This window comes from Panthera tigris, chromosome A1 (genome assembly GCF_018350195.1).
Source record: "Panthera tigris isolate Pti1 chromosome A1, P.tigris_Pti1_mat1.1, whole genome shotgun sequence".
Taxonomy (NCBI): Eukaryota; Metazoa; Chordata; class Mammalia; order Carnivora; family Felidae; genus Panthera; species Panthera tigris.
In genome coordinates, this window is record NC_056660.1 from 156754745 (window position 1) to 156826833 (window position 72089).

At 38.7% G+C, this 72089-nt stretch overlaps 1 protein-coding gene across 1 annotated transcript; it reads left to right on the forward strand.

Moving 5' to 3' along the window:
- Positions 1–1308: 1308 nt before the first annotated feature.
- Positions 1309–54306, forward strand: RHOBTB3 (Rho related BTB domain containing 3). Its single transcript, XM_042990439.1, has 12 exons — positions 1309–1598; positions 1779–2004; positions 6626–6812; positions 15456–15610; positions 18893–19004; positions 22167–22532; positions 29449–29561; positions 32792–32912; positions 37342–37515; positions 40870–41036; positions 46058–46154; positions 51394–54306. Coding segments are annotated over exons 1-12 (1836 nt in total). The 5' UTR covers positions 1309–1596; the 3' UTR covers positions 51510–54306.
- Positions 54307–72089: the final 17783 nt, after the last annotated feature.

Genomic DNA, 72089 nt, shown 5'->3' on the forward strand with positions numbered 1-72089 from the left:
TTATACTGCTTCCAACTGAGCAACAAGGGCCCATAATCAAAAGCTGTTCACATTCCAAAGGCCTCTTATCCTAGTCTTTTCACTCCCCTACTCAGTACCTCAGTCCCTCCTCAGTACCTCATACCCTCAAAATAGCTCTCTTGAGAAAAGATATTTTAAAGTAGGGCAAAATGAATAAATAAGGAAAGGGAGAAATAACTCTTTCAACACAGAGCACTTGTGAGAATTTTCATGTTTATGGAGAAGCTGAGTCCCACAGTAACCTCTGGCCCTTCTTGGTATTAGTGGACTCGGGTGTTCATTTGCATTGGGATAGTTCGAGGCCCTTCAGAGGCAGTCATAACCTTTACTTCAGTGAGTTATCATGAAGGAATCTGAAGTATCCTTGCATTATTAGCATGATCGTTATTTTTTCAGTTGGTCTAAGGAGTTATTAAATAGGTAGCCTTAATGTGTACTGGAAAATCTCCAAGTAAACTAGCATTTAGCTTATCCGTATGTTAAACACCTCACACGTAACTTCTTAACATTATCACAATAAGAACCCCAGCACTCAAAAAAAAGAAAAGCTGCAGTTTTTGGTAAACTATGCCAAATATAGCTTGAAATAGTAAATAATCCCTCAAAAGCGATATTAGCAAATTAATTGCTGTGTGAACAAAGAACTCTTTCTGCCCCAGCATGAATGTTGCCTTTATTTTTTTCTCCCAAGTATGATTTTAGAAAACAGCTGTAGTGCATGTTGACAAATGACAAAGCGGGAGACGTGGTAAAACACTTTCGGTCAAGGCCAAAAGGGGAAAAAAATTGGGCTGCTGGAGCGGCCAGCAGGCTTGAATGCCTAGCTTCCCCAGCCTCCCTTTTCCCCAGCCTTTAGGGAGCGGGGGCCTCACCGCCCCACCCCCCTTTCCCTGGCTCTGGTTACAGCCTTTCGAGTTGAACAAACTTGCTGCAGGCGGATTGGCGATCAGGAGCTCTCCGGCTTGGGCGTTGTATTTATTAATTTATATTCCGCGGGGCCCTTGCGCGGGCCGCTCCTTTGTATCCGGCAGCCGCTGACTGGGCCCGGGGCCCCGGCGGGGAGCGCGCCCCCCGCGTCCGCTCGACCCCCAAGGCCAGCACGTGCTGCACCCGCCCGCCCGGCCCGCCGAGGGGGCGGAGGCCCCGGCTTTTCTCCTAACTCACTCTCGGCCAGAAGGAGGAGCCGCGGCAGCAGAAGGCGACAGCTGCCCGGCCCGGGGAGCGCGGCAGAGAGGGGGCTGCAGCGCCCGGGCGCCGGGCCACTCTTGGCGGCGGCGGCGGCGGCGGCGGCGGCCGGGGAGGCGGGGAGCGGCGGGCCGCTCGGGATGTTCCCGGGCACTTCCTGACTGGCTGGCAGCGCGCACACGGCCCGACTCGCACGTCTCCGGCCCCCTGGTCGCTCGCTCGCTTGCTCGCGCGGGCCCGCTCTGCGTCGGCCGCACCGCGGTGGAGGCGCGCGAAGGAGACGCGGCCGGGGATGAGCTGATTGTGGGTGAATACGCCGCCGCCTGGCCCCGAGAGGCCGCGAGGAGCCGCTTTTCTCCGAGTCGCCGCCCTGCCCTTGCATTTGAGATCATGTACGTACGCGTCGCGGTCCTGCCATTGTCTCTACCCCAACGCGTGTCGTGCGCCCCAGCGCGAGGGGCTTTCGCTCATCCTCGCCGCGCGCTGCCCCCCGCACTTCCTGTTCTGATTAAAGAGATCCTCGCGCTGACCACGCGCCTCTTCTCCCCCCTCACCCCCTCCCTGTCGTGTAGGTCCATTCACATCGTGGCGCTCGGGAACGAGGGGGACGCGTTTCACCAGGACAATCGGCCGTCGGGGCTCATCCGCACTTACCTGGGGAGAAGCCCGCTGGTCTCGGGGGACGAAAGCAGCTTGTTGCTGAACGCCACCAGTACGGTCGCACGTCCCGTGTTCACCGAGTATCAGGCCAGCGCGTTTGGGAATGTCAAGCTGGTGGTCCACGACTGCCCCGTCTGGGTAAGGGGCGGCCGCTGCTCAGTGCCGAGGCTGACGGAGCTTTTCTTTCATCTGTTTTCCTCCTCCCCCTTTTTCCCTTTTCACGGATGTGGACCGTCCGGGTCACCTGGGTAGAGTTTTAAAACATTTTTGGGAAAAGCTTCGTTTTCCTTTGTTTCACTGGGCGGGGGGCAGCCTGGTCAGAGAACACTCTTAGAAGGCAAAAAGCCCCAGTGGGAACTTGGAGCGCTTACTCCTACAATTCACGACTGTAGGTTGTCCCTTGGTAGCTGGCAGTTGAATGTGACAACCCCAAGGGACGGGGTCACCAAGTGTCACCCGCAGAGAGCAATGTTTTTTCATGCCTACCCTGTTGGTGATAGTGTAATATTAGTGTTCTAAAAATAAAGTCCTCTGAAAGCTCAACACAAGCAAAAATAAATTTCATTGGGGCAGTTCAGAAATAGGACCCCTGGAAAGGAGAGGAAGAGACAGGGACTGAGAATTAATTTTAAACCACTCATTTGCAACACTATCCACTTTTGAAAATTTTAATTCGTGTTTTTAATTTTAATAATGCAGATACTCTTGATATATTAGCCATTTATTTTCAGTGACTCATAAATCGGAAATAATAATACTGCTTGGAATTTTCAAAAAACTTTAAAATTTGCAATAATTAGAAGAAATTGTAATAAAGTCGATAAAATTCAGTCTGATTCTTGAGTACTTGATAAAGGAGAAAGGTATCTACTCTGTGACACATAAATATTTTTAGTACACAATAATGTAATACTGAGGTATGCAATAATAGTAATAATTTTAATGTTTTCATTTAATCTTATTTGGAAATTTCTTATTCTTTACTGGTATTGGAGTTATAATATTATAACTAAAGCTCAAGATTGTATTTTATAACAGAAGAAAGCTGAGTGTCTGAAAAAGAAGATACAAATTCTCATTATGTGAGACTGTATGTTTAAATAGCAATTTTAAAAAGCTAGATCAGGTGCTATGGGGAACTGATACACCTTTCTAAAGGAATGTATGGAATGTACATAAAAAAATGTCTTATGCAAATTATGGCAAGAAAGGATCACTATAGCCCAAACAAATTTTCAGTTAAAGGATATTTACATTAATGGGCTAAAATAAATGCAAAACAGTTTTTTTCCATTACTGAGTGGTATTGAATTCCCATTTATGACAGTGATGATGCTAGTCATAAGAAGCATTGATCAGGAACTTGCTGGAGTCTATGCAAGCAAATGAAACACTTTTTTTTTTCCTTCACTTTGGCCATTTCATTGTGAAAGATAGTACAGTCTAAAAACTTACTAGTTTTACTACAGTCAGTGGAACAGATGTTGAGTGAGTAGAGTAAATAAATGTAGGGAAAATAAAATAAGCTGAATTTGGATGTTAGGTTTTACATTTCCTGTTTTTTCTTTGAGCTGTTAGCTCTTTCCTGTTTATGTTGATAATTTAGCAAAAAACAGTACTTGTGATCATGTGTTGTAGTAAGTGAATGGATTAGAATAAGCGTCTGTAGTCTAGATTTTTGCCATATACTGATTGTTGCGTTTTATTGTGCTAATCTTAACCTTTTGTTTGTTTAGACTCTGGTCCTGTTTAAGGCATTGAGTTGGTAACCAGGTACACTTTGGGGGTTATAATGATCTTCAAACATGAGGGAATATATTTATAGAGTTTCTCTTCCAAGGTGCTTTTCTTTTTTTGGTGGTAAGTAAAAGTCCATCAGAGATATTCAGGTGGATTGTATTTATCAGCTGATACTTGACATGTACTGAAACATAATATTCAATATAACAGAGCAGATAGAGCACAGGTTTTGACAGCAGAAGGACCTGCTTTCAGATCCCCACATTGCTACTTAGAGATTTTCCTTGGTTAAGTCAGCGATCCTCTCTTAGCCTCATTTTTCCTATGTATACAATGAAAATAATCCCTTCCTCCTAGAGCTGTGCTGCAGAGTAAATGAGGGAGCACGTGTAAAGTTCTTAGTGTAGAAGCTGACGTGTAGTAGGCACTCAGTAGGTGGTAGCTCCTATAATGTGTTTATTATGACTTCAATATAGCCATGTGTCACACTAAGCAGAAGTTTTCCTATACATCATTCAAGATTCACACAAATGTAGTGAATTTGCCACCACACTGAGGCAGTGGTATTAGTACTTAGTACTAAGTGCAAAGTACAAAACAGTACTTTGCAGCCCCATAGTCAAGTAGAATACAGTTGTTGTTTTGCTGCAAAAATTTAGATTATTTAAAAAAAATGATTTCCATTCTCCCAATGTGGCTCCAAGCTTTGCATTGCATAACCTCCTAGAGGAAATCCTGGAAGTGATTTACAAGGGGTGGGAGAATTTGATTTCCTTCATATTTCTAGAAACCAGGGGAGCATTTTCTCTTTGACACAGTTTGACTAGGAATGTGGTGTTATTTCCTTGGAATTGGAATGAGACAGTTTGTACTTCTCTTGTTTTTTCTGTAGATCCATGGCCTTACTCTGGATCCTTGCGGTATATATATTTGGCACTTTTAAATTAATGCATTTCATATTCATTTTATGTAGTTCATTATTTAGGATGTCTCTCTCAAACCCATCCTCTTTTTTGTGTGTGTGCGGTTACGTTATTTTATTTCTAGATCTTTTCCTGTTTACCAGAAATATTCCACAAAAAGCAATGAGGTAACACATGCACACTTTTCTTGTGCAGGATTTGAAACTGATGTTTTAAAAATACAATTATTTACAGTGTTTATATCCTCAATACATCCGTGGTAATAATGCCAAAACCCATTTTCTCCTGACATTTCCCTCTCAATGTTTCCTTTTTTTCCTAGTACACCTCTCCAGTAACTCTGGAATTTTAAACTATTTGGAATGCAAAGAGCAGTTACTTTTGATTTGTTCTGTCAGAGTTAAATAGCTGTTTCATTTGGTCCACCTATTTCTAGTTGTTTGTTTGTTTTTTTAATCCCATTCATCTGACTTTGTTCTCTTTCTTTGTTGTACTTATATACCCTGTTATGCTTGTTTACTTTGAACTTGGATACTATAGCAGATACATTTGGAACTGAATGGGTTTGTGGTTTGGGATTTGGAAAAGAGCATGAGTGTGGAACTCTGCTGGGAAGCCTTCACATTTTCTTGATCTGTGTCCCAATTCCCTTCTCCCCGCCTCTTCCACCCTCCTCCAAGCTTAAGACTTTGCCTTTGCTGTTTGTGTCCCCATAGTTTGTCTACTTTTCTTTGTTGGTTTTTTTAATCTTCCTTTTTCAGTGCTCCCACTTTCAATAAATTCATGTCCAAACATTTCAAAAAATCCATGTCCAAACATTTTGCAGTTCTCATTACTCTGAGTGTACTCATAGGAAGTAGGTGGGTTGGGGTGGGTGCAGGGAATTGGGGGAGGCCTTGCTGGGGATGGTGGAGGTCCTGGTGAGAAGCAGCTCTCTCTTCTAAAGGGCATTGCTGTGTAACACTTCTCCAGAATTTTCCATCATAGGATGAAAGCTCTGTCACATGGATCTTGACTGATTGATTTCAGCATTATTACCCTATTTGGGGCTCATATTTTAAAGTGCAAACTTTCATAGCCCAACAGTTTTTGGATCTGTTAGCCACATCTAACTATTTTCTTAATCTAGCCATATTATATCCTGGAAATACATACTAAAGGCCACAGGAAAGGACAAATAATGATTAATAGTTAACTAGAATATGAGGAAAAAAGCTACTAATGCATACTTAGCTGTGGTATTAAGATATATAAACATATTTTTCTTATGCTACTATTCACATAAAACCTTTGAAAAATACTTTTGAAGTATCAAAGCTTTTAAGGAGTAGAGTTCATAATAAATTACTTTTGGCTCTGATTCTATATAGTGGTAATTATTAACTGTAGTCCAAAAGTAAAAATTTCAAGATTGAAAGGTTTATCCTGAATTTTTAATTTCTATAAGCTAAAAACAGGAATTGAAAATCTATTCTTTACCATGTTGACACTTTATAATACATAGTATCTTTTTATAAGTCATACGTCCCTATATACACACATACGTTATATATGTATAATGTACCGTCCAAAGGATGGATTAAGTTGAAAGGTATGTATAAATTTTGAAAATATGTATAAAATACATGGAACTCCACAGAATTCACAATGCATTGCCATTTAAAACACTTGAACACTCCTGCAGTGTCTAATTGGGTCACAGAAAATCCTCTGAAGCTTCTTTACTCATACTGATGCGCTGGCATCTACTGCCATAGTGTTAACATTTTCAAATTTATTAGGTGATAAAAGTATGGCATAATTTTAAAACAAAGTGCTTATTTTTAAGTGCACATATTGAAAGAAATTGCGTATTTCATCACACAGACAGTGATTTCCTAGATCTGTCTCACTGCTGAATAGGCTAAATGAATACATAAAAATTGAAGAGTTGGTAGGCTTTAAACATTTTTAATTTTAGATAGTTACTTATTTAAAAATAAATTCTTTTTATGAATTACAAAAATTATAGCAAAAAAATTTAATGTGTTACATTTTATTTCATGATTCATTTGAAGACAAGTAGACTAAAAAGTGCTCTTTGCATTTTGGTTTAGGACATTTTTGACAGTGATTGGTATACCTCTAGAAATCTAATTGGGAGTGCTGACATCATTGTGATCAAATACAACGTAAATGACAAGTTTTCATTCCACGAAGTAAAGGATAATTATATTCCAGTGATTAAAAGGGCATTAAATTCAGTTCCAGTAATCATTGCTGCTGTTGGCACCAGACAAAATGGTAAGTATTTAATTTTTTTTATGATGAGAATGCAGGTACCATGTTAATTTTAAATAGCGCTAAGTTTATTCATGATTAATATGGGGCTTTTTTTGGGAATAAAATCACTGCATTCAAATGCCAGCTGTTAATCTCTTCATCACATGGTATGATAGTGAGACATCAAAGTAAAGTGTCACGGACTACTGCTGTGATTCTGATGGGTACAGATTTGTCTTCTAAATTGTTCTACAGTAGTGAAGGAAGTCAGTACTTGTGTTCTTTTGATTCGGGAAAGGTATGAGGCTGGCGCTGAGCCCTGGAAGATTCTTCCTGACATTCTGAAGGTCTATCCAGTGGGAAGGATAGATTGTCCGCAGAAGGAATTGGGCTTAGGTGCAGGGTTTCTAGGTAGCTAGTAAGGAGCAAACTGAATACACTGGCAACACCGCCTGAGGGAGAGGAAGTGTTGACTCCAAGGCTGCTGGATTCTTTTGGTTCAGCCAGTGCCAGCATTCGCTGCTATGCATATCATTGTCAGATCTCCTAGGGCCAACTTGGAATTCACTTTGATTTGGTGGTATTTTGTTAGTTCCATCTTAGTGGTATTTCCTCAGTGAGGCTGGCTTTAAAATTTTATTCATTGATTATTTTTCCTTTTCATTAAGGTATAGCAAAGTAAGGGATGTAAAGTTCCCTAATCCCAGAGTGCAATTTAATGCCTTCCTACATGTACATATATGTATGCAGCCGCCTCACAGGTCAAGATTGAGAACATTTGCCTCACTTTGGAGGGCTCTTTTATGCCTCCTCCTAGTTAATAGCACCCCTCCCTGGAGATAACTGCTATTCTGACTTCTAACAGTATAGATTAGTTCTACTTATTCTAGAACTTCATACAAAAGGAATTATTCCGTATGTAGTACCTTGTGTCTAATTTCAGTTAGCTTAATATTCTGGGCATATATCCATGTTGCACTTAACTATATTTTGTTATTTTGGTGTATATTTTCAGTTGTGTGAATGTGCTGTGATTTATTTATTCACTCTCCTTTTAATGATGCCTAAGTTTCCTAGGAGTAGGATTTGGGGTCATAGTGGTAGGGTAGGTGTATGTTTAGCATTAGAAGACACAAATAAAGTAGGCTTGACCCTTCCTTGACCGCACATCCCCTCTACTTCCCTAAGTTTCTTTTTATTGCAGGCCTCGATTCTTGAAAGAGTCATCCACACTTCCTGAGTCCACTTCCTGACTTCCCATTTATTCTTCAGTCCACTACAGTCTGACTTTGACTTTCGCAATTATACTGCGTTTGTTCTCACCCATGGTTACCAGTTAAATGCTTATTGACAAATTTGACATCCATTTACATTTACCCTTTAATTTGATTTATATTTTAATAACAATTCATCCTTTGAAGTTATTCAAACACATCTCTCCCTTCAATTAAAAAAGCTATTCTTTGTTTCTTGGTTGTTTTAATTCTCTGTCTTCTTAGTGGTCAACACCACCCCCCACCCCCGTACACATATTGAACCAACACAGCACTAGTTGTTTCCCAGGGTTTCATCCTTTGGCTTCACTTCTTGCTGTTTACTCTGACCTTGAATTTGTTAATCTGGTGCTTTACCTTTCCCTGTATAGACACTGATGAATACCCAGTCTGTTTCTCTGGCTCTAGTTTCTCTCCTGGCCAGTATCTCCACAGAATCTTCCTCTTTCTGCTGAATTCCCTGCCTTGGTGAATGATGTCAAACCCATTCATTCACCCAAACTAGAATCATCCAACCCAGCTTTCCTCCCATTTCCCATATCCAGTTGACTAAGAAGCCCTTTTGGTTTTACATTTCAAATAAACCTCAAACTCCATGCATTCTCTTTTTCTTCATTGGATTTCAGATCTTAATCATGTAATTATCTGTCATAGTGGCCTTCTATTTGGTCTCAAGGGGTAGTCCCTGATTTTGTAGGACCTGAAACTTAAACAATTTTAGAGGTCCTTGTTGGGAAAAAAAACTACAACATTACAGATACACACACGCACACTCATGAATATTTAGAATGAGAAAAGGAAGCATGATGAGTTGCAAATCTAAAAAGCTGTCAAATACCACAGACATTTAAAAAACATTTCTACTATTTAACAGCTTGACATTTCTTTAATTTTCCTTATGTTTTTTGGCTGTGCAGTCTTTGATCACTTTTTCCTAAGGTAACTGGTTTTGTTATTTTCTATGTAGAGAAGAATATGAGAATTAGTTTTTCTTCCAGCATATTTCTTTGCTCTTCACATCTTGTTGGTGCTGGGCATTATAGTTTGTGTTGTGTTCCTCTTTCAGCTTGGCATCTTTGTCTTCAAGACACCAAAAAAGTCTGCACATTGGGTGACAGAAGCATTCCGGAAGGCTATTCGTGTACCAAGACAGTTCTCAAACATTTAACTGTACAAGGAAGTGACTACAAACCACAGATAATATCCCACTAAACCTAAATTTCAAGTCCCATTAGCAGGATCCCCAAAATGTCTGTCATACTTCAGAGCTGCCTGATGGAAGGTGAAGGGAGTTGGAATGGAAAAGAGACAGTGGTCTTAACCAAGCATAGTTAGAATATCTTATTTTGCAAATTTTGCAAAAGCAAATGATGATGTTAACCATCTATTGCTTAGGTTTCTCCCAGGGCTTTGGAAGGGACCCACAAGATAAGGGTTCATCGGCTTTATGGTAAATTGGCCTCTGGTCCTTCTGTTCTTGCCTTGCTTCTTCCTGAAATAAATCCTCTCAGAATAATCACCCTAGAATACAAGTCAGATCATGATAGTCATTGCTTTAATGTTCCTTAGAAACTCTCTTCTTTTTTTCCTTTTATTTGCAAAATTTCAAACCTAAGAAAATTGACCAGAATAGAACAGTGAATCCCAGAGATTACAAATACACACATGCACACACATCCTCTCTCTTTCTCTTTCATTTGGGAGTAAATTATAAAATTATGGGATTTCTTCAATCCTAATTAATTCAGCATGTGTTATGTAAGACAGTGCCATTCTTCTATCAACCATAATGCAACCATCATTCAAGAAATGTGACATACTATTATCTATTGTATTATTATTTTAAATACAATCCATATTCACATTTTCCCAGTTGTTCCAAAGCTGTTTTTTTTTTTTTTTAAATCCAGAATGTCATTAAGGACTACTCATTGCATTTAATTGTTATGTCTGTCTAGTCTTTTTAAATCCAGAACAATTCCCCATCCTTTTTTTTTTTTTATCTTTCATAACATTGACATTTTTAAAGAATCTGAGCCCATTATTTTGCATAATTCCTTCAGTTGTGATCATTGTGATTGCAAAATAGTGATTTTCTGTCATTCCTCCTACACTTATTAGTTGGTATTCTTCTCTAAATAGAGCTTTCCCTTCTCCCTGCTCCCACATTTTTTAGATCATTATGATTCATGGCTTTGTTTTTTAAATTACATATTTTATAATCTTTTGTTCTTATTCTTTCTGTTGTTTGTATTATCCCAAATTTGCATGAAGGAAGACTTTTCAAGCTAGTTCTGATTAATGTTTGAGTCCTTCCTTATTTTCTGACATAAGATGTTCCAGGCTCACCTTATTCTGCCTGCTCCAGCCCTGGAAATCAGTCATTTCTTCAGGGAGCCCGGGTTCCATTTGGTGAGCAATGATATTTAGAAACCAAGATCTGGACTTTAGGGGTGCTCATAACTTTAAGTGTCATTGCTTCAAGACCCTTTCATTGGATAGAACCATGTATTTCTTTTAATCATGGGTTCCTATTGATTCCATTATTTTCATCCAGTATTTGTATCTCACTTCAATAATTTTCTCTTGTAAAGTCTTACCTAAAATGCAAGATCGTTCATGATATAGCTCCTGACTGCTTCTTTAGCCTTGTAGAGTGTAATCTTTTGTGTCTTATGTACCTGTTGCACAGAACTACTTGATGAACTTAAGGTCTTTCTTTAGATCTGGGCAAGTCTCAACTTCATGATTTCTTCAGATATCACCTTCCCTACATTTTCTTTACTCTGTCCTTTTTGTTCTCTTATTAGACTGATGATGAGACTTCTGGATCTCTCTTCTGTTACTTTTATCTTTCTTTTGTATTTCCTAACCCTTTATTTCTCTGTGTTGTATTATGGGAGAATTCTTTGGTCTTTTTTCCTACCTCACAAATTACTTCTACTGGGTCTCTCCTGCTCTTTTACATTATTACTTTTTTTTTTTTATTTCAACAGTTTCTCACATCCAAGATCTCTAATTGGTTGATTTCTTTTTCATGTGTTAAGAATGTAAATACTTTAAGAAGAAAACCTCTCTCAATTAATTATACTTACTTTAAGATTTTGTTTTGATTGCTTTATTAAGTCTTGTTTTGAGGGGGGAGCATTCTAAGTCCTTTCATCTGATGAGATTTTATTTCATGGTATGGATGCTTTTTAAACTTTGGATAGTTTTTTTTTTTTTAAGTTTATTTATTGACTTTGAGAGTGGGCCGATATGTGTGTGCACACACCTGAGCAGGGGAGGAGCAGAGGGAGAGGGAGAGAGAATCACAAGCAGTCTCCATACTCAGCATGGAGTCCGACTTGGGGCTTGATCCCATGACCCTGGGATGATGGCCTGAGCGAAAATCAAGAGTCGGGTGCTCAACCACCTGAGCAACCCAAGTGCCCCTGGATAATTCTTAATTTGCCTCATTTTGCAGTTTAGATTCTCTGTTGGATTAACGCCTTTCTCCTCCTCTGTCCAGTTGCTCTCTGGGGTCAGGGTAGGAGTGAGAGCTCATATGAGATCTGCAAGCCTAGCTGCTTCCACTGAGTTCTCCAGCTAATCTCCACTCAGTTGCCCTTGGGCCTCCTTGTTGTGCCCCCATCAGTGAGCACTGAGTACTCTTAATGTTCTCCAGTGTAAGACTTCCCACCTGTCCCCTGAGCCTCAGTTTCCCTCTTTGGTCGTATGCTATCTGCCTTCAGCCTTTCAGGTGCTCCCAGTTTCTGGGCTGATGAGATTCTCTCCTCTTAATTTTTGAATGTGGCTGTATATGCACATCTCCCTTCATCCTTCCCCAACCCCTCCCTTTGTTCCTTCCCTCCTTTTTCGCTCCCTCCCCCTCTCCTCTCCCTCCCCTTTATTTAATTATTTCTGTGATTTCTCTGGGAGAGGAAATTGCAATGTGAGCTTAGCTTTCCATTTTGAAACTGGAAGCTAACATGTTGTGTTTTTTTCCTCACATCCAGACCTTGCATATGCTCCCCACCCCTGACTGGAGTGCCCTTCTGCACAATTCCTGTTATCTGTATGGCAAATTCATCCTTGTCTAGTAAACCAGTGCCTCCTTTGTGAAGCCTTCCACAATCCCTCAGGCAGAGTTAATTTCCTCTCTTATGTTCCCATGGTGATTTTGTACACCTTTATTTTAGTATTTATTATATTTATTATATTATAATTCTGTGCAGTCCTGTCTCTGTTGGCCCAGTTGACTCTGAGCTTTTGTCTGTGTATCTTTATATTTCTTGTTTGATACATGGTAGGTGTTCAGTAAACATTTGTTTAATTAGTGAATGAGTGGTCTTAAGATGAAATTAATTTCACATAGACATGTGATTGCAAAGTAATTAATTACCAAGCTAAATCTGATATTCAACCCAAGGACTTGTATTGCTTCCCTCCCCGAGTCCCTTGCAATACAAGTAGCTGTGTTGGGTGTTCTGGTAATTCCTCTCTTGAGTTCTTTTCAGAAATAGGTCAGCAAAAACAATCAGTTTTACTATTTTCCTTTGTTACACATGTTTTGACAAGCTTGACTATCTATGTATGTCTTCATCACATTTGGCTTTGAAAAAATTTTTGGCTTTTTACTAAATATTGAATCTATCTCTGAAAGAGAGTTTTTTTTTCTGAACATGCCTCAGGGTATTCATAGCCTTGAGCTCTCCCAAATGGGCATCCTGTCTTCTTTTCATTTTGAAGTTCTGATAGAGCTGAGTACATCGCTAAGCTAGAGTTCTTAAAAGTTCTTTCTAAAGCTTTCAGGCACTGGCAACATTGTAAGAATCACCCTTCAGATTCTGAAAGCTGCTGCTTTGAAAGAGCCGCAGTTCATTTGAATTCCAGAGTTACTTTGTGTTTGCTTTAAAAAATAGACATTTCTGATAACACCTTAAAAGATTATCATGTAAGAGAAGTAAAAAAGACTACAGTGTTAATGAGAAGTCTAACACTGATTCACAGAGTCCCTGTGACCCTGAGGTAGGCTCACAGAGTGATCTGAAGAATACACCACAATTTAAAATTATTTGGGTCCTCTGATTGTTCTTAATGAAAGGCTTAATATAGGTTTATTTATTCCATAAATGTTTTACTGGCTTTCCTCCTATATCCAACACATAACGATGAGACATTTTTTTCCTTCCGGGTGCATATGAACAAAAAGGTGTTCTGTGACACACGGAGATTGTGAAGATTAGATGTGAAGAGGGGTTTTCTAGGCATGTGTGTCAGTAAGGGTAATGCCTACACACAGCTGAAAACCTTTCTCAGCTGGGTTACACCTGAAATTAGTTGTATTTTCCTTCAAATCAAGATTACTTGTTAAAAATTTTTTACATTACATTCACTTAATTTTCCACTTGAAGCACTTGGCTTTATTTTTGTTCAGAAATACAGTTTAATAAGATGGTCTGCCTACTCACCCCATTCCATCAGCATAAGGAGAGCTTTGTAGACATAAGAAGGCTTCTGTCTTCAGAAAATCAAAGGCACTGTTTATCAATCTTTGTAAAGAATGTGAAATACCATTGTGTTATTTTTCAACATAGGCTACATTCTGTATAAAAACTTTATGTGCTCCAGAACTAAAATGATCTTTTACTAAAAGTAAAAGCAAAAATTCAGAAATCATGGCTTAATTTTGAGAACCCACACTTAACTTTTAAATCACTGTATCTTTACTCAGTAATTCTTCACTCAGACTAAATTTTTATCCTATCTTTTGTTTCACTTTACTTACCAGATAGAGCAAGTAACAGTTGTATCATTGTTTTCCATTTCTGACACACCAGGAGACTTGTCCAGGGCACTCATCTTCCCTGACCCTCACTTTCCTCCTCTGCAGAAGGAGGATGCAAATTCCTGGTCTCTGAGCTCTAAAATGCTTTCAGTGAAGCTGAAATTATTACATAGTTACGTACATAGCAGGCACATGCACTAAACCTCCGTAGAGTATACTCCATATGTATATACACATGCTCTATCTATATGCAGGTGCTTGGTAAGGACTTCGCTGTGTATGCTGTGGTAAGTTGCCCAAATGCCCTTTGAGGGCCACCATCCTTCCTCCCTCAGGTACTGAACTGCTGGCTGCTGATTCACAGCTGAATCTCCTCCTAGGGACTGGGAATTACCTTGTGCTGGTAGAAGCTGCCTACCCAAGGTTCTGCCTCACCCATGGCAGCCCTCATCTAATTACTCATTATCTTATTTGATACAGGGACACAAAGGCCCATCTCTCTTTCCCCCAAATGAGGAACCATTCATTCTAAAGGGCCATCTGAGCTCCAGACTTCCCAGTAGGATCGGCTGAGATCTTTGTTGTAGCTATATTGCAGTTCAAATTTTTTCTCTGCCCAGCCCCATTTCCCTCACCCCTGAAACCGTTTGCTCCCAAGAGCACCTCCCTCCCCAATAAACCTCCTGCACACCAGTCTCCATCTCAGAGTCTGATTCTCTAGGGAAGCTAATCTATAACAAAATGCATTTCTAGAAATGGATTTATCCCCCTTTGACTTGGCTGTCTTTTATACAGTGACATATCTGATGTGTCATGAAACAAAACAAAGCTAGCTGATGAATTCACAGATGAACATACATTTGTAGCTTTCTAAGAAGTATTCTTATAGATGCTTGATCTACCACCTTCCCAGTCATAGATCTGTACATGGTACAACCATGACTCTTGGGATAGTTCACATTTTTAATAAAAACGTTTTTATTCTTTTAGTTTATGATTTTTTAATCTTGAAGAGAAAGATAAGTGATTGAATGTGGTCTTTGCAGTTGAATACTTTAGAGTCTAATAATTAAGATGTTTGGATTAATAAGAATGTACTTTATGTGAAATCTCCAAAGAGAGTGGCAGTTTCGTAGCCTTGAAGATTCAGATCTAGTCAACTTGGTGAATATATTTCAAGTTTATCACCAAAGGAAGAAAAAAAAAAAAAAAAAGAAAGAAAGAAAAGAACAAAGACCCAACCCATGGCAATTAAATTGTTAAATTTGTACTGATACTCAGGATGTCAGGATTGTATAAAAGGAAACATGTCCTCCATTACTAGCTGATTGGCTTAATTACTATAGTAGCCTTGGTAATGTATATTCACTTGTTTTTAAATTCTTTTCTAAAATATGGTTTCTTCTTCTTTCACTTAAAGCTTGTTTACTTTGGGGAGCTTTATATTAACATTGATGCTTTTTATTCAGAATCTAGTGGATAGATGGTGGGTGTACTAACTGTCCCTGGACTGTGGTTCTCGTATGAGCTCTTACTTTGTTGTTTAATGTTTAGATTGTCTATGTATATTTTTTCCTATTTAATTTCAAAGCTCTTTGTTACTTGTATTTATTTTCTCAGAAGAATTACCGTGTACATGCCCACTGTGTACCTCAGACAGAGGGAGCTGTGTCAGTACAACCGAAGGGATCCAACTTGCTAAAGAACTAGGAGCCACCTATCTTGAACTACACAGCCTTGATGACTTCTACATAGGAAAGTATTTTGGAGGAGTGGTAAGTGGTAATCCCTGTTATGTAAATTAAGGTCCTTTGTCAAGTTGGCTGGGAAGGTATTTTCTAGAACCTCAGTTAGAACTTTAGTTTTAAAAACATGATTGGTTTTAACTTCGAGAAATAAAATGAGAGTAGAAGAAAAGTTTTTGTCAGAGTCAAATTACAATTTTATTTTTCTCTCCAAGTTAAACATTTTCTATCATCTAATAAAATATTTTGGAATTTTCCACTTGGTGACAGTTTATTGGTTTTTGTTGTATATATCAAAAGCATGTTTACTCACACAAGCCTGTTATGTCAATTTTATTAGTAATCTTCACACAGTTCAGTGAGCCTCATAACCTGATCATTGGGCCCTGAAAGGTTTTTATTTCTATCTACTATTTGAAAAAAATGATTTTTCTTCCTCTGTGTGTGCTTCGGCAATATTTCATATACTCCTAAGTGATGCAGCTCAAAAATATCCATAGAAACTACTTCTACAAATAGCTTGTTGTTGGATATGTGAGAAGGTGGGATTTGTTTGCTCTGTTGCAATGGCATTTGTTGGGTCTTGCAGGCATTTGGAGGCCCTTCTTAGCCCACAGAATCTACCCTACAATATTAGGACGGCATGGTGCTTGGAGAATACTGTGGAGTCATGCCATTTAAAACTGCCTTTGAAACTATCCCCAACAGGTGACTCCTTTCAGCAGACAAATTTGGTAAACACGGATAAGAGGTTTAAACCAGTGTAAACCCTTCATTGAGCAGAAGCACTTTAGACTTCTCTGTTAGTTCCCCAGCTCTTCATCAAGTACTCTTTCCAGTATGCCAGATTATTCATTATGTAGATTTGTGTCCAAATGTTGAGGTCTCCACAGATGACTGTAGAAATTTCATTTGTTGTGAAGTTACTAAACTCCAAATAACAACCAATGTTAAACTTGGAACCAAATATAAATGGTCCTCATTTCTATCATGTGTAAGTGGCTATTTTTAACTCAGTAATGTAGAGAAACAACAATATAGCTACATTAAGGAAGATATACTCATAATATTGATATTATCAATGATTGTGAGAAACTTTTTAAATTTATTTATGGTGACAAATAAAAAGTAGAAAGGATTAGAAAGATAGACAGGACTCAAATCTAATATTGTAGTGGATTAAAAAAAGTCTTAGTCTAAGAATCTTGTATATCCCTGAAATACCTAGGAAACTGGGGGAAAATGATAGTTCAGTTTCTTTTGTTGGAGAGGGGGGGCCTGATTCTCTTGGGGTATGTAGGTCTCCTTGTGTTCTGCCCCACTTCCCGAACCTGAAATTCTCATGGTCACACTTCCCACCTGCCACCTCCCATGTTCTCTGCTCTCTTTCTCTTCCTCCTCCTTGTTTGTCTTTGTTCCTAACACCTAGTGTTGCAATTAGGGTTGGAGGCATGATAAGGATTGAAGAAGTGGTCAAGGTTGGGAGAAAAGACATGACAGTTTCTTTTTTCCCTAAGACTTAGTGAGGATATGGAAATAAGATCAGAGTGACCCTTTTCAGATTCTTGAATAGTGAAGTATGGCTGCGATCTTGAGTGTAAGAAATAGTGGCATTTGCAGGAATATAGATGGAGATGATAATGTCAGAGTGAAATCTTGTGTCTGAAAAAATACTTTCAAACAGAGAGGGAAGCAAACCATAAGAGACTCTTAAATACAGAGAACAAACTGAGGGTTGATGGGGGGGGGGCAGGAAGGAGGGATCAGTGGGTGATGGGCATTGAGGAGGGCACTTGTTGGGATGAGCACTGTGTGTTGTATGTAAGTGATGAATGACGGGAATCTACCTCCAAAACCAAGAGCACGCTGTATACACTATATGTTAGCTAACTTGATAATAAATTATATTAAAAAAGAAAAAAAAAAAAAAAAAAAAAACTCTTGTGTTTGAGAGTCGAAGATGAAAACCTGGGAAGGAGAGTACATGCCCTTGAGCTTTAGGGAGCCCCATCTGACCCTCCTCCAGTTGCACCCCATCCCTGCTCCCACATATGGCACGTGATGATGGAGCCAAGCGCATTTGCCCACCTGCAGCTAGTAGCCCCTTCTAGACCTGCACATCCAATATGGTAGCCACTAGCCACATGTGGCTATTTATATTTAAATTAATTAAAGAAAATTCAGTTCCTCAGGTGTACTGTCCACATTTCAGGTCCTCAGTAGCTACATGTGGCTAGTGGCTACTGTGTCGAATAGCACAGATATTACAGAGCATTTCCATCAACACAGAGCAGAAGGTTCTGTTATACAGTGTTGTGACCATGTTCCAAAACCGAGGACCCCAGAATTCTCTTAGCAGTGCACTCAGTCTGTTTCCAAGGCCTGTGCAGGCCTTTTTCCTGGGTCCATCATCCTGAAGGTGGACTGCATTGCTAGTGTGTATGTCCTTAGTTCTGACAGGTGGCCGAAGGGTGACTGCTTTTGAGGAATGGAGGAGGGGAGGCAGACGTTGGGTGTGTAGGCATGGATGTCTACTTGTATACGTAAAGCTCCTTGAGGTGTGGGATGGAGCAGAGGGTGAGAAGAAAGGACAGCCTCCGGGCCCAGGAGTTACAGGACAGTTCCTTGTGCTACGTGAAGCTCTGAGTCGTCTGAGAATTTAAATCTAAACCTGGCCTTCTCGGCTTTTATGATGATACCTCTGTCAAAGTAGGATAGAATGTTTTCTACGTAATAGTTCTTTATTTATGATGTTTAAATATTTGTGTATGTGGTACATGGATCTCTGTTTGTATTTTTGCCCCAAGTCTCACAGCGTCAAGGCATAGGCCTGGAGCTGTGCGTGTGTATGTGCTTAGGATTTGTGATTTCCCATATAAAGGATGTATTTCAAAGTAATTTATTCAAGAAAAGAATAGAACATATGAAAACATCCCCAGTTGATGTGAGCATCTGTGACGTAGAGCCAGATCTGCCCTGCTTTGAATGTCTCTACTATTAACTGCCGCGGTTGCCCACGAGACAGTTATTGACAGTCCCACAGTTGTACTGCTGGGCTTTCTTGATTATTCAAGAGAATGAACAGTTCCTTCTTGAATGGATAGTTTATTTATGCTTAGACAAGGCACAGTCTGTTCTACTTGATACATTTTTTGTCTTTAAATAAAAAACTTGTTTACAAGTGTTTGCTAAAGCGTACTTGTAGATGGTACCAGCATTTGAACATTTGGCAAATGTGATTTGGGGTACAAATAATCATGTCAGATACATAATTTTGTTGACGCTTTACTTAAAATTTGATTCATGTTTTAGTTGGAGTATTTTATGATTCAAGCCTTAAATCAGAAGACAAGTGAAAAAATGAAGAAAAGGAAAATGAGCAACTCGTTTCATGGAGTTAGACCACCTCAGCTTGAACAACCAGGTGCATTTACTAACCAATGTCTGCACATTTGATTGATATTTATTATCGATCACTTCACAAGTCTTAGAGCAATTGTTGCCAAATTTGAGTATGTTGATGACTCACCTGGTATTCTTATTCAGTAAACCTGGGATGGGGCCTGGAATCTGCTTTTAAAATAAGTTTCCAGGTGATTCTGAAACAGGTGGCACTTGGACCACATTTTGAGGAATAGTCTTAAACTTGAATCTGTAGATTCTTTAAAAAATAGTGTATGTGGTGAAGAGCTGTTCTAGATTAAAATCTAAGAGGGGCGCCTGGGTGGCTCAGTTGGTTAACTGTCTGACTTCAGCTCAGGTCATGATCTCTCAGTTTGTGGGTTCGAACCCCACGTTGGGCTCTGCGCTGACATCTCAGAGCCTGGAGCCTGCTTCAGATTCCATGTCTCTCTGTCTCTCTCTGTCCTTCCACCACTTGTGCTCTATCAAAAGTAAATAAATGAACATTAAAATTTTAAAAAAATCTAAGAGAAATAACAACCAAATGCAGTGTGTGAACCTTGATTGGATACTAGTTCAATAGAAACCTCTAAAAGACTCTTAGGACAGTTGGGTAAAATTTTAATATGGACTAGAAATTAGATGACATGATGGAATTATTGTTAATTTTCATATGTATGGTAATGGTTCTGTGATTAATGGAAGAATGTCCTTATTTTTTGGAAATGAATATGAGAGTATTTAGAGCTGGAGTATCCTGATGATCACGACTTACTCTTAAGTGGTTCAGCAATAGGAATGTGTAAGTGTGTGCCTATCTAGAGATAAGGCAAACATGACAAAAATTTTTTCCCCTTAAGTTTATTTATTTGAGAGAGAGCGCAAGCAGGAAAGGGGTAGAGAAAGGAGAGAGAATCCCAAGCAGACTCCATGCTACCAGCGCAGAGCCTGATGCGGGGCTTGGACTCACAAAACTGTGAGATCATGACCTGAATCAAAACCAAGAGTCAGAAGCTTAACTGACTGAGCCACCCAGGCACCCCAAACATGACAAAATATCAATAATTGCAGATTCTAAGTGAAGGACATGTGTGTGCTTATGTATCATTCTTTCAACTTTTTTGAATGTCTGAAAGTGTTAATAACACAAGGTTAGAGGAAAATACAGTTAAAATTAAATAAATACAATTTTTATCAAAATTAAGTTTTATTAAAATGTTTGCCTATTGTTTTTAATGTTTATTTATTTATTTTGAGAGAGAGAGAAAGATCACGGGCATGAGAGTGTGCATGAGCACCAAGCAGGGGCGGGGGTGGGGGGGAGGGGGCAGAGAGAGAGTGAGAGGTAGAGAGAGAGAATCCCAGTCAGGCTCCCCACTGTCAGTGCAGAACTCAGTGTGGGGCTCAAACTCACAAACTGTGAGACCATGACCTCAGCTGAAATCAAGAGTCAGATGCTTAACTGACTGAGCCACCCAGATGCCCCAAATTTTTTGCCTAATTTTGTGATAGAAATAAAATAATAGTACTCTGTGAGGTCAATTTGTTATGGATATTGTTTTAAAAAGCAGGTACTTGATAAGTATTTGTTAAATAAATCAATATAAATTAAAAATCAAGAAAATAATAAATTAGTACGGGAAGTCAATTCCGGGTTTTTATACACATGCAGGTATATAAATCATGAGTGATACACATTTGCTTTGAACTTCCTGGTGTGCAAAGTGAGAGGAGACATTGTTATGTAGCAAGCTTGCTGCTTTAAATACTTTCTGGATGAGAAGATGGGTGGGGAATAGCCAAATAAACAATGTAGATAGATAGATGATTTCTTCATTCTTATTATTCAAAGCAGTTCCTCTGAGAAAGCAAAGTTCCTCTGAGAAAGCAAAGCATTTCATGCCATTTAGCACTAAAGGAAATTTCTCATGTGGGTCTCCGCTGGGGGCAGTGCTGGGGGCAGTAGGTGACCTAGTAGACAGGGCCTTCAGAAGTGTCTGTAAATGCAGCCTCAATTCAAACAGGCTGTCCCTGTGCCCTTCTTTTAGGTATCACCCTGAGCATTCCTTCTGATGCTGACTTGTTCTAAGGATTGATCCTAGGCTCTGGGGCAAGTGGCTTTCAGATTGCTCTTAGCCACGAAAGGTCTGTGAAGGTGCCTTAGGCAGTGGAGAGAAGGATGAGTGGGGTATAGTTCAGGAAGAGCCTAGCCACCAAATTACCTTGTTCTTATCTGTTTTATAGACTGGAGCTTTGCTTTAGAGGAAAAAATTTTCATTACTAAAGAAGTTTGAATTCTGATTGAGAAGACTGCATATCCTTCAGGCAACACTTTCCAGATAACACTTTCCTTGGCTCAGCTTTGGATAAAAGCTAGACAGCAGACATTCTATAGTTTGAGTCTGTGATGAGGGCCTAGGGTGTGATCCTCTGTAGGGGTATTCTGAATTGACTGAGGGCTAATCTTTGTTAGTGATCAGACTAGGAAATGGAAGATTACATCCTTTTTTTTGGAAATTGGGAAGTCTAGCCAGCACTTTACCTTACCTCAGGTATGCTGAGAGGAAAAAGCTGGTTCTTGTTTTACCAGGAAGAAAAAAATACTTAATTTTAGGATCAAAATAAAATGGTCAAGATGGTTTCAGACAATGGAGTCTAAGACTCTGGGCTTTGGCCTTGAGAGGTTGACATTTTGAGTTGAACAATTTCCTTCCCTTCCATTTCCAACCACGAGAGGAAAATGACTTTAAATGTGGGTTAGGTTCTTCAGAACTTACTCAGTAATTTGTTTGAATTTTTTATTTGGATAAAGTAAAGATTAACTACCAACATAATAAAATTCAGTATTTGTTGAAATAGCTTATTTGGGGACACACAAATAGTGAGAAGTACTATTTTATTGCTGTTTATGGCATTTAGTACAATTTTCACTTGCACTATAAAAATTACGATATTTCTGTGACTATTAACTCAGAATAATTAATTTATATATATTTATAATTAGGTTAAGTTAAATACAATTGCTGTTTTCATAGGCAAAAATGGCCATATGTTGGCAATTTCATATGGTTCAACTTAATAATATTAAAAAGAATTCTTTTGTTGTGTTTAAAAGGAACCTGAGATGTTTGGGTCTATAGGCCTAAAAAATAATTTATCGTATTTGTTTTCTTTTTTGAAATAGAAAAAATGCCTGTCTTAAAGGCTGAAGCATCGCATTATAACTCTGATTTAAATAATTTGCTGTTCTGCTGCCAGTGTGTGGACGTGGTATTTTACAACCCAGATTTAAAGGAAGTTGCCGAGGCCCACAAGATTGTTCTCTGTGCCGTAAGCCATGTTTTCATGCTGCTTTTCAATGTGAAGAGTCCCGCTGACATTCAGGATTCCAGTATCATCCGTACCACCCAGGACCTCTTTGCCATAAACAGAGATACTGCATTTCCAGGTGCTAGCCAGGATTCTCCAGGCAACCCACCATTACGTGTCATCGTTAAAGACGCCCTCTTCTGTTCTTGTTTATCGGACATTCTGCGCTTCATTTATTCAGGTACCTTGTTAAGTGGTTCTGGTACATTCTTGTAAGATTTGAAATGAAGTGTGCCTGTGGTCTTCAGGTGTATTGGTTAGTTTCACATTTCTCTTCTTTCTACCATCTGAGGTAAGGATTATACATAAAAGAGTATCTACTTTATATACAGGAATTGGTCCACACTTTCCATCTTTCTTATAAGTTTACTTGCCCTGGTTTTAAATCTACTTGTGAAAATAGTAATTTCTTTTCCTACTGAGCAGGTATGGTAGTATTTTTTTTTAATATCTAAAATGTGAAAATACAAGAGTTTTTTATCTAGTTTAAATTTAAAGAAACAAAATTTTCAAAGTATGAATGGAAATAAATCTCTGCATCTTAAAACCTGACCGTTAATTCCTTTTTCTGTTTTACGGTTAGATTTTGGAGGGCATTGAGAGAAATTAGCAGGGTCCTTACATTCAGTTTAGGAACTGGAAACAGTATCTAAAGTTAAAGCTGAGATCTGATCAACTTTAACTATTTTATTTTTAAGTAATCTCTACACCCAGTGTGGGGCTTGAACTCACAACCCCAACATCAAAAGTCACATCCTTCACCGACTGAGCCAGCCAGGAGCCGCAACTTTGACTATTTCAGGTTTTACTTTTTCTTCTGTGTACTTAATCTTTTTAGGATTGAGCTTATCAATTATTTTTCTTCTCCTTTTAAATGCTGTAGCAACTATATTTTAAAAAAATAGAAGTTTTATTTGAGTCATTTTAGTCAATGAATTGAAGGTGTCGTATCTAAATATCCCATATAAGAATGGAAAAGAATTGATGTAAAATAATTGATGTTAAAATAAGATTTTACTTTTTTTCATTTGGGCTGTGGTTATATAATTTTCTAAGTTAAAATAAAAATCAATGGTTTTGAAAAGTACAGTTGCAGCATGAAGATTTAAGTGGATTAAAATGTACATATATGGGGGTGGCTGGCTGGCTGAATGTCAGTAGAGTATGTGACTCTTGATCTTAGGGTCATGAGTTTAAGTCCCATGTTGGGTGTAGAGATTACTTTTTTAAAAAGTTTTGGGGCACCTGGGTGGCTCAGTAGGTTAAGTGTCTGACTTAGGCTCAGGTTATGATTGCACAGTTTGTGAATTAGAGCCCTGCATTGGGCTCTGTGGTGACAGCTTGGAGCCTGGAGCCTGCTTCAGATTCCATGTCTCCCTCTCTCTCTCTGCCCCTTCTCTGCTCATGCTCGCTTGCTCGCTCTCTCTCAAAAATAAACTTTAAAAAAATAATATAAAAGTTTTTAAAAATCTTCATATATGTATATGCATATACTACCTAGGAGTAGAATGGTAATGATAGGTCTTAATTAAATCCATTGTTTAGTGAATATTGGCTTGGCAAAGGCATAAATAACCACTCCTACAGAGCCCAGTGCCTTCAGTGCGGCAGGGTATGTGTTGGGTGAATTAATGAGTAGACTCTAGTGGCTTGTGAAGCATCACATGAATAAACCAGACTAAAGATGTCATTTACTACTACAGACTTTTATGTTTAAACTTTGAGCCTCACAGTTCACAATTTAAGGCTAATTCTGAAAATCCAAAATGTTTACATGGTAAAAGAAAAAAAAATGTCTTTAATGATGTTTAGAGAACTATGAAGGAAGTGTTTGGCTTTGCTTTTCGATGATGTTACTGTTGAATTATTCAGCAAGTTTACTACAGTATCTATTGAATACTTTTGAAGGCACATTAATACTTTGAAGTCAGTTATATCCTCTTTGATAAGGTAGCAGTAAGAGGGCTTGTTGTGTCTCCAGTGACAGAACCTACTTGTTTTTTTAAATCGCAAAATTAATACATGCAGATGGAAAAAAAAAAGGGCAAGAAAAAAGTTTCTTCCATCCCTCAGTCCCCTTATGTATTCACTCTGATGCTATTTGAGATAAATTAATGTGTTGGGAAATACGCATTAAGGAAAATGTAATCTTTAGGAACTGCTATTTTCCAGGAACCACACACAGTTTCCTATGGCTGGAGCATAGCGTACGAGGTGAAGGTTTGCAGGAGATGAGGCTGGCAAGCTAGGTGGAAGCTGCCTGTAGAAGCTGTTCTAGAATTTTAAGCATGATCAGACTGGGTTTGGGCAAACTCATCTCTGGTGATAGAGATGGAATAGAGCAGGCTAGACAGGAGTTTAGTAAAGAAGCTCCATTGCTCTGGAGATCAACCTCAGGAAGGTCATTACTCTGATACTATGTGGTTGGTGCTTGTCTATCATTTGGAACAGTGCTTTTCAAACTTAATATGCATGCAGGTCAGCTGGGGATCTTGTTCACGCATCTATTCTGATTCAGTAGGCTCGGGGTGAGGCATGAGATTCTGCGTTTCACACAGTCTCCCAGGTAGTGCTAGTGCTTTGGACTCTAAGCAGCTGCAACACCTGCTCTTGGAAGAACTGAGTGCCAGCCACAGCCAGGGGCTAAGAGCCTGGCATTCAGTCCAGGGCCCAGGGGAGGAGCCCAGTTATCAGTCTGAGGGCACCAAGTCAAAATGGGGTCAGGCACACTGACTGATGTGAGCTCTTCGGAGCTGGAGCTGTCAGCACCGTGTTGTAGCCCTTGCCCTTAGTTGTGGAGGGGAGAGCTTGCTAAGCTACAAGCCCTCGACCCAGTCAGTGCACAGGCCTCCTAACCTGACACCAACATGTTGCATTTCTGCTCTGTTCTCTCCTTGTATGTCAAGGCTCAGAGAAGAGGTGCTGTCAGGTAAGAGCTGGGCCACAGACCATTGACCTGGGGCTGCAGGGAGATCCTGATGCTTTGAGGAGAAGCAAAACTAAATGCTTCAGCAGGTGCCTGTGACCTATTCTTTATTTATAGAGTATAACCTCCGACTCAAGCAAAAGTTACATTATGTTTAAATTACGTTTAAAAAGACATTAAGGGGGCGCCTGGGTGGCTTAGCCGGTTGGGCGTCCGACTTCGGCTCAGGTCATGGTCTCACGGTCTGTGAGTTCAAGCCCTGAGTCGGGCTCTGTGCTGACAGCTCAGAGACTGGAGCCTGTTTCAGATTCTGTGTCTCCCTCTCTCTCTGCCCCTCCCCTGTTCATGCTCTGTCTCTCTCTGTCTCAAAAATAAATAAAACGTTAAAAAAAAAAAGACATTAAGGCTGTATTTGTAAAGATAATTTTGAAAAATGGAGAACACTTTTTAAGAGAAAAAAATCAACCAAATTCCTATTTCAAATGTCTAAACACTGGTATTTTGTTTCATCCTCTGGCCTTTGTGCATATGTTACCGTTTATTTAGAAAATATTTTTTATCAAATCAAAGAAAAAGTTTAAGCCTACTTTTTTTTTTTTTTTTTTTGAGACTTCAGTAAAGAGGACAGGCTTATGGGGTTTTTTGTTTTGCTTGTTTTTCTTGCTGCTGTTGTTGAGCATTTTAAAACTTTGGAACCGATCAAAAGTTTTAAGACCCAGTTAGGCAATGGTTTCCTCACAGAAGCCCTGGCCTACCCGCTAGTTCTGTTGGGTGGACAGTGAAGACAGCAGCCGTTTGTACATGTGTCTGTTGGGTTGCTAACGCAGAGGCAGAACTCCGTGACACAGACAGCTCAGGAATATATGCCCTGAGTAAACAAGGACTGAAAAACCGTATTAAATCTATCTCCTGCTTCTTTTGTTTTTAAGAAACAAAATTACAAAGGATGTCTTTTCTCTAAATGACACACTTCTTTTTAATCTTTGAGAATTTGAAATTTTGTATGTGTTGTGTCACCACGGATATTTGGGTCCTCTATTTAGGAAGGATCTGTTTAATAGTCTGGTTAACAGAAGGCTTCGGTTTATTCTAATCAGATTTTTAAATAAATAGACACAGTAAAAGTATGTGTTTTGCAGATGTTAATTTTCTGTTGGATAACAGCTAACTCTGGATAAGTACTGAAAGACTAATACTCAAAGAGAAGGAGCGAGGCCAGCGGTTTCTGGGTCTTCATCGACCCAGAATCCTGTATTGGCATACAGTTCTGACATTCTTACAATACTTGATAGTCTTTATGCTTGCAAAGTCCTGACTCATGCAGTTTCAGATGGTTAGGAATTGAAATATGTGTAAGGACCTCAAGAATTTTGCTTTGAGCTCTTCGTACCACAGATGGCCCTTAGAATTTCACATCACTTACTGAAATGCTGCCAGAGAAAATGAACGTGTGGAAACAAGCTTTCATCTTCAGCTTGCCTGGTATCCTAGCTCTTGGAATTCTTCCGTGGTATGCTCTTTTCTGCACTGCCTAAAAACACAGCTTGTATGGGCGAGTATATCATGCTCTGTAAGAACCTAAGTCAATCAGTGCTCTGAGAGGTCAACTAAATAGAAAATCCCAGTCAGTTATATGCAAGATGAATAGTTTCTAGATCTCTGCTGTACAATATCATGGCTATTGTTAACAATACTGTCCACTTAAAATTCTGTCAAAAGGATAGGTACATTAAGTGTTTTCACCACAATTAAAAAAAAAGCAAAGAAAACTCCCAGTATAAGGATTATTGCTTTATTTGAACAAAAACATGTCAAAAATGACTTGATTAGCATTTCTAATTGTAAGAACAGCCCAATCTTTAGAGTGCCCTGTGAACTATTACTTTCATTTTTAGTTATTGGATCCTTCTGTGTCTATTCTTAGACAAATGAGTGGCCTATAGGGATTTACCTACTAATAACCCCATATATTTAGACTTATTCTTGCCTTCTTTCAGATAATATTCTGAATGGAGACACTGTGTAGGTATTCATTAGTTAATACAGTTTATTTTTAAGAGATAATATGTGTGTTCTCCTTTAGCATGCACGAGTGTAGACAGTAAAACTTACCCACTGTTTCTGCATACCACTGATCCTGGGTTTTAGTAATGAATGAAATGTTTAAAGGAAGAGATAGTGATGGCCTGCTCTCAGTGCACCTTAAAATCACCTGGGGCGCTTTTAAAATATCTGGGCCCCAGCCCCAGAAATTCTAATTTAATTGGTCTGGGAATGAGACTTCCTCAATGATATTTTATGAAAGATCTCCAGGTAAATGTAATACACAACTATAGTTGAGAATCACTGGCATAGAGTAAATCATTCTGAAGTGGGGTCCGTTGGCTTCTCAGAGGCTTTTCTTCTTCTAACATTTTAAGGTGGATTGTAATTTTTATGTGTGCGTGGGAAATTTTCTAGAGAGATAGTCCAAAGAATTTAACAGATTTTGAAAGAGTATGTGACCTTAAATTTAAAAATCCTTACTGCAGAAAAATTAAAACAAAAAAAACATGGGCTTTTCTAGACAGCACACCTTTGGGAATCTGAGGAGGAAAGGGAGCTGACAGTGAAGTCAGAAAAAGAGCAGGAAAGGTAGGAAGAAGCAGTGATGAGCTGGAGCTGGCTGGCACCAGCTCGTGAGAGCCGATTATGTTTATTCCCAGCTCCGTGCTCTGTGATATCACGTTGGTGGCTTGAGTGTGGCCATGGTAGGAGTCTTTACACCACAGAGGTAGCGGAAGGCCCTGATCAGGGCTCTCCTTCCCCCTCCCCTCTCTTCAGGATACACTGTAGTAATGCTGAAGGTCAGGTGAGGAGAAGTTTAAAGATGCTCAAGAGTGCCAAGTGCCACAGAGGTCGACTGCAGTGACGCCTGGGAGCCATCGGACTACCAATTGACTCTTCAGAGCAGCTTGGATCTGGTTGTTCAGGCTGGCTGCAATTGCCCAATCTCACTGCTTCAATAAACGTCTATCATGTGCTCTCCCCATCCCTAATGTCTATGAAGGCATCTGGCGAAGTTCTGGATACATAAAGGGAAACATCAGAAGAAATAGATTGAGAACTGATAGAAAAGGGTTTTGAGTTACTTAGAGGTGAAATGAGTTGCTTAAAGTCACACCAGTAATGGCAGAGAGAGAACCGGAGCCTGAGTCTCCCAACTATGCTCGTCCTCACTACACCTGGGTGAACTATATTTTAAGGAGTTAGGACTTTCTGTAAGTCAGGGATAGATGGGAGTAATCTTTTCAGATATCATATCAGAATCATACTTTTAGAAACTTATTGGCATTGAGTATTGGGATCAATTCAATGTGGACAAAGCCACGGAGGAGTAGGTAGGCTGGATAGGAGGCTGCTATAAGCCAAGCAAGAGGGTGCTTAGAGAAAGGTGAACTTTCGCTGACCATCACACAGGAGTTTTGTAACATACAGAGGAAAGGGGCTAACAGTGTGAGACAGATGTGAAATGAGCCTAGGGAGAGATAGCTTGGAAGTGGGTTGGGATGAGGACAAGGGGAGGAGGGACCAAGTGCAGTGATTTTGCTCCATTGCCATGGTCATATAGCTCATCAGGTCATCATTTACCTCCCTTCTTCAGGTTGGTTCTGTAGAGTTGGCTATAGAACATCCTTATCTGACCCTGACAATGTGTGAGACCTTCTGAATGCGTTCTGTTCCTACTGCTTATTCTTCTACCTGATGGTAGTCACTGCTGTCCATGATTAGTATGATTTAATTCAATCTTGGAAAAAAACAAACACATCTGCTTTCTTACTTAGAGCAAGTAAATAATTTGAGTGTAGGAAGGACTACTTGTGATGGCAAATGATATTCTGGCCATTGCTGTCATTTTTAGCTGACTGTCTATTACAAAGAGGTGGCAGAGCTGTTTAGGGAGGAAGACTTCAGGTTTGGAGAAATACTTTAGGGGAAGGCAAACTGATTTTTTTTTTTTAATGTGAGACCTGTTTAAATGTATTAGTGTAATTACAAGGATATATATTTGGCAAAGAAAAATTAAAAGAAAATACTAAATAAAGAAGGAATATTAATATCTAATAAGAGATTTACTTTCTGTACTTCCTGTTTTTACCTAGAAATCCAACATACATTAATTTGTTTACAGGTGCTTTTCAGTGGGAAGAATTGGAAGAAGATATCAGGAAGAAATTGAAAGATTCTGGGGATGTTTCAAATGTAATCGAGAAAGTTAAATGCATTTTGAAAACACCAGGAAAGGTAAAATTACTTTATTGCAAATCAGTTTACCTTGATGTTCTCTGAATTTTAACAGATATACTATGATAATATAATATTGAGTCATTAGAAGAGTCAATAACATATAAATATGTTTTTCTTGAATCTGTTTTTGCCATTAAATATTTTAAACACAAACTTGTATTATTTCTCACTATCTCAGATTTTAATTCATATAAGAATTAGAATATGTGTGAGTCATGTCTTTAAAATGTTGACTTGTGAATTCCATCCTCTGAAACATTCCCCTAGAGCTCCAGGAATATGCAATCTATGTCAAGAATGAAGTGCTGTTGAATTTGTCCGGTTACGGTTAAGCTTGTTAAAGGGAATGCTTTCTCATTCTCAGAATTTAAGTCCAGATAGTTTTCTGGAGCAAGGCTGTTTCTTTGTGTACCCTTTTCAAGAGTTCTAAGAAACCTCTTTGATCGGGTGGACAGTTAGGGATTTGTTTCTCATCTTGTACAGGTTTAAAATTATAAGTTAAGTCAAAGGTTATAAAATGTAGACTTTGTAACAAGTCATAAACATGTGCATGTTAAAACTCCAGTCACTTAGACTGTAAAGAGTCTGAAGGGCTTCAAAAATAAATTTATTTTAAGACAACTACATTATACAATTTAGCCAGTGTATTCTTATTTCAGATTCTGTGATAAACAAATTGGCTACAGTAGATAAAAAGGTAAGTATGTGCAATGCCTAGCAGAATATAGACATGTAAATGCAAGAAATGTAAGAAATGTTAAATGTAAAAAATGTAAGAGAATATAAGAAAAAAATGTAAGAAAAAATATTATTCCTTTAATTTTTTTTTTATACAGATGACTGTCAATTCTATAACCTAAGTTAATGATGTTTTAAGTTAATATTTTATTTTTTAAGTTAAGATTTTAAAACTGTACTAGCTTTTAATGAAGATTCCTGGCTTATTGAGTTGGGGAAAAAAATTTGTAAATGAAGTAACATGGAATTAAGGAGCAAGACTTTTCTTGTTTCAATAACACACTGAAGCTGGTATACAGAAGTTGTCCAATTCTAAAAGGGTATGGCAGAGTGGTAGCTCTTGCAGTCTAACCCAACTAATGCTTTTGTAGAAATGTGCGCATAAAGCTATATTCTGTTTTTCAAAAGTTCTCTAGATTACTTGTTTATAGACTAGTGAAAATGTATAATACGTTTATCAGTGTTCTGTCCAAACAACTATCCTTCAATATTTTTTTCTTCAAATTCAAGGCATTGATCACACAGAAATCTGTTTATAAGATTATCTATCTATCTATCTGTTATCTATCTCCATCCATCCATATATAATATACATCTACATATTATTTATGATATATAGACTTATAATCTTTATATGAATGGTTAGGACAGAAGTGTTGCCTTTTGTTCTAAACCCAAGCCTTTCCTTGGGTGTGATTCTGAACACAGTCATTGCTTTGAGTACTGAGGTAAAAAAAATAAATAAATAAAAAATTGTTGGGGAAGAGGAGGCTGGGGACTATGGGATTCCATGATATTGAACTAAATTTCCTCTTTTGCACAGGAGGAGAGAGGAGTTCTGTGCTTTCTTCTTGTGCTTTCCCAGGGTCAGGGTCTCTCTTTAACTGAGTACAACACAGAAATATATTCCTGAATTAGGAATCAGGAAATGTACATTTAAATTGTGAGTTGGCCATAAATTATCCCTGGCTTCAAGCATGTCTCCTCAGGACTTTCTTACAATGAGGGATAAATTATGATTTCTAAAGCCCTTGCTAGGGGTGCCTGGGTGGCGCAGTCGGTTAAGTGTCCGACTTCAGCCAGGTCACGATCTCGCGGTCCGTGAGTTCGAGCCCCGCGTCAGGCTCTGGGCTGATGGCTCGGAGCCTGGAGCCTGTTTCCGATTCTGTGTCTCCCTCTCTCTCTGCCCCTCCCCCGTTCATGCTCTGTCTCTCTCTGTCCCAAAAATAAATAAAAAACGTTGAAAAAAAATTAAAAATTAAAACTAAAGCCCTTGCTAGTTACCAAATTCTTTGATGCTCTCTGACTTGCTCTTTGTGTGTGGCTCTCCCTGAATCCTCTCCATCAATTCCTTAGATATGTATTAAGATATGTTGTGTGTAGAATCTGAGAATAGACTTTATAAGACTAGGATTTGTATGATCCTGTTTTGCTTCTCTGCCTTGCTAGTGGAAATCATTCTGGAGTTTTCTTTCTCCTTGTGAGTAAGGATAATATTTTTGTTTTCCTCTTACCAAAGATTTTAACTTCCCACCATAGTGGATTAATCCAGAACGGAGACTAGGTATCATTTATTCTTATTGTTCCAGTTGTAGGCTTGGTTATTTCTTAGGGATAAAGCTTTCTGTATTCCCTAGATAGCCAAGCAGAGGTTCTGAGATTCAGCAAGGAAAATGGATGGAGGGTGAGGGGAGAGGGGCTGGCTCTAGAATTCTGGGGTTGGAACAAAGAAATGTCTGAAAGATGACAGAAAGGATTAAACCAAGCACTAAATCCTAGGTGGAGGCTAGAGACGGGTTGGAGACTGCTAAGTCACACGACCACTATTATTGGAGGCCACCATCTAGAGCAAGCAGATGTGAGAGTGCAGATAGGTGTAGTCATGGAAGAGGTTCTCTGGAACTCTGGATAGGAGATCCAGGCAACCTTTTATAGATTCCAGGAGTCCCAGCTGTGGGTAGAAAGACACTTAGGATTATAAGATTATATATTCAGATGGAGATGAACCTATTCATTACTCTCAGGTATTTTAATGTTGATCCTAGTAGGACATGATTTGATGGGGGAAATGTGTATTCTTTTAAATTACAAACAAATTTTTGTGTATGTACCTTCTTAAAGTGAACAAACACACAGGTTGTATGTAAACATATTTTACTAGGCATTCATAGGAGGTTGGACTGTTGTCTGTTTCCCAGGTAACAGAGGCCTGCATGGATTTGGGACCCCACGTGTCTCAGCCAGCGAAGTGAGTTTTCATTTAGCCGGTTCGCTCACTGCTAAGAATACTGCACAGGGCTTATTCTCATGTAGCACATGCCATACTTGAGGGCAAGGTCCCCTGACAGCTATGATCAGAGATGCCGTAGACTAGGTAATCCTTATTTCTTCAGACATTTCAGTACAGTTTTCCAGATTCTCTAACCAACCTATATATATTACCAAAGCATATTGTACATTTCCTTTTGTATTTTTGTCTTCTCTTATAGATAAATTGTCTAAGGAATTGCAAAACTTATCAAGCCAGAAAACCTCTGTGGTTTTATAACACTTCCCTGAAGTTTTTCCTTAATAAACCAATGCTTGCTGATGTTGTCTTTGAAATACAAGGTATGGCTAATTTTTTTGCAAAGTTCATTACTTGTTTTTATTCCTTATTTTCTTACCTAACTCTCTATTTCAGCTTTGAATATTTTAGATGAAGAAATGACTATTCTGTAATGCAGATATAGATTAGTACTGTTTGAATTGCAGCAGAATCTAGGGAAGTGAAAGAAAATTATATTTTCCTACTTTTTTTTACCCTTAACATATGCTTCATTAACTTTTAGGGACCAGTGTGCAATGGAATGAATTGTAATATCACCTTATTGTATATTTTTGTCTGTGTATTTCTTTAAGATGCTACTTCTTGAGTCACCTGAAACCAGCCCCCTTTACATTGTATTACCTGTAACTGGTTCGGTTCTTTTTATTTGAGCAAAAGGAACTAACTGTGCATTGAGGGTCATGCCCGGCTTACATTAGGCATTGGTAGATATTGCTACACTTATTCGTCATAGTACTCTGAGAATTATCACCAGAGCAACTGAGAGTTGCTTTTTATCTCTGTAGGAAAGTAATGCTGCCTAATTTTAATAACGGTAAGCTGTTTTAATGCCCATTATTGATTATTCACTTGGATGATTTTGCCACTTGAGTAGATTAAAAGCATAATCATAAAAATGAATAGTCAGGTACCTTTAACTGTGCAAGAAGGCTAGGGGTTGTTTCCAGATGTATTAAATAGAACTTCAGGTGGGCTATTACTAAAAGCAAGATATGATGCTAATTTTATGATAGAAATGGATGGCAGCTAATAGTCACTTGCCTTTTAAAATTTTCCCCCAGAAAGATTCATTTTAACTTTGGCCACTGGCCAAGACGGAAACTTTCCCAAGTGCCTTCAGATAAGCTACAGTCAGTGCTGTTTGAAATGTGAGATGAGACATTGAGAATGGGACAATAAGAGTGACCTTGAAATACATAAAGAATGATTTGGGGGGGAGGAAGCTAACAAGAGACTGCATTTGCTTGTAATTTGCCTAGGAAGCCTTCACACCAAACATCATGTTAATGTAACCCACCGAAAAGATGTTCGAAGGGAATATGCAACATATGAAAACATATGTTAAGAGAAAAGAAATAAGCAATGATGTGGAGAATTCTTTCTCCTTATAGTCTCTTGCTTTTCTCTCACAATTCTACCTCCTAACCCTTTTGTGGGCACCTGCCCATGGCCCCTACCTATGCGGAGGTTAGGTGTGGGAGGGCCTGCTGTGGGCTGTGCTGATGCTCAGCTCCTGGGCTGTCCTTTGTCTCTCATCAGCTCCAAAACCAAGGCCTCCCAAGGAGTCAGGAGCTGAGACAAGCAGGCATGAGTGGAAACAGGGTCTAGCAACAGCTTCTCTGCCATCTGGCCACCTGTGGGAGGAGAGGCAAGCTTAGCTTCTGAAGAGTTTGAGGAGGGGAGCTCTAGTGTGCAGAAAGGAGCAGTGTTGTCCCCTCTGGAGGAAGGCTGAACCTGAGGTATGCGACTCGAGCTTTAGCCTTGGCTCTGCATTCCCACAAGAGTGTGTTCTTAGGGCAGTCACTTAACGTGGCTTGCATCGTTAAGTCTTTTCGTTTCCAGAGTGATGAAGGTAAACCATAAGGTTCTAAAAGGTCATTTTTAGTGTTAAGCTTGTGGAGGGGGTAGTGGTCAGGACTAGAAAGACCTGGTTGGGATCTTGCATGGGTGCATATTTGCGATATTGGTGTGGCTGCTTTACTTTATATCTGGTCTCTTGTTTCCTTGCCTATAACATGGGGATACTCATTTCTACCTGGTAGAGCAGTCATGAGGATTGAGATGGTGCATTATTATAAAGGTATATTTAAAGGCCTGATGGTACATACTCTAAATCTCTCTTGTCCTAGGCAAGTTTCCTGTTTTCATAGTAAAACAAAAACATCCTAATAATTTGATTTTTGAAACCTGGAAAGTAATGTGAAGAAGGTATGACAAATGTAGGATTTTATTTTAATATATAATAAAAACAAAGATCTTTGATAATCTGCGTTATTAGAAAACTTGGGATTCTAAATTTTATTTCGGTCTTAAACATTCTTTCTTAAAAAAAAGTTTTGGGGATCCTGGGTGGTTCAGTTGATTGAGTGTCCTGCTTTGGCTCAGGTCATGATCTCACGGTTCATGAGTTTGAGCCCCGAGTCCGGCTCTGTGCTGACAGCTCAGAGCCTGGAGCCTTCTTCAGATTCTGTGTCTCCCTCTCTCTCTGCCCCTCCCCTACTCGTGCTCAAAATAAATAAACATTAAAAAAAATTTTTTGAAGTCTAAAACTAACAGAAATTAAATACTACAAAAGGAAAGTTACTTTAGGCCTTGATATTTTCAAAGAACATGTTTATCTTTTAACTAGAAAACTGATGCTTTTTTTCTCCTTTAATTCTTCAGCTTTATCTTACTGCTGGTTGGTATAAAAGTCCTGGATTGTGTTCATTCAGCATATTTTATACAGTGTTTCTATATTTATACAGTTTATATACTATGTTGAAAAATGTGAATGTACTGAGGTATAGCGTTACAGTTTCACAATAGAACAATTTATTATACCGAACAGTAGTTTGAAAAGGTGAGAAACAGAAGTTGTGGTTTTCTTAACTGGAGATATAACAGTTTTCCAAACCAAATTCCAAGCTTGAAATGGGCTGAAAATGCTTTGATGAGTGTTTTGTTGCTAGTTTTGTAACTCTGTTGGAACTATATTATCAATGGAAAATTTCTGTTAAAATTACAAGGTTACTTATCAAATTCTTTCCCCATCTCCTGTCCACTTGGCATTTTTGGTCAGTCTTAAATCCCTCCTCTCAACCCAAATAACAGGCTATAAAATTAAGCAATGCCTCTCATTTTCCTTCTCTCTTTCTTCAATAGTTCACTACTTAATATTTTTAAACCTTAGAATTACAAGTCCAATTGTATTACTTGTTTGAATTCTTTGTCAATTGTTGTGTACAGAGCTCTCCAGCATGTTTAATCGTGGAAACCACCCATCGGTGGACACAGGCCGCCTAATGGCAAAAGGGCAGGGAAGGGAAGGAGCAAAGAGGGGATGATGCCTGCTAGCAGGTGTGTGATGGCCCGTTAGCAGTGCTCACTATTATGTAGCCTCTTCTCCCTGCTTCCATGGGAGGTGCATTTGTGCAAATCATAGCTCTAGGCACTGAGCTCAGAATTGGCAATGGTGGGCATTGTTTGTGAATCGTACTGACTTTGGAGAAAGTCACTGGGCTTAGGTGGAACTCTTCCCTTCTTTTCTGAACCTTAAAGTGTTTTGCTTGGACCTGAAGAGGCTGAGTAATCCAATCATTATAAGTATTTTAGAGAAGAATATATGCTCCTGAGAGGTAGGAGACTTTAAGGATGTATAGGTGAAGACTCTTGGGCAGAGTGGAGTGGTTTGGCTCATACTTTTTGGAAGTCTTTGTCATTCACACCGGCTGTGGTGTCTTGTACCAAACTAAAAGCTTGACTGCCCAAAAGCAGGGTAGTTTTGTCTTCCTCATCTTTGTATCTTTAATACTTAACATGGTGATTGGCTCATGGTGGCTGCTCAGAAATGGTGTGTGAAGCTGATCTAGACTGAACTGAAGGCTGCTATGGATTCGTGGTCTTCTAAGGTGGTGGGAGTGGTGAAAAGTGCTTCTCCACCCACATGCCATCTGGTGCTGCCTTGGTGTGGTGGCACAGTAGCTGCAGACCTTAGCAGGCTTTCACTAGAGAGCGAGTGTAGTCTCCTGAGCTTCAGTGAAGGGTATGGGCTGAGGGGCCTTTAAAAGTTAAAGGAGCTCCAGTTCTTCCAGAAGCAGCACTGTTCCCCGAGGAGGGGTACCCTGGAGAGGCACCTGGGGACTAGGTCGTTCCCATCCCAAGTCTTCCAGAAGGTCTGAAATGCTCCTCTTGACTCCATAAAAGATCCCCTCACCATACTTGCTGTAACACATGGACTGCTTAAGCTGAGGGATAGTTCACTTTCTACAGTTTCTTGTTTCTGATAAGGGGAAGGCTGGCCAGGACCTGCTCTTTGAGTGTGTCCAAGACGGGCAATGGCAGTGTTTTCTTGGGAGGCACATGGGTAAGAATGGGTGATGGTATTTCAAGCCAATTGCAAAGGATACATGTTTCGTTATAAAAATAGGAAGCAAAATATTTCATGTCAGTGTTTCTGTCTTCAGAAAATATGAACTAAGTAGCAAATAATTGCCAGTCTTAATTTCCTGTCTTCTAATTGTTGGTTTCAGAGTCATTTTTGAACTCTTTGTTTTTCAAATAAAAACTAAAACGTTTCTGGTTAATGCTGGTCATCTCCCCAAAATTTGCTTTCTGACATCAGCTTAGCTGTGCTTAATGCAATACCACTGTCATCAAAAGGACAATTGCTAGACTAAGAATTCTGCAAGTTTATGTAACTTAACTTTGTTTCCCTTTTGAACCTTGCAGGTACAACAGTGCCAGCCCACAGGGCCATCCTGGTGGCCCGTTGTGAAGTGATGGCAGCTATGTTTAATGGGAATTACATGGAAGCAAAGAGTGTTCTGATTCCAGTTTATGGAGTTTCCAAAGAGACTTTCTTGTCATTCTTAGAATATCTATACACAGACTCCTGTTGCCCAGGTGAGCAGTATAAATATTGAGTAATATCTCCTAATTCTTTATTTCCTTGTCACTCATTTTGACAGATTGCATTCTGTGAAATTTGTTTTTGTGTAAGACTTATCAGAGTTGACATCATGGCATGTGCTCATCAGGTGGAGGTGGTGTTGGGAAAACAGAGAGTTTTCAGTCAGCTCAGGTGGAGGAGCAGTGGTTGGATACCTCTTTCAGGCTTTCAGACTCAGGCATAAGTCCCAGCCAGCACCAATAGTGTGGTGATTCTGTGGGCACCCTAGAAATGGAGGTGTCTGATGGTCCCCAGTGACTACTCTAATTCTATAGATTGGGACAGAGAGCTCCTTGGAGGACTATCCTTCCATAGAGAGAAGAGGGTTAGGTAGTTGCTTTTATGGCTCTAACTTCTGATTGAGGCACTTTCAAGGACTTTGGATATTCTGAGACCTCCCCCCCCCCTTAGTTATCTGTGGCCCAGAGAATGTGGGTTTTTTTTTTTAAGGCCTTCTTCTGACTTTTAAAGTCATATTCTCCTGAAGCTAACTTGTCCAAAAACTTTATCTAAGATGTTTAGGATGCCTAGTGGACTATAGGATTTATTTCCCTACTCACTGACTTAAGACTATATTTGTCTAAGAACTAATCATCTTTGGCAGCTGCAGGTTAGAACAGATCTTGTAGGTTTTTTCCAGCTGCGGTGGTGGTGGGGTGGGGAAGCAGAGGGGAGGGGGTCCTTGGAGAAATTGCAAAATCCTTTCAAAAGGCCTAGAGCCTTGGGATGCAGGAAGCCCCTTTAATTAGTCTTCGTCCTCTGGCCACCAGATGGCTCCCACCACAAACAGGACCAGAGTAAATCTCTGGTGGTTTACTTCATTCAGGAGCCCGTGACCTTGATAACAGAACCTGGCCTAGCGAAGATAAAAAGAAAACACACATTTCAGACCATCCCTCTCTTCAGATTTATTGCTTTCATTTTTAGATTTGGAAGATTTCCCAGTGTGTTATTAAAAGCTCTTAAGTTTTAAACAAGTCATGAGCCCTCTAGTGAAAGGTTTAGAAGATAAAAAAAAAGAAAATTCCTTTTTTAAAAAGAAAAAAAAATTTTAATGTTTGTTTATTTTTTAGAGAGAACAAGTGGAGGAGGGGCAGAGAGAGAGAGAGAGAGAGAGAGAGAGAGAGGGAGACACAGAATCTGAAGCAGACTCCAGGCTCTAAGCTGTCAGCCCAGAACCCGACACAGGACTCCAGCTCACAAACCTTGAGACTATGACCTGAGCCGAAGTCCAGTGTTCACCCGACTGAGCCACCCAGGCGCCCCAGAAAATTCCTTTTTTTAACTGAATTAATTCTGGTCTTGCAGCGAGCTGTACAGTACTTTGGAGCCAGTTATAGTTGCTACTGTCAGTGTTAAAGACTTGCTTATCATTTTTGCTTGATAAAAAGGAAAGATCACTTCTCATCAGAAGGTGTGTTATTGTTTATTTCATTATTTTCTTACTGGCAAGTTTGTATATTAAATAAAACCTTGCACCCACATTTAAAATAAGAAAAGTTCGTTTTGAGGCGCCTGGGTGGCTCAGTCGGTTAAGCGTCCGACTTCGGCTCAGGTCATGATCTCACCGTCTGTGAGTTTGAGCCCTGCGTCGGGCTCTGTGCTGACAGCTCAGAGCCTGGAGCCTGTTTCGGATTCTATGTCTCCCTCTCTCTCTGACCCTCCCCCGTTCATGCTCTATCTCTCTCTGTCTCAAAAATAAATAAACGTTAAAAAAGAAAAAATTTAAAAATAAATAAAAAAAAGAAAAGAAAAGTTCGTTTCTCAATCATCCTCCCACTAGAGTAATTGAAGCTTCAAATTTTAGGTTTTCTCTTACTAATTACAAAAATGCTCAGAGAAGTGTGAATAACTATAGGACAAAGCACTTTAAAAGTCGGTAAAAGGTGTGGGGAGAAAGTGAGTCAAAATGAATAGTCAAAAAGTAGATCAGATACTAAAATGTTTGCATTGGGAAAGAAAGATAATCTAAGTTAAGTATTGATCATACACAGTGTTCTTGTTTCCTAGCTACAAAACATTGTGAGGAATTTAAGGAGGGATTAGAAGGAGAATTACCTGAAAAATCACTTAGAAGGAAGAGTTAAAAAAACAACAATAATAACAAGAGGCGCCTAGGTGGCTCAGTTGGTTAAGTGCTGACTTCAGCTAGGGTCATGGTCTCATGGTTTGTTTCCTGAGTTCAAGCCCCATGTCGGGCTCTGTGCTGACAGCTCAGGGCCTGGAGCCTGCTTTGGATTCTGTTTCCCTTTCTCTCTCTGCCTCTCCCCTGCTCATACTCTGTCTCTGTGTCTCTCTCAAAAATGAAAAAAACAACATTAAAAAAATTTTTTAAATAATTAATTAAAATAGCATAACCTGAGTGATTTCCAGGGGCTAGGGGAAGGGGGAAATGGGGAGTTATTGCTTAATGGGTGCGGAGTTTTGGTTTGGGAAGAAAAAGGTTCTAGAGAAGGATGATGATGATGGTTAGATAAGAGTGTGGATGTACTTCAATGCCACTGAGCCGTACACTTTAAAATGGTTAATGATAAATTTTATGATATGTTTGTTTTACCACAATATAAACAAACAAACCTGGGAGTAAAGGCAAGAGAGGAAAAATTTGCAAGGATTTAGTTTAGCTAGCAGAAGGAATTACACAGTAGCCTGAGAATTGGTTATTAAGGGCAATTGTAGATTCCCCTTCTCTGAAGAATTAAAAAAAAAAAACGAAAAAACAATGGGGGCGCCTGGATGGCTCATTCGGTTAAGCTTCTAACTCTTGATTTCGGCTCAGATCATGATCTCACAGTTCTTGAGATAGAGCCCTGTGGGGGCTCTGCGCTGACAGAAGCCTGTTTAGGGTTCTCTCTCTTCCTCTCTCTCTGCCCTTCTCCTGCCTGTGCTCTCTCTCAAAATAAATAAATAAACTTAAAACAAACAAAAAAACATCGAAAAGATTCACTCTGGAGTGTAAAGGCTTAAATTAAATTTTTTTTTTTTAAACGGCTTAATAGGGGTGCCTGGCTGACTCAGTGGGTGGAGAGTGGGACTCTTGATCTCAGTGTTGTGAGTTCAAGCCATGTTGGGCGTAGAGATTACTTAAAAACAAAATCTTAAAATTAAAAAAATACATAAAATGGCATAATAGTGTATAATGCAGACTCACTCCCTCAAAGCTTTTCTGTGCCTTCTGTTGTGCATTGGATGATACGGTCAGCATTTTTTGTTGGTGGTGGTGGTTTGCCTGTTGTTGTTATTTCGTTTCAGGTCATAAAAGAAATGGCTTTATTGTCCATTTTCTCTTATTTCCCTTCCCACATCAGCTGGCATTTTTCAGGCTATGTGTCTTCTGATCTGTGCTGAGATGTATCAGGTGTCCAGACTGCAGCACATCTGTGAGCTGTTCATCATCACACAGCTGCAGAGCATGCCAAGCAGGGAACTGGCGTCGATGAACCTGGATATAGTTGACCTGCTCAAGAAAGCCAAGGTAATTGGCCCTATGCATCTGGTTGTTGGTTTAAAAAAAAAAAATCTTCTAAAAATTATATTTAAAAAATGTTTCTGCTTATGGAGAGATTTATTAGTGTTTGTCTTAGTCTGGAAGTTTGGTGAAATGAGGGTAAAGTGCCCTCACAGCAATTTCTGTGGCTAGACAATTTTGAAGCATACGATTTTTGCACAGTCCTTTTCTAAGGAGGTCGAATTTGCTGATAGGAAATGTTTCAACTGAATGGCAGCCTCTATTAGAGTCATTTAAATATGTTGCTTTACTATGCCATATAGGCATTATAGGAAATGGAATTTACATTGCATTTCCCCCAATCACATCTTAGGGTTCATGAAAGACAAATGATAGAATTGGTCTGTACACACCGATAGAGATGGTTAGGCTAAACTCATTTATTTGTTCATTCATCCATCCTTCCACTTCATGGACATGTTTTGAAGTTCCCAGTTGTTTGTAGGAAGTACTGGTTTACCTCATTAATCTTTGCAAACGCCTTTTGTTGATCTGGCTCGTGGTATCATGAATATATTCAGTAAAAATGTTTCAGTTGACAGTCACTCCAGCACACTGTACTTTCTGGCTTCTTCTAAGCTTAGAGCCATTTTGTTTTTAAGGACTGTATTCCTACACATTCTAGGGAACAGAGTTTACATAGTTAAGCTAATTGTGAATAACTGCAGGTACAAAGATCCTACAATATGATCTATAAATAAACTCAGATCTATAAATAAACTCAGTCTGCCTTTTTGAAATCTCCTTCTGGAACTTGGAGATACTGTTACAGTCAGAAATCTGCTGTTTCCTCATTCCAACTCTTTTATTCCTAGGAGTAAGAAATGTATCCAGACATGTCAACCTACCCTTGGTTATTCTACCATTCTATCCCCTGTCTTATGAGATTTTTAGGGCTTACAGCAGTCATGGAATATAATGGTATATATTGAACTTACAGTGAGCTGAACCTTCTGGTCTCTTTTACAGGAATATATTTGATCCATCTTTGGAGACTATCAGGACTTTGTAAAATATTATCTGGCATACAACATATTGGCTATCCCTATCAGTTTTGATATCCAAAATTAGAAAAATATAATCACTTTGTTTTCAGGTTGCTAAAATGGAGCCACATAATGGGGCCAAGGACAGACTCTGACAGCTAAACGCTTGCCTCCAGGTTGGGATGAATTCACTTAAGCAACATGTATATTTCTGGGTATAGATGGAATTCATTTAAAGCATCTTACTGTCTCCTTAATGATTTTGGGGTTCATTTCTTTCACAATCAAATCTCAACATTGTATGTAGTTAATTTTAAAAATAAAAACGAACTTACAAAACCGAGTAACCTTTTGCACATGGTTGGAGCTTGGGGCCGAGGCTGTTGGCTAGCCGATGAATGCACAAGTGCAGTATGCTGCGTGAGGGCAAGTCTTGCCAACACCGCAAGGGTCTCTAGCCCAGTGAGTCGACTTTGGTAGTAATTCCTATTGCAAGTAAAAGAGAACAAAACAAAAAGAAAAGAAAAAAACCCCACAACACCGAGTAACTTTGATCTTTGTAATAATCTTTACACTGAGTGTGGGATAAATAGCTACCCTCTAGATTTAGTTTAAAATTTCTCTTTTGTCCTTTTTAGTATTTTCACAACCTCAGTTCATTTCTGGTGTGTCATTTTCATACTATTCTAAGAAGTCTGTGAGACAAAAAACATGCTCATGAGCTTCTCTTTCCTTATCTTGTCGTATCCTGTTAGTTCAAAGACCTTCTTGTGTGCTTGCATGGATTTTTTAGGTGCCTCTGTCCCCCAAACACACACAAACACATGCACACGTGCACATACGTATATGTTTCCTCACCAGTGTCATTGATGATTGTTTTGTCAGACATTTTTTCCCTGACTGTGTGGTTTTGATTATGTAATTATCTTTACTTATTTCTCTTCAGTTTTAAAAGTGTAAGATACCAGAGGTGCCTGAGTGGCTCAGTTGGTTAAGTGTCTGACTTCAGCTCAGGCCACGATCTCACAGTTTGTGGGTTCGAGCCCCTCATCAGGCGCTGAGCTGACTGCCCAGAGTCTGGAACCTGATTTGGATTCTGTGTCTCCCTCTCTCTGCCCTTCCCCAACTCACACTGTCTCTCTGTCTCTCAAAAATGAATAAACGTTAAAAAGAGTGAAAATAACAAGTGTAAGATACCAACTCCTTTGGAATTTTATTCTTTGTTTCTGAAGACTATTCTGTTTTCTAGGATTAAGTCTCCATTTACCAGTCTTCCTTTATTCTAGTCTATTCTATTCTGGTCCCTAACTTGGCGATTTACAAATCCAAGGTAATAGGATAATTTTCTTGCTCAGTTGTCTTTGAAGTTCCTAGTTTGAGGCTTTAGTTCACCAACCAGTTCATACTGTTGGTCAAAATTTAGTTAAACTTTGCTTCATTGTTTCTCTAATAGAAGGGGAAACTGTCTTTTAGCAGAATTAGACTTTGAGTAGCTTTCTGAATAAGCAAGGTTTCCGATCACTCTGTTATCCTCTCTGCTAGTTTTGTAGTGTTTATCAGGAAAGCGTCCTTCATACCTTCCATGTGGTGGAGCAGTTTGGTGTTCTGTTACTTGGCCTTCTCTAACCTTTCTGGGTTCGTTACCATGATTCTACCTTCAGGTTAGTATCTGTCCATCAAGTTGGACTCTAAAATACAAAAGAAGCTTCTTTCCCTAAATCAGATTAATCTCTCTGAATTGAAGTAAAGATCTCCTTAGCCCTACTCCCTTTTAAATCCTATCTAGCCAAACATTGGTGATTCCTGTGAAGTCCTGTTAACTCTCATCTTAAAAGTTTTAAACTTCTTATCTTACTTACGATCTATGCATTAATATTTGGCTGCTTTAGGCCACCAGTTTGGTTTCTGGCCTTTTCCTCGTGAGTTTCTGGGTGTTTTCTCCACCATTATTATTCTTCACAGAACTATTAAATGCTATAGCATTTGATTTATAGTATTTTTATTCTGTTATTTATTTCAGTTTAAACCTAGCACATATTTTTCCAGAAAAGTAGTTCTTACAGTGAAATGCATTCTGTCTCTGGCTAAAAGCCTACAATTGTGACATCTTAAATCTTGGTCAAAAATAAAATTCTGCATTATAACCATGTTTTTATAGCCAGCTATTCATTTCAGTGATCTTCGTTCTATTTAAAGTCACAGCCCTTAGGTCATTTTCTGAACTTTTATTTGTGGGTTATCTTCTCTGGGTTAATCATCTGATAGTCTGCTGGCTTCTGTTAAAATAGCTGCACATTCTTATTCTATCTCCTTGAGATCACTCACATTTGCTAAAAGATAAGGTGAATAAAAATTGTTAAAATGTGATGTGGTCATAGCTGAATTAAAGTGTCTTGCACAAAGTGTCAGAATTTGTGATTTTGTATAATGAAAATCAGAGGGACCTGTGGGTTTACATGTGAAAATATTCCCACGTTATAACTTTTTAGAAGAGCAATACTGGAGTTTCCTCCTTAAGATTTGAGATTATAAATTTTTCTTCAATTTCTCATTACTTATTGCTTATATTTTTGAGCTTCCCTTTTTTTTTTAATTTTTATTAATGTTTTTTATTTTATTTTTGAGACAGAGAGAGACAGAGCATGAACAGGGGAAGGTTAGAGAGAGAGGGAGACACAGAATCTGAAGCAGGCTCCAGGCTCTGAGCTGTCAGCACAGAGCCCGACGCGGGGCTCGAACTCACAGACGGTGAGATCATGACCTGAGCCGAAGTCGGAAGCTCAACCGACTGAGCCACCCAGGCGCCCCTGAGCTTCCCTTTTAAGAGCTATATTTAGCATAAAGGTGGGAACAACCTAAGTGCCCATGAATAGATGAGTGAATAAATAAAATGTGGCATGGACATACAGTGGAATATTACTCCGCTTTAAAAAGGTATGAAATTTTAATCCATGCTGCAACATAGATGAACCTTGAGGACATTATTCTAAGTAAAATAAACAGAGAAAGCATAACTACCGTCTAATTCAGTGTTTATGAGGCACCTAGAATAGTCAAATTCATAGAAAATAGAGTAGTGGTTACCAGGGACTAGGGGCAGGGGTAAAAGGGGAGTTACTATTTACTGAGTACAGAGTTTCAGTTTGGGATGGTAAAAACATTCCGGAAATAGATAGTGGTGACGGTTGCAGAGTAACATGAATGCACTTAATGCCTCTGGTATCCTTAAAGAAGGTTAAAATGGTAAATTTTATGTTACATATGTTTTACTGCAGTAGTAACAAACAGAACTATACTCCTGTATGGAAGCTGTCTGCCAGCAAGTTACTGTAATCTGAACTGAGTGGTTAGATGGATCTCACTGGACTGGCACAAAGGTGATGATGTCATAGCTGTGTTGCTCCAAGTTTCCCTTCCATTAGCTGTTGAAACTCAGAGTGAGAAATATGCTGGAAATCCTGCTCGCTGTTACAGTATATCCTAGTTTGAAGCAACTGTTCAGATAGAACCTTCTCAGAGACATATGAACACGTTGAAACTCATACTTTAGGTTGATGACATTTCCTTCAAAAACTATTTTTTTGGTTTGCTCCTCAGGTGCACGTGTTCATATTTGGCCAAGTGTGAACCTTTGCTAACCAGAATCTTATCTCTGCAACCCAGACAGAAGTGCAATTGGTGAAGGCCGTGACCTTAGATTAAAAGCTTAAACCAAATCCTCAGGAACCTCAGCCAGTCTTGTTAACTCCTGGTGCAGGTGCCCCTGCTTCAGACGTTTAGCCGCTCCAGCAACTGGAGCTTGTTGTTCATTTGATTTGGTGTCTTCACTGCTGTAATTTTATGATTACACGTTGGTAACTCCCCCCCTTTCCTTTCTGCTCTCAGAGTAGGCGGAAGCATGGACACAGTGAGCTCACAGTGGGGTTCTCGTCGCAGACTGCTCTCCCCGCCTGGTGTCCGTTCATGGTCCCTGCATGGTTTCACGCTCCATTTCTCTTGCAGTTTCACCACTCCGAGTGCCTCTCAACCTGGCTGCTCCATTTCATCGCCACGAACTACCTCATCTTCAGCCAAAAGCCTGAGTTTCAGGATCTTTCAGGTAGGTTGCTAATTACTGTTTTGAAAAGAAAACTGTTTTAGTTCTTAGATTTGAGACATAACTTGTAGGAATTGGAGCTGTTAAAAAACAAAAAGTTAAAAAAAAAAGTCGGCATCATATAGTCCTCTAAATATGCGGTGCAGGGGCTCCTGGGTGGCTCAGTTGGTAAAGCATCTGACTCTTGATCTCCGCTCAGGTCTTGATCACAGGGCGGTGGGTTCAAGCCACATGTTGGGCTCTGCGCTGGGTGTAAGCCTATTTAGAAAAAAAACAAAAACACAAACACAGTGTGGTAATTGAGGACTCTCTAACTTAGAATCAGCTGGCTATATAAGTAGCTTGACCTGTGTTACACAAGAAGTTTTCTAATGATTGTTTTATAGCTCCATCCATTTTTAAATGCACCTTTTTTCCTGAAGTAGAGAGATAAGGTGACCTCAGGTGGTATTTGGTTGTGATAAACGAGATCTTGGTTTTAATCACCTAAGTCAGAAGCAAAATTTAAATAGTACAGATTTCAAAAATTTTTCTTGTGAAAGAATTGAAACTATCATTTACTGTTTATATCAGTTCTATTGTTCTGATATCTATATTTAAGTATATCTATATAGGAATCCATTATATTACTTGGGAATAACAGGGTTTTTTGTTGATAAATGTTGCAAAACTTACTGAACAGAGAGTATACATAATGTGATCTGTAAGATAAATTATAAACTTTAAAACCAATCACAGTGTGAGTTTCTGAGTACTGCATAAGAAAAAAGAAAATGAGAACAGAACAGTTATCAGAGTAGACAGTTTAGATCCAATGGTTTGCTCATGTTACCTAGAATGGGCTCAAGGAATAATCAAGTTAAAAGGCAAAGGAAATTAAAGACCACCTAGTTAAGTAGTTTCAAACTCTAAACAGGGACGTGTCCTTGGAGATGCCTGAAGGTTTTCTGAAGTGGGGGCAGAGAGCTGGAAGTAGCTGAGGGAAGAGGGAAGGAAGAAGAGAAGGCTGGAATTTGTACTTCTTGGATGCCCCTGCTTTTATATCTTAGAGTTTTCCATAAAGTTTTACTTGTAAAAGATAATTTGCTGCTAACAGGTTTGAAAATCTCTGGTTTCTTTCAGCTTCTTGCACAGTATAGGAAACTAGGAAACACATAGTCTATTTTTGGCAGATATACTCAGTTAGGTGACAAACACTGTATACCTATTGGGAGCCTTCTTACATATAATTTAACTATTAGTGCAGTGGGGCAACATAATAAATTAAAGCAGAATATAGAGATTTACTAAGCATATACTTTGTGCAAAAAAGAAACAAACCCCTTCCATTCATAAAGATAAAGGCTGCTTCTTGCTGTTAGTGGGGACATTCTTATACAGTTATTCTTTAAGAAGTTCTTTCAAAATGAAACGAGTGAACATTGTGATTTTAGAACCACCTTCATTAGTCTGCCGTAGGTCCCCTTCATTTGTAAAAAAAAAAAAAAAAAAAGAATAAGATTATTTTCCACTTACTATCTTGTATAGAAGTATGCCACACAAGGGAGTACTATTAACAACCTTAGGAGAAAGGTGCTCTATAAATCTGTTGGGTTATAAATTTTTATTTTATTTTATCACTTATACAATTGACTGTGAAGTATGTTATGACTGCCTGGCAGAGTGAGAAGCAGGACTCCAGGGTGTGCTTTAAGAAGGCAGGTGAGAAGATGAGGCAATGTCAGTGACTGTCTTATGTTCCTTGGATGGGAGTTAAGGTATCACGAATGTTCTGATTCACTGGTACCTGTTTATGTTTAGGACCTGCTGTGGTGTGTCATTGTAGGCAGTGAAAAAAGCCCCTGGTGGATAAGGGAGAATTTGCTAATCTAACTTAGTAGTCACAAACTGGAAATCTGTGGGTTGAATGTAGCTGAATATAGTCTGCCAAGTGTCTTATTTGGACCATGTGGTATTACTTTTTTTTAGTGGTCATCATGTGAAAATTGTAACAGTTTCCATTTCTGTCTTCTTTTGAAAAGTTGGAAGACCTGGTTACTCTCAGCCCCTCTTCCCACATGGCAGCAACCTGGAACTGAGCAAGTAGCTGCCCTTTTAAAGGACCATGTCCCCTCCAGAGTATCCTAGTCACCTCTCCTCCTCCCTGTTGCCTTATACTGGACGTACTTCACAGTGTCACTTGAAGTTGGAAGGGTTCTTGTCACCATCAATTTACAGCTCCCTTAAATAATTTCCCATTTTCGGTTTCAGATATTATCAAATTATTATTGGAATTATGTGAACTGTTTTCTCTTGACTAAAAATTCTTCTTTGAGCGTGTTTAGAAATTGAAAGGTGAGGGGCACCTGGGTGGCTCAGTTGGTTGAGCATCCAACTTTGGCTCAGGTTATGATCTCGCGGTTCATAAGTTCGAGCCCCGCGTCGGCGTTGGGCTCTGTGCTGACAGCTCAGAGCCTGGACCCTGCTTCAGATTCTGTGTGTGTGTGTGTTTGTGTGCGTGCGTGTGTGTGTGTGTTTCTCTCTCTGCCCCTCCCCCACTCAACACTCTGTCTCTCTCTCCTTCAAAAGTAAATAAACATTAAAAAAAAGAAATTGAAAGGTGAGAATAGACAAGATGTCATGTTAATGCTGACATTGATGCAACAGAACTTAGTTAAATAGCTTTTAAATGTTAGATACATTTTATATGCTGGACTGTTTTGAAAACAAATAGCACTACACAGGAATATGAGTTACCCTTGGCATTTATGGATTCATTATTCCCACAGTTTAATTTGGCCCAATATTGTGTTACATATTATATACTGCGAAGTTTTCTTTTTCTTTTTTTTTTTTTTTTTGTCTTGTTTTGGTTTTTGTTGGCTGCCAGAGCTCACCTGTGATAACTTTTCTATTTTTTTAAATCTTAACCAAGGGAGTAGTCTTAGGTCACCTTTTCTTCCTAATGAAACTACAGCTAACTTCCTTGAGCTGCTAGATTGTTTCTTTATATCCGTGTCCTGCAGCCTGGATCAGGTCCTCATTAATCTGAATTATAATATATGAGGTCAAACAGTAGATGGAGAAGTGGGAACTGACTTAGCAGAAAGAAACCTAAGTACCCACAGAAGGGAATACCATGAGAAACAAGCTGATTCAGCCAGCAGAATACCAAGAAGCCTTAGAAACCTGAGGGACCAGGTATTTCAGAAAGCAGAATAAGGGTTGGGGCTGAAAGCAGTACTTAGTTGAAAGTTGATGAAGAAGCTTTTGCTGCACTCCATTCCACCCAGGCAGACAACTCCTTCTCCCTCATCATCCTGGAATGGGAGGTTTATTACTGGAGAAATTAAACCAAAAATGTTATAGAATCACAAACTCCAGGTATAGCTGAGAATGGGTTAAGGAGTTGGACTGAAAACTTAGGGGTCATGTGAAATTGTGCATGTTGTATATTTAGCCTCCAGGGTCCTTCTAGGATTTGTGGCAGCCAGGTGTTTGCCTGGCTTCCATACTCTGGGCATGAAATTGAAGCATCTTTCTCTGGCCTCAGAGAAAAAATATATAGGTGCATTCATTTGGGAATTCTTTCAGTGAACCCAACAAGTATCTGCTCAGTTATTCTACCAGTCAGTAAGTCCTACCCATGACCACAAGATATCCAAATAGCTTTCTAGTGTCTCACTCTTAAATGTAAGGAGATAACCAGGGATCTGCAGTTACTTGAGGCAGTGTCCAATATGGAAGACAGATACCAAAACCAAAATAAAATTAATAAACACAGAAGAGAAAGAATTTAGAGGCACAAAAAGTAGGGAAAAAAACTTTAAAAATTATAAATTAATATCTTGAAAGAATAAGAGATATAAATCCATAAAGCAGGATAGTTATGAAAAAAACAATAGTTAATAGAATTTTAGTTTTGCAAGATGAAAAGAGTTCTGGAGATTGGTTGCACAACAATGTGAATGTGCTTAACTATATACCTAAAAATCGTTAAGATAATAAATTTTATGCTGTGTTTTACCATAATTTTAAAACAATACAGGAACAAGAAATAGTTCTTGGAAATTACAAATATGATAGTAAAAACAAAACAAAAAACCCTAAGTAAATAAAGGAGTTGAAACAACTACATAAGAGTTGAAAAATAAAGATAAGGACATCTCATAAAAAGGAAGACAAACAGCTAAAGAGACAAGAGAGAAAGATTTTTAAAAAACTGGGGACTCAGTCCAGGAGATGAAGTATCTGAGTAATAGAAGTTAATACAGAATAAAATTGGAGAGAGGAAATTAGCAAAGAAGTAATACACGAAGTTTTCCTAGTACCAAAGGACCCAAGTGTTCAGATTGAAAGGATCTACTAAGTGCTCAGCTTTATGAATGAACAAGGTCCATCACTGGGACATGCAAGAACACTGACTACAAATAGAAAAATCTAAAAGTTTTAAAAGAACACAGATCACTTGCCAAGAACTATGAATCTTAATGGTAACAGAGTTTTCAATAACTTTGGAAACTAGAATGCAGTGGAATTCTGTCTTCAACGTCTTGAGGGAAGTTTTCAACCTAGAATTTGGTACCAAACCAAATTACAATTGTGTGTAAAGAGGATAAAGATGTTTCATCACAAGCATGGTCTCAAAAGTACTTCATATGTACCCCCTTTTTCAGGGAGCTAATAAAGGTTGTGCTTCACTAAAACTAGAAAAGAAACTGAGTGAAGGACCTAGAGTCTACAAGTGGAGGGATCCAACACAAAAGAATGAAGCAGGCCTAGAAAGCAAGAGGGTACAGGGCTCTGAGGAAGGGACCTCTCCAGGGCCATGACAAGACCAGCAGCTGCTACCAGAGTAGTTAGATTATCCGGTGACTGTGGTTGGGTGGAGAATGGAATTGAGAGGATGTTAAAGAGTTTGGAAGAATAAGTCAGCTATAAAGAAAACTAATTAAATGAAAAGCAAGTCTGTTGTCATCTCCAAGAAAAATAAGTCTTATTTGGGAGAAAAACAAAAAGAACATAAATACTACTTGATGAAGAAGTGGGCAAGATGTATATTATCATAAATTATGTAATACAAATCCTGATGACTGATTTAACCAAAATTGTGTTAAACAATTTTGGAAGCATTGAGTGAAGGGCCGAGGATACAGAGCAGAGCTTGGATCCCATCTGTTAAATAAGGAATCAATAGTTAATATCTAAACTTGATCCAAAATAAAATATTTGCAATTAACATTGTTTTTTCTAAAAATTTTAGTGGAAGAACGCAGTTTTGTTGAAAAGCACAGATGGCCATCGAATATGTACTTGAAGCAGCTTGCGGAATACAGGAAGTATATTCACTCCCGGAAGTGTCGTTGCTTAGTAATGTAACCCAGAGCTTTTATATACATACACTTTTTATTATTATTATTATTATTATTATTATTGTTATTGTTATTGTTATTATTATGAAGAATGGGATACCTCTGTGTTCCAGTAAAATTCTGTGACTGAAACCAATATGGGCGTTAAAAAGAATTACCATACAGCTTAATGTGTTTGTTAGTCCTCTGGAAAACAAACAAACCAAACAAACAAACAAACAAACAAACAAAAAACTACTATTGTGATCTTAAAAGGGAACAAAATATACCATAGGCTAAAACTAAGGCATCACCATCCTAATATATAAAGTCGTTATACAGCTATTTTTTCCCTTTAAGATGCCCTGTTGCTTTAGTGATACTAGTACCCCTCCCAGTTAAGAAATGTTTAAATTAAGAAAAAAATCATGTAGGATTAATTTTAAAGTTTCATCATGTCTGATTAATTGCTCTATTAAAATAATGGGCATTTTAAAGACCCGGTATGACTATTTCAATAATGAAAAAATCTAAGGTAGAGCTGATCAGTCTGAAATTTTAAGGAATAGAAATTTGCATGGAATTTTGAAAGTGAAATGCCACGTGGATTCAAATCAGTGACAATGTTTAAACCATCATGAAAAAAAATTATTTTTTTATGTGGACAACCCAACTGTGCCACCTTGTCTCTTCTCTGGATTCTGACTGGGCAGGAGATCTAAACAGAGCTGGCTTTAAGGCCATGTAACGTGTGTTAACACAGGGGCCCATGCTTGGTTCAATGCTCTGCCATTGCCATCTTGATATTCTTCATAATATTTAAAGAAAGGCCCTGCATTTTCACTTTGTACTGGGGCCCCCAAATTATGTGTATCTCCTGGCAGGATAGGTACTGTATTTTGTCACTCAAACATCATTCTCTCTGAAAGCAAAAAAGAGTCATTGACATCAAGGGAAGAGAAGGAGGCATGCTGGAAGGAAGAAATCACATGGGGTTTCCCATCCTTGGGGAAGTCTCTCCTGCCTCTGCTGCCACCTCCTCAGGCAAGGGAGACGTGCCTTGTGGTGTCTCAGCATTAGAACACTCACAGCTCTGGTTCCATAACAGGTGAACAAATGCTTTCTTGATCATTGTGAGACCAGGATGTTAATAAAAGTGACTGACCAGTGTGACTTTAATGCATCATTTATAAAGATGTTCATAGGAAGAGATGCTTTCTGGAGAATTTGTAAGCAAAGGCTCAAGAGTTTTTTGTTTAGTAACTTACTAAGCTTAGGATGTCAGCAGCTTGAATTGTTTGAATTCTGAGGACCGCAAGGTTATTTAATGAGTAGCATGAATTTTGACCTTCAAGATAACCCAGTAAGTTAAAAGAAAGGATATAAATCAGAGACTCATTACATGTAGAGAAAATGGTACTAGGATAGAATTATAGTGTCTCTTGTATCAAATGTCAACAGAAATAATTACATTAGAAGCTCACAAGCCGAGCGATGGAAGATCAGATTACTATTTATTGTTAACATCATTTTCATTTGTAATTCAGTATTGGGATATAATTTTCTTTTAATTTCTATGGACTTTCGAGGACACCTAATTTTTCCAGCTATTCAAAGGTTTAATTAAATGGTTTTATACCATAGTATTAGACAAAGTACTATATAGTTAGTCCTTGGATGTATATCAGCACTGTTAGAGTAAGACAGTAAAAATGCCCTATATATATTTTTAATTAGATTGTATTGATGAAGGTTACTGGAATGCATTTTATGTTTTTTGTATGTTAATCACTTGGGTTCATCAACTATTGGCAAATCCCATTTGACAAGGATAAGCATTGTAAAGAATAAATACTACAGTAGATTTCTAGAAATTCATCATATTTAAGGTCTTTTAAAACACAATAGTCTTATGTTCTTCCTAAGCATAGTCTTACCCTGTGTGAATTACAGCACTTAAAGTTCTAAATCAGTAACTTTTAATCTAGGAAATTGAAAAAATATTAAGTTCTAAAGCAAAAGAAAGTATTTCTTGAAAATACTTGTAAATCTAACATTTACCTAGACCATAGATACTATTTTAGGTTGTTTGACCTGAGTGGAAGTTAGGTTTGGAAGCTGGTGCTCTGTTAGTGTTGAGCATGTAGTTTTTATTATGAAAGTGCTTTACCACCTGTGTGAGTGACTCAGACACACTGATGTCATGGCTCTTCAGAACTAGTCAGAACAGTAATCAAATTAGTTTTTAAACCTAGACTCTTCAATACCTTTGAATTAACTCAATTTAAAATAACACGAAATTTAAAAATATTTATCAACTATCTTGGAGAAATGAGTGCTCTTTTTGAATTTTTTTTAAATTGAAAGATTATTTCTAGATGAATGTATGCTTTGTGCACATCTCTGCTTCAGTATATTTACCAATCATTTTAATTAGAGAAGATACTGTGTGGTAGAACTAAGGCCTTTTCTTTATGGGCCAAGTTTTCACCTTATATAACCCTTTGTATACTTCTGACTACTCTCTGTTCATATTATAAGAGAGTAGGCTTGTAAAATAGACGTTTCAGTAACATAACTGAAATTCACCCTGTCCAAGCCAGCATGGTGGCTTCATATTGGACAGTAACAGAAAACTGAAGAATTGGATAAATTTAACTTCTAAGACAGCTGAACTTTTCAATTGTAATTTTAAAAACTACACTACACTGACATAGTTAATTAGAAAAAATTTTTCCTCAAGAGTACTTTATTTAAAGCATCTGTTTAATTCAATCTTTAATAATTTTGCTAAGAAGGGTATGTGTGTATTTTAATATAGCCTGACCTGGATTTATATGTTTTTAGTTTTAGTATTTAACATTTTGTAACAAATAAACTTTTTTTAAAACAAGTTTAACATAGCGTCCTGCAATTATTTTACCTTGGATGTTGAAATGCTGAAATAAATTTGGGAATACTGCCTGTGTTTCTCACGCATAATTATGTTTCACAGATAATTTCCATTACATAGAAGATACTTAGAATATTGCTGATGTTGCTGATGCCTATGATGAGATAAAGAAATTTATATTCCCTTTAACAGCTGCTACTGGCATTCCTCTTACCAAAATAACTGCCTTTATTTAGAAAAATGCTTTGATAATTATTTAGCATAGAAGTAAGCCCTGTGGCTTGAGTGTTGGCTGAGGCCAAGACTTTTGAGAAATATGAAGCCATTCTGCATAATATAGGGTTAAGAAATTGGAACTTTCCAACAAAATGAAAAGGCAAGCCACTGAATGGGAGAAAATATTTGCAAATCATTTATCTTATGAGTTAATATCCAAAATATGTAAAGAACTCCTATGTCTCAATAGCAATAAAACAAAATAAAACAATGTGATTGAAAAATGGGCAGAGAATCTAAATAGAGAGTTTTTTTTCCAAAGAAGACATAGAGATGGTCAACAGGAACATGATAAGATGCTCAGCATCACTCATCATCAGAGAAATGCAAACAAAACCACAATGAAGTATCACCTCACACCTGTCAGAATGACTATTATCAAAAAGATGAGATAACTAATATTGGTGAGGATGTGAAGAAAAGGTAACCCTCATGTGGTGCTGGTGGGAATGTAGATTGGTGCGGCCACTGTGGAAAACAATGTAGAGGTTCCTAAAAAAATTAAAAATAGAACTACCATATGATGTTGCAATTCCACATTTGGGTATTTATCTGAAAGAAAAGAAGGAAAGTAGCAACTTGAAAAGATATCTGTACCTCCATGTTCACTGCAGCATTATTTACAACAGCCAAGACATGGAAACAACCTAAGTGTCAGTGAATGAATGGATAAAGAAAATAATGTTGTATATACATAGTGGAATATTATTCAGCCATAAAAAGTATGAAATCTTGCCATTTGTGACAATATGGATAGACCTTAAAGGCATTACATTAATCGAAACAAGTTGGACTGAGAAGGACAAATATGACGCAATCTCACTTATATGTTGAATCTTAACAACAGAAGCCACCAAGCTCGTAGATACAGATAACAGACTGGTGTTTACCAGAGGTGGAGGTTGGGGACTGGGGATGGGTGAAATGGGTAAAGGGAAGCCCAAAGATATAAACTTCTAGTTATAACATATCATCAGATGTAATGCACAATATGGTGGCTAGTTAATACTGTATTCTCTGTTTGAAAGTTACTAAGAGAATAGATCTTAAAAGGTCTCATCACAAGAAAAAAATTACGACTGTGGTGATGCATGGTAACGACTTACTGTGGTGATCATTTCATAATGTATACAAATATTGAATCGTTATTTGTATACCTGACACTAACAGGATGTTACATGTCAGCTATATCTCAATTTAAAAAAGAAAAAGATGGGAATGCAAGCTGGTTCAGCCACTCTGGAAAACGGTATGGAGGTTCCTCAAAAAAACTAAAAATAGAACTACCCTATGACCCAGCAGTTGCACTACTAGGCATTTATCCAGGGGATACAGGTGTGATGTTTCAAAGGGACACATGCACCCCCATGTTGATAGCAGCACTATCAACAATAGCCAAAGTATGGAAAGAGCCCAAATGTCCATTGATGGATGAATGGATAAAGAAGTTGTGGTGTGTATATATATATATATATATATATATATATATATATATATATACACATACACACACACACACAATGGAGTATTACTCAGCAATTCAAAAGAATGAAGTCTTGCCATTTGCAACTACGTGGATGGAATTGGAGGGTATTATGCTAAGTGCAATTAGTCAGAGAAAGACAAAAATCATATAACTTCACTCATATGAGGACTTTAAGAGACAAAACAGATGAACATAAGGGAAGGGAAACAAAAATAATATAAAAACACGGAGGGGGACAAAACAGAAGAGACTCATAAATATGGAGAACAAACTGAGGGTTACTGGAGGGGTTGTGGGGGAGGATGGGCCAAATGGGTAAGGGGCATTAAGGAATCTCCTGAAATCATTGTTGCACTATATGCTAATTTCGATGTAAATTTTAAAAAAATGAAAAAGAAAAAGAGTGTGGAACTTTTCAGGGCTGAGGAGGTCAGATGGGAGGAGGAGAAAGATGAGGCAATCATAACATGAAAATGGAGTGTGCATTATATAATACAGTCCCTCCCCAGGTTACTAAATTGCCAGTAAAGTCTAAACAAATAAAGGCTTCTACAATTCCCCTGGAATTATGGTCCTACCACAAACCTGACCTGGCAACACTCTCTTCCAGAGGACCCCTACTACCTATAGAAGAACCTCCACAGTTTTTACTGCCATCATGGCCTTTCATAACCAGCCCCATTGTCCTGCCTGGACACTTGGAATCCATCCACATCACCTGTGTACTTACACAGCTCATACTCTTCCCATGGCTTGGATTGGGTTGCCATTCCCTATTGTGCAGACTTCTGCAGATCCTGTAAAACCCCACTTACACATCATATCTCTTTTGCTTTCTAGGACTTGAGAATTGCTTCTGCATGTGGGTAAGAAGTAATTGATTCTACATGTGTCTTTCCATAGCTCTTCACTCATACCTTTTTTTATGGCACTTATTGCATTTTAGATATTAATATATTGGTGGTTTAAACTTGGCTATAACTTAAGAACAAGGACCATGTCTTGATTTATCTTTGTGACCCCTTCCCAAACCCTCCAACAAGCATGGGACTGACATAGACTCTATATAATAAATGGCCCTTGACAAGGCCAAATTGCTTCTGTTGGAACAATAATCAAAAACTTGTTAATGCAAGTGAGTAGTACCCTCACACTTGAGGCTTTGTTTGTCCTGTGTCAGGAGTAGGCAGAGTCAGCTGGCATGTGGGACTTGGAGTGACCATGGTGGTTGACTCTCTGGGGACTTGATGAACAAAATGGAAGAGAGAGAAGTACTGGACCATTGAGGGGGATGCAGAACATATACACAATGGTCCTGCCCGGGAGTTGCCATTGGAGGTCAGCAGAAAGAGCCGAGGGGGGAACAGAAGGGTTTCTGTTGTGAATGACAGAGGGGAAGCAGCTCCCAGTGTTGCGCATGTTTGTATGCAAATGATCCTATAACTGCATGTAAGTGATTTTCCTGGCATGTGAAGCTGTGTTCTCAAACTCTTGGTTGCCCTGCTTAACTGTCAGAGCTTGATGTTCTCAAAGGCTGAGCTTAGCTCCTCATCTATTTCTTCATGCCTGTCTTGTTTTTGTTCCCAAGAATGGGTGTTCTGATATCTTAATTCCTTTTCCTCTAGTAACCACATCACCATTAGAACACTTTTCTTTTAATACTTACAACTTCTGTGATTACAGAGTTGCCATGGTTTAGTCTCTGATGTCCCATGTTCAAGTAGAACATTTCAACAGCCAAGAGTTTTTAAAAAGTTTCTCATTCTTTTTGTTTTTTTAGTGTTAACTTTTTCTAATAGGTAATATGTCTGTGGGGCTGAAAGTTCAAAACAACATAGAGTATACTTTGGGAAAAGAGGCCTTGCTCCCATCTCTTTCCCTTTGCCCTATTTCCCACATTCCCCATAGGTAATCATTTACATTAGTTTCTTAGGTGTCATTACAGTGTTTACTTATGTGAATATGAGCAATGAAAATGTACATTCTCATTTTCCTCCTGTGGTAGACAGAATAATGCCCCCCTGCCTCCAAAATATCCACATTCTTATCCCTAGAACCTGAGAATGTTACTTTCCACAGCAAAGGGATTTTGCAGGTATGATTAAGTTAAAGATCTTGAGATGGAAAGATTATCCTGAATGGGTCCCTTATAACCTCAAGTGCCTTTATGAGAGGGAGGCAGTACAGTAAGAGTTACAACAGGAGGCAAGGTAGGGAGGAAGGATTTGAAGATGAAGGGGTCACGTGCCAAGGAAGAAGGGTAGTCGCTAGAAGCTGAAAAAGCAAGGAAATGGATTCTCCCCTGAGCCTTCAGAGGGCAACAGCCCTGCTGACAACTTCAGCCCTGTCAGACTGATTTTGGACTTCTGACCTCCAGAACTATAAGAAAATAAATTTGTGTCACTTTAAGCCACTAAGTTTGTGCTCATTTGTTACAGAAGCAGTAGGAAACTAATATACCCTTTTCCTTCATACAAAGGTGTCATGAATTACATCCTTTGTTCTCAAAACCATTTAAGGGGCAGGGGGGGTTGAGTAGAGTCCAGTACCTTTAACTCAGTAGTTCATTAAACCAGTTGTTCTCAAACTGTAGCAGTTACCAGAATTACCTGAAGGGCTTTGAAAAGCTAAATGCTAGGCCTCAGCCCCAAAGTTCTGACTTTGCTGGTCTTGGTTGGGGCCTGAGAATTTCCATCTGAAACAAGTTCCTAGGTGATGCTGATACTGCTGGTCCACAGAACATGCTTTGAGAACCGTTAAACAATTCATTTCTCTTGGATCTGAAGCACCTGACTACTTGAGAACCTATCCCCTCCCCTTCCTTTTTCAGTTTGAACGTTGACATCTAGACCCAAGTCCCTCCTCTGTCTCCTTGATAGTTTTTCTAGCTCTTTCACCATTTCCTCATTTTCCGTTTTTGCTTCACAAGAGTTTGTCCAAAAGCCAACAGTTTCCCCCTAAGCCTCTGCCTATGGGGCAGCCAGGCAGAGCAGAGACTCCTAGGACTATTTCTGCCTAGTGCGGGTGGGAGAGTTTGAGGGTGGTGAGTCAGGGGAGGGAGGCTGGACTCAGACACTCAGGGTCACCCACTAAGCCTCCTGCAGGCCTCACTTCACATGACTGTTGGCCTTCCAGTCTCCTCTTGAGCTTGAGGTTTCCCTGGGCTGATGCTGTGTGCTGGACCTTTGACCCTCTTGCCCAGGAGGTGATGCAGGGCTCTGACTTCTCAATGAATTAAAGTAAAATTAACTTTCAGAAAGCCTTAGACAGTCTGTATGTGTACTCTTGAGAGAGTTTAAGTAGGAAATGTGAGTCCCTAGATCTATTTTGTTTACAATGACAGATTTTGCTAGTCTCACAGTATGCATTTTTTCCTGAAAATTACCTACCTTTTTGTTATCTTCTGATTTAAAAAAAAAAAATTCAGTTGTCCTGTAAGAATTGGAAACAGCATTGGAGCATAATCATAAATAATCTACTTTAAACTGAAGGTCCTAGAAGGACAAAGTTTGGTTAAACCAGTTTTATGGGCCTCAGGAATTTTTACCACAGGTGGCAGGGAGTTACTGAGTAACCACTGTCCCCTTCACGTGGGCTTACTTTGGACTTCATGCTTTTCCCTTCCTCCTCCTGATTGGAAGTCTTATTTTTACTTTTACTTTAATAAGTTTAAAGCTGGATAAAAATAACCAGTTTTCTCAGTTTCAGTTTTCATAAAATTTATAGCATTTTTAAAAAATGTGTATTCATTTTGAGGGAGAGAGAGAGAGAGAGAGAACGAATGGTGGAGGGACAGAGAGAGAAAAAGAGAGAGAACCCCAAGCCGTTCTCAGAGATGTCAGTGCAGAGCCCCACGTGGGGCTGTATGCCACAAGTGAGAGATCATGACCTTAGCCAATATCAAGTCGGACGTTTAACCAACTGAGCCACCCTGGTGCCCCAGGAGCTATACAGCTTTGATGAACATTCTTTCACTGAACTATACAAGTGAAGTGGATGAATTACATGGCCTATAATATATGCCTGAATAAAGTCATATAAATCAAAAACAAGAAAGGAAGGAAGAAAGATAGAAAGGAAAAGGCAGAAAAGAAGTTAAGTTGGGAATGGAGAGAGGGGAGGAAGAAGGAAGGAAGGAAAGAAAATAAAACATGAGTAGCTAGAAAAATGTTTTCCAACTGGTTCAGTAACCACTGTAAACCTTTGACATGAGTTCAGTGAAGAGCAGCAAAACTGGATAAAAACAGAAAAATTTGTTTCTGGAGAAATGATTTGCATGCCCCTAGTGAAGTTATTAACCCTCCCTTCCATGTCATACCTGCAACACAGCCTTGTGACCAGGGGATTTTACATTCCCTGAAGAAAAAGCGTAAACACCTTTGTGTGTGTGTGTGTGTGTGTGTGTGTGTGTGTGTGTGTGTGTGTTTGGTAGTGGCATGCTTGCTGCAGTTAACAGAAATCTGAAAGATTTCAGCCTTAACGCTGCCATTTATACAGTTGCTAATGCCTAAGACTATGTTGATAAATCAGCTATCATAGGGTCTAACAACTCTCGTCACAGACTGAGTTACAATGATGCTTGAATTGCTCTAGCAGATGAGGATTTTGATGGATTTTCTTTCACTATTGAGAACTTCCGGATTTACGCCATTTATCCGTAAAGGCATAAATAGGTTAGAGGACACTAACATGGAAGATATCATTGACGTGATGTACCAGTTGAGCATCCTTTACGTGCAATGCACAGAAAAGCACGTGAGAATTGGCAAAATCAGGGGAGGGAAGTGAAAGGGTAATAAATCAGCATTCTCAATCCTTGTGACTTAAATTCTGAGAGGTGCTTCTTGAGGAAAGGACTGCTGGTTAAAAGCTTTGAGAAGTAATGAGTACTTTATTATTACTTTGGAAATTCAAAATGTACATTGGTATATTAAAGGCTCTGACAAGTTCTGAAGTAAAACTGCCAGGCCTCAAGGGCTGGCAGAATCTGTACAGACGTATGGGTGTCTCTTGGAGAGATTTGATAGCCTGAGAGCCTTTCTTTCCATGTTATTGCCACTGCTCTGCTGCTAATGCCCAGGACAAATCAAACTTCCACATCTAACACATCACAGATGCTGATCTAGTACATCTGGATGGTCCAGGGTGTCAGACTGGGTTTAGAGTGTGGTTGAGCCCACCTACTTAGGACCCTAAGTGACCTACCCCATATCCTCCAAGCTGGAGATGCCTTTCAGGGAGGCTGTTTCCCTACCATTTATCCTTTGTTGTCCCCTTCCTATAGCTTGGCAAAAGGAGAGAAGTTGTAAGTTTGTATGTAGGTAGGATTTGGTGAGGCTAAGAGCATATTTTTTTTAAATACACTTTATTTTTTAGAGCAGTTTTAGGTTCACAGTAAAATTGAGCAGAAGGTACAGAGATTTCCCATATACTCCTGCTTTCACACATAGACAACCTTCCCCGTTATCAATATCCCTCACCAGAGTGATGCATTTGTTACAGTTGATGAACCTACATGGATATGTTATAATCACGCAAAGTCCATAGTTTATATTAGGGCTCACTCTTGGTATTGTACTTGCTGTGGGTTGGTACAAATATAATATGCATCCATTATTATAGTATCATACAGAATCATTTCACTGCTCTAAAAGTCCTCTGCACTTTGCCTATTCACCCCTCTTTTGCAACCCCTGGCAACTACTGATATTTTTACTGACTCATAGTTTTGCCTTTTCCAGAATGTCATATATTTGGAATTCTATAGTATGTAGCCTTTTCATATTGGCTTCTTTTCCTTAGTATTATGCTTCTAAAGTTCCTCTGTCTTTTCATGACTTGATAGCTCATTTCTTTTTAGCAATGAGTAATATTCCATTGTCTATATATACCACAGTTTAGTTTCACTACCACCTACTGAAGGACATCTTGATTGCTTTCAAATTTTGGCAGTTATGAATAAAGCTGCCATAAACATTCATGTGCAGGTTTTGTGTGGACATCAGTTTTCAACTTCTTTGGGTAAATACCAAGGAGTGCAATTACTGGATTATATGTTACAAGTATATTTAGTTTTGTCAGATGCCACCAAACTGTCTTCCAAAGTGACTAGGCCATTTTGCATTCCCACCAGCAATGAATGAGGGTTCTTGCTCCATACCCTTACCTGCATTTGGTGGTATCGGCTTTCTGGATTTGGGCCATTCTAATGGGTGTGTAGTTGTATCTAATTTTAATTTGTATTGTCCTGATCACAGATGATGTGATGCATCATTTCATATGCATATTTCCCATTTGTATATTTTCTTTGGTGAGGCATTTGTTAAGTTCTTTGGAACATTTAAAAATCAGATTGTTTTCTGAACATTGAGTTTTAAGAGTTCTTTATATATTTTGGGTAACAATCTTTTATCAGATATATTGTTTGCTAATATTTTCTCCCAATCTGTGGCTTGCTTTTTCATTCTTTTGACAGTGTCTTTCACAGAACAGAATTTTTAATTTTAATTAAATCCTGCTTATCACTTTTCCCTCTATAGGTTGTGCCTTTGGTGTTGTATCTGAAGTCATCTCCTCCCATCACAAAGATGAAAAAATAAAAAAATAAAAAGTCATACCCAAACCCAGTCATCTAGTTTTCTACCATGTTATCTTCTAGGAGTTTTATAATTTTGTATTTTGCATCTAGGCCTGTGAGCCATTCTGAGTTAAGTTTTGTGAGGATTATAAAGTTTGTGTCGAGATTCTTTGTTTTGCATGTGCAAAACAAGGTCCAGTTGTCCCATAACCATCTGCTTAAAAGACAGTTTTTGTTCCATTTCATTACCTTTGCTCCTTTGTCAAAAATCAGTTGTCTACATTTATGTGGGTCAATTTCTGGGCTGTCTGTTGTGTTCCATTAATCTATTTGTCTATTCTTTTAACAATACCATCTTGATTACTATTGCTTTATAAGTAAGCCTTGAAGTCAAATGGTGTCAGTCCTCCAGCTTTGTTCTTCAATATTGTATTCAGTATTCTGAATCTTTTGCCTCTCTGCATAAACTTTTAGAATGAGTTTGTTGATATCCAAGAAGAAATTTGCTGGGATTTTGACTGGATTGCATTGAATCCATATATGAAGTTGGGAAGAAATGACACCTTGACAATATTGAATCTTTCTATCCATGAACATAGAATATCTCTCCATTTGTTTAGTTCTTCTTGTTTTTTTTTTAATCAGACTTTTATAGTTTTCCTCATGTAGATTTTTACATATTTTGTTACACATATACATAAGTATTTTTTGAGGGGTGCTAATATAAATGGTATTGTGTTTTTAATTTCAAATTCCTTTTGTTCATCGCTGGTATATAGGAAAGTGATTGACTTTTGTATATTAATCTTGTATCCTGCAAATTTGTTATAATTGCTTATTAATTTCAGGAGTTTTTGGGTCTCCCAATGTGTATACTTTCAATTTCTTTTCATGTCTTATTGAATTTCTAGGAAGATGTTGAAAAGGAGTAGTGAGAGGGGACATTCTTGTCTTGTACTTGATTTTAGTGGGAAAGTTTCAAGTTTGTCACCATTAAGTATGATGTTAGCTGTGGGCTTTTTGTACATATACTTTATCAAGTTGAGGAGGTTCCCCTGTATCCTTAGTTTACTGAGAGTTTTTATCATGAATTGATGCTGGATTTTGCCAGATGCTTTTTCTGAATTTATTGATATGATCATGTGATTTCTCTTTTAGCCTGTAAATGTGATTGATTATGTTAATTGACTTTCAGATATTGAATCAGCCTTGCATACCTGGAATAGATAAATCCACTTCGTCAAAGTATATAATTCTTTTTATGCACTGTTGGACTTGATTTGCCAATAATTTGTTGAGGACTTTTGCATTTGTGTTCATGAATGATATTGACCTGTAGTTTTCTTATGATGTATTTGTTGTTATTAGGGTAATTCTGGCCTCCTAGAATGAGTTAGGAAGTATATTCCCTCAGTTTTTATGCTCAAAGAGATTGTAGAAACTTGTTTGGTAGAATTCACCAGTGAGCCCATGTGGGCCTGATGCTTTCTGTTTTGAAGGTTATTAATTATTGATTCAGTTTCTGAAACAGATATAGGCCTATTCAGATTGTCCATTTCTTCTTGTGTCAATTTTGGCAAATTGTGTCTTTTAAGGAATTGGCCCATTTCATCTAAATTATCAAAGGTGCAGGCATAGAGTTGCTCATAGTATTCATTTATGGGCTCTTTAGTAATGTACTGTCTTTCATTTCTGATATTAGTAATTTGTGTCCTCTCTTCTTCATGGGCAGATTGGCTAGAGGCTTACTGATTTTACAAATCTTTCACAGAACAGACTTTTGATTTTGTTGATTTTCTCTATTGATTTTATTTTCAGTGTCATTGATTTCTGCTCTTATTTGTATTGTTCTTATCTTCTGCTTTATTTGGCTTTAATTTCCTCATCTTTTCTAGTTTCCTAAGATAGAAGCTTAGATGATGGGTTTTAGATCTTTGTCTCTTTATATATATATGTGTGTATATATATACACATATGTATATACGTGTATGTATATACATGTATATATATACATATATATATTCAATGCTATAAATTTGCCTCTAAATGCCATTTTTGCTGCATCCCACAAGTTTTGATGAATCACTTTTCTTTTTTATTTTTATATATGTCAAAAATATTTTAAGTTTCTCTTGAGATTTCTTCTTTGAATGATGTGTTATTGGGAAGTGTGTTGTTTAATTCCCATGTATTTTGAAATTATCTAGGTATCTTTATTTTATTGATTTCTTTTTTTTTTAATGTTTATTTATTTTGAGGGAAAGAGAGACAGAGTGTGAGCAGGAGAGGGGCAGAGAGAGAGGGAGACACAGAATCTGAAGCAGGCTCTAGGCCCTGAGCTGCCAGCACAGAGCCCGACTTGGAGCTCAAACTCATGAACCGTGAGATCATTATCAGAGCCAAAGTCGGACACTCAACTGACTAAACCACCCAGGTACCCCTCTGTTATTGATTTCTAATTTAATTCCACTTTGGTATGAGAGAAGATATTTTATGATTTCTATTCTTTTAAGTTTGTTAAAGTGTGTTTTATGGTTTATCTTCATGAATGCTTCACGTAAACTTGAGAAGAATATGTATTCTGCTGTTTTGAATGTAGTCTATAGATGTTGATTATATCCAGTTGCTTGAATGTGATTTGAGTTAAACTATGTCCTTACTGACTTTTTGCCAACTGGATCTATTTCTGGTAGAGGGGTATTGAATTCTTCAATTATAGTAGTAGATTTATTGGGGTGTCTGCATGGTTCAGTTGGTTAAGTGTCTGACTCTTGATTTCGGCTCAGGTCATGATCTTATGGTTATGAGACTGAACCCCAAATTGGGCTCAGCACAGAGCGTGGAGCCTGCTTGAAATTCTCTCTCTCTCACTCTCTCTCTGCTGCTCTCCCACTCGTGCTCTCCCTCTCTATCAAAATAAATAAACTTAAAAAAATAATGGTAGCTTTATCTAATTGTTGTTCTATCTATCTATATGTTAAAGACTGTTGTGTCCTCTTGGAGAATTGACCGACCCCTTATACTTATGTAATGCCCTTTTTTATCCTTGGTAACTTTCTTGTCTTTGAAGTCTGCTCTGCCTAAAATTAGTATAGCTTTTATCTGTTTTCTTTTGATTAGTGTTAGCATGACATATCTTTCTCCATCCATTTAGTTTTAATGTATGTGTCTTTACATTTTAAGTATATGCCTTGTTTTTTGATCCACTTTGACAATGTCTTTAAATCAGTGCCTTTTGACCATCGACATTCAAAGTGATTACTGGTATACTTGGATTTGTTACTACTTTTTATTTTTTGCCCAGTTCTTTGTTCCTATTTTTTTGTCTTTCATTCTTTTTCTGTTGTTTTTTTGTTTGTTTGTTTGTTTTAGTTTTAATTGAGCATTTTATAAGATTTAGTTTTTTCTCCTTTCATAGCATATCAATTTTTTTCTTACCTTTTCAAGTGGTTGTGTTAGAGTTTGAGTATGCATTTCACAACTAATCCAAATCCACTTTCAAAGAACACTGTATTGCTTCACACATAAGTAACAAACAAATCCTCATTCTCCCTTCCCTCCCTTGTATCATTGCTGTCACTTGTTTCACTTACACATAAGCCTACGTATGTCCATATACTATATACCTAAGCACGTGCAATCAAATACATTGTTGCTATTTTTATTTTGGATAAATTGCTATCTCTTGGTTCAGTTATGAATACTGGCAACAAATTCCTTCCATTTTTGTGTGTCTGAGGAAATCTTTATTTCTCTTTCACTTTTGAAAGGTAACTTTACAGGGCACAGAATTCTAACTTGGTGGGATTTTTCTCTCAACATTTTAAGTATTTCAGCCTACTGCTTGCATGGGTTATGAAAAGAAGTCAGGTGTAATTTTTATGTTTGTTCTTCTATAGGTTAGATATTTTTTTCCTCTGCCTTCTTACAGGATTTTCTCTTTATCTTATATTTTTGTAGTTCGAAATTATATGCCTAGAGACAGCTTTTTGGCATTTACCTTGCTTGATGTTCTCTGAGCTTCCTGGATCTGTGGCTTGGTGTCTCATATTAATTTTGGGAAATTCTGAGTCCTTATTGTTTCCAGTATTTCTTTTGTTCCTTTTTCTTCTCTTTCTGGTGTTCCCATTTTGCATATATTTCATTTTTTATAATTGTCCCATAGTTTTTTGATATCCTGCTCTCTATTTTTTCCCCCGTCTTTTATTTCTTTGCTTTTCAGCTTGGGAAGTTCCCTTTGAGATATTCTCAAACTCAGAGATTCTTTCCTCCATCTTAGTTTGTTTGAACTGCTTAACAAATTACCATAGACTGAGTATCTTATCAACAACAGGAGATTTGTATCTCACATTTCTGGAGGCTAGAAAGATCAAGATGCCAGGTGAGAACCTTGTTCTTTGGTCCTGGCTTCTCACTGTGTCCTTACGTGGTGGAAGGGGTTAGTGAGCTCTGTGGGTTCTTTTATAAGAGCACTAATCCCACTCATGAGGACTCCACTCCCATGACCTAATAACCTCCCCAAAGCCCCACCTTCTAACACCTTCACATTGGGTATAAGAATTCCTACATGTACATTTGGGGGATAGGGTCATTGAGACCATAGCAAATGTCAGTCTACTAATGAGCCCATCAAAGGCATTCTTTATTTTTGTTACAGTGTTTTTTATCTCTAGCATTTCTTTTTGTTTCTTTCTTGGAATTTCCAACTCATTGTGTACATTGCCATTTGTTCTTGTGTGCTGTCTACTTTATCTACTAAAACCCCTAGCATATTAATCATAGTTGTTCTAAATTCCCAGCCTGATAATCCCCACATCCCTGCCATATCTAAATCTGGTTCTGAGGCTTTCTCTCTCTCTCTTCCAGCTGTGCTTTTTGCCTTTTAATACACCGTATCATTTTTTCATGATGTCCTGGGTAAATGTTGTAAATAAGACTTCAATAATGTGGTTATATGATGTGTGGGGGGAGGGGAAGCCTTCCACAGTCCTTTTGGTAGGTGTCAGTTTTTAGTGAGCCTGTGCTTCTGGACTGTAAGGTTCACATGTCATCCCCCCTCCCCTAGCCGGGTACGATAGGACGGATGGAGATGGGCATTTCCTTTTTCCTTTGTTAAAGACTACAGGGAGTACAGGTGGGTTTTCGCCTCCCCCAGGTCAGTTAGCTTCTGATAAAAGCCCAGCAGTTTAGGCCCAAGTTAAAGAGTTAACTCCCGAGAGAATAGACCTTGTTAAGAAAAACAGTGTTCATGTGGCACTGACAGTGGCACATGTCAAAGTTGTTTTTGTTTTTGTTTTTGTTTTTCTCCCCTCCCCCTGCTGGAAGCATGAGGGCACTTTTCTCCAATATTCACTGTGAGAATCTCTTTAGAAAAATAGGAAGCAGACCTCACAAAAAGTGGGGGCTCCCTGGAGTTTTTAACTCTTAGATTGTCCACACTGGGCCTCCAGCAAATCACGGATTATAGTTCAGGTCTCCCTGCACCGACACTAATCCTCATGGAGCTCCCTGCTCTGGTCAGTTGTGATTCTCTGTATCTGCCTGTCAGTCTCTCCAATGTGGAGGGCAGTGGTTTAACCTGTGGCTTCATGTCTCTTACGGATCTAAGAAACACCGTTAATGTTTCGGTTTATTCAGCTTTTCACTTGTTAAAGTGAAGTGTCAACTTCTAAGCTTCTTACATATTGAATTGGATGCTGGAAGTCCTCAAGTGCATAAGTTCTTAAAGTTTATCAGATAAAATGCATAGACTTTGAAAATGAGTGCAACTCCCGCAGCCAGCCAGTTGTGCAGCCCAGCATTCCCCAGACTCATTTGACCATCAGACCCCTTTTTTCGTGTAACATTTATCAATGTGGCTTGGAGCCAGTGTTCCGAAGAATCTATTCTGGGAAACCCTGAGCTAAGAGACAGTCATGCTGGAGAAGTATCAGATCATTTCTTGTGGTTGTGGCTCAACACCCAGAGGCCTGCGAAGGCCCTTCAGTCATTCCTTTGGACCAGGAAATACCTGTAGGTCTTCCTCACGGTGAAAGGCCTAGTGAAGGACAGTGTGGTTGTAAGTATGTGCACATGTGCTCCTGGAAGCCTGCTGGACTCAAATCCTGGCTCTGCTGAGAGATCCTGGGTAATCTACTTAACCTCTCTGTGTGTTGCATCTTTAGAACAGAAATGATGGTGATAGTGATGAAGTTTTGGGGTGATGGTGGAGTGGTCTGGAGCCGATGGCCAAGAAAGAATTCTTGAAGATGTCTTTGGTACAAAAAGGTGATTTTATTTTATTTTAATATAAAATTTATTGTCAAATTGGTTTCCATACAACACCCAGTGCTCATCCCAACAGGTGCCCTCCTCAATGCCCATCACCCACCCTCCCCTCCCTCCCACCCCCCATCAACCCTCAGTTTGTTCTCAGTTTTTAAGAGTCTCTTATGCTTTGGCTCCCTCCCTCTCTAACTTTTTTTTTCCTTCCCCTCCCCTATAGTCTTCTATTAAGTTTCTCAGGATCCACATAAGAGTGAAAACATATGGTATCTGTCTTTCTGTGTATGACTTATTTCACTTAGCATCACAATCTCCAGTTCCATCCACGTTGCTACAAAGGGCCATATTTCATTCTTTCTCATTGCCACTTAGTATTCCATTGTGTATATAAACCACAATTTCTTTATCCATTCATCAGTTGACGGACATTTAGGCTCTTTCCATCATTTGGCTATTGTTGAAAGTGCTGCTATAAACATTGGGGTACAATTGCCCCTATGCATCAGTACTCCTGTATTCCTTGGATAACTTCCTAGCAGTGCTATTGCTGGGTCATAGGGTAGGTCTATTTTTAATTTTTTGAGGAACCACCACACTGTTTTCCAGAGCAGCTGTACCAGTTTGCATTCCCACCAACAGTGCAAGAGGGTTCCCGTCTCTCCACATCCTCTCCAGCATCTATAGTCTCCTGATTTCTTCATTTTGGCCACTCTGACTGGCGTGAGGTGGTATCTGAGTGTGGTTTTGATTTGTATTTCCCTGATGAGGAGTGACGTTGAGCATCTTTTCATGTGCCTGTTGGCCATCCGGATGTCTTCTTTAGAGAAGTGTCTATTCATGTTTTCTGCCCATTTCTTCACTGGATTATTTGTTTTTTGGGTGTGGAGTTTGATGAGTTCTTTATAGATTTTGGATACTAGCCCTTTGTCCAATATGTCATTTACAAATATCTTTTCCCATTCTGTTGGTTGCCTTTTAGTTTTGTTGATTGTTTCCTTTGCAGTACAGAAGTTTTTTATCTTCATGAGGTCCCAATAGTTCATCTTTGCTTTTAATTCCCTTGCCTTTGGGGATGTGTCAAGTACGAAATTGCTGCGGTTGAGGTCAGAGAGGTTTTTTCCTGCTTTCTCCTCTAGGGTTTTGATGGTTTCCTGTCTCACATTCAGGTCCTTTATCCATTTTGAGTTTATTTTTGTGAATGGTGTGAGAAAGTGGTCTAGTTTCAATCTTCTGCATGTTGCTGTCCAGTTCTCCCAGCACCATTTGTTAAACAGACTGTCTTTCTTCCATTGGATATTCTTTCCTGCTTTGTCAAAGATCGGTTGGCCATACTTTTGTGGGTCCAACTCTGGAGTCTCTATTCTATTCCATTGGTCTATGTGTCTGTTTTTGTGCCAATACCATGCTGTCTTGATGATTACAGCTTTGTAGTAGAGGCTGAAGTCTGGGATTGTGATGCCTTCTGCTTTGGTCTTCTTCTTCAAAATTACTTTGGCTATTCGGGGTCTTTTGTGGTTCTATACAAATTTTAGGATTGCTTGTTCTAGCTTTGAGAAGAATGCTGGTGCAATTTTGATTGGGATTACATTGAATGTGTAGATAGCTTTGGGTAGTATTGACATTTTAACAATATTTATTCTTCCAATCCGTGAGCATGGAATGTTTTTCCATTTCTTTATATCTTCTTCAATTTCCTTCATAAGCTTTCTATAGTTTTCAGCATACAGATATTTTACATCCAAAAAGGTGATTTTATTAAAGCATGGGGACAGGACCCGTGGCCAGAAAGAGCTGCACTGGGGTCATGATGGGTAACTGATTATGTGCCCTCAGGTTGGGAGGGGGTCAGGGATAGAGTAGGTCTCTAAGCTATTTTGGAAACGAGGTTTCCAGGATCTTGAGGGGGGTGAGCTGTTGCTAGGGAAGCACCATTTATTACTGTTTGGTAAAATCTCAGTCACGAGACTTTCAGATGTATATCAGGGGGCCATAGGCTTGGAGTGTGATTGCCAGCATATACCCTGGGAGAGTTGAGATAAAGGAAGTTTCCAGTGGAATTTTTATATGTTAAAGTAGACTTACAGTATGCTCAAGGTTGGGATAATGTGAAGCCAAGATGCTCTTTTGCCCCTAGCAAAATGTTATCGAGACAACTGAGCTCCTAGAGGGAGGTCACTCTGCTGGTTTCAAGGACTTGTCAGTGGGCTGTTCGCAGTAAGGAAATTTAATTTTTCATTTGCTTTTGTTTCCTGCATCACCATGGCAAGCACTTAAAGCTCTTTCCTATGTTTTTGGGTAGCCAGGAGTGTCCGAGGAACATCACATATTACACCTTGGGGTTGGGGGTACTGTTAGCCTGTACTTTGCCCTCAGCTTGCCCCACACTTTCTCATCAATAATAGTTGGCTTATAGGGCCACTGGGAGGATCACATGAGTGAAAACATGTTCAAAACATAGAATGAGCTTGGCCTCCGGTGATAGCAGCTGAGTCTATCTAAGCTGCTTTCATCATAGCATGCAGACTTTTATGTTCTCCTATTCCAGCCAATGGGTAGATTCTATAACCTTTTAAAAATGCCTGGGAAACATGGGATAAAATTCATTATACACTGACTTTGATAGGAGTTAACCATTATTTGCTACTACCTTTAGTCTGTGGCTGTTTTCTAGATTCTGATCTGTGCAAATAGGAAGGTTGAGAACCAGGTGTTAGCCATCTCTTTGGTATAGGACAATAGCTTCTGATATTTCCAAACTTCTGGATACTCCCCTCCCCATTTTTTTGATATTAAAAGATGGGACAGACCACAGCCTCTCCACATGTAGTGGTTATGCTTTAGCCACTGAGAAAACAGTAATGGTCAAAAGCTACTATAACTGCTGAGATGCTTTTTTTTTCTTTTTAAGTAAATTAACTATTTTGAAGAGATAATTCTATGTACATGCAGTGATCCTTTAAATGAATTTATCTTTTATTCACTGCTGCTGTTGCCATACAAGAAAATAAACTAAGAAAAACTTCTAACTTGGTAGACCAATTGTTCACCTTTTTTGAAATACTAGAAAAAAAATAGATGTAGTAAAAGATACATAGAAAGGTATGTCTTTGTA

Bases quoted from the DNA above. Each gene is read 5' to 3' on its own strand.
- RHOBTB3 (XM_042990439.1), top strand. The intron at 19,005-22,166 runs GTGCATTTACTA...TTTTTGAAATAG, and splicing joins ACCTCAGCTTGAACAACCAG to AAAAAATGCCTGTCTTAAAG. The intron at 22,533-29,448 runs GTACCTTGTTAA...ATTTGTTTACAG, and splicing joins TCTGCGCTTCATTTATTCAG to GTGCTTTTCAGTGGGAAGAA.